Source organism: Protopterus annectens, chromosome 2.part0 (assembly GCF_019279795.1).
Source record: "Protopterus annectens isolate FY-2018-M chromosome 2.part0, PAN1.0, whole genome shotgun sequence".
Taxonomy (NCBI): domain Eukaryota; kingdom Metazoa; phylum Chordata; order Ceratodontiformes; family Protopteridae; genus Protopterus; species Protopterus annectens.
This window is the reverse complement of record NC_056728.1, coordinates 1586370372-1586442460: the sequence shown is the minus strand read 5'-3', so window position 1 is coordinate 1586442460 and position 72089 is coordinate 1586370372.

The following is a 72089-nucleotide window of genomic DNA, read 5'->3' as shown; positions in this document are numbered from 1 at the left end:
ACTGTGAATAAAGTGGACAGCATGAAGTCTGTGAGTTTAAAGTTAATATTTTAACTATGAATGCATTTTTATTATTTTGTTGTAAAGTTCTCTTTGTTGGGCTTTATCAGTTTGTTGGGTACTTAGCGCAGAGGAATAAGACTATGAACTGTTAATGAGCTACTTTCCTCAGTAGAGGGTTTGATTCCCTCAGCTTTTGTTTATCTGTTGTGTAACACTAATTAAGTCACTTCATCAGACAGTGCTCTTACGCTGCCTCTAAAAAGAGACTCTTTGGATCAGTTGACTGTCCAAGGCTGTTAGTATGAAGATTATACATTTTTTTTAATTCCTGCATCCTTCAGATAGACTCATAGTGCTTCACTATATGCTGTTTGATTATGAATCCTAATGTCTGTTGTAGCTCAATGGGTTTTCAGATGCATTTTCAATAAATATGAGTTGGAAGGGAAGAGAAGTTTTAATGTGAGAGTCATTTGTTTTGTTTAGGAAATGGCTATCAGTGTTTTTTTCTGTAGAATTTGAAATAAGTTTTTTTTTAATCCAAATTTATGTGATAATTGTAAAAGTAAGGAAAATAGTGTGCACCAAAAGAACAGCAGACTATAGGAAGAGGCAAAAGACCCTTGTAGCTATGTAAAACTCCCAAAGTTTATTAGTATTAACGCAAATCAGAATAAATTCACAGCGTTTTCGTCCACAAAATACCAGACTTCATCAGATACAATCAATATTTGACTCCATGCGCAATATGTACCCATAAGTCCTGTCAGTTAATCAGTCAATTGAATAATTAAACAATTTTAGTTAATATACTTTTTTTTAAAGAACCATAAAACAAAAAACGTAGGATGCTAAGAATGCATTAAAATGCTACTAAAAATATTTTATACATACATAAAAATTTTATGTTTGATGTTTGTAGACCTAACAAGATTGTGAACAAATATATACAACAGTTCATGTGATGAAATACAATAAGTCAAGAGAATACCTTGAAATACTTAAAAATGTACTCAATACTAAATAAAAATTAAGTCTGACTAACTCATAATTTAGCCAGTCTTAATTTCAATAGCGGTGTTAAGGAAATATTATCATTAAGGCCGGGAGTGGGTGGTGGTTATTGGCTTGTAAAACAACTTGCCAAAAAATTTCCCTATAGGCCAATAGAGATTCCCATGGTCCCCCCTAGGATCCTCGGACACTGTTTCTACAACAAAGAAGCCGTACTTAGCATTGGGGTAAATCAAAAGATGTCTATATAGTGCATTGTGGTGATTTTTACTACTGATGCTATTCATGTGCTCATAAATTCTATGCTTGAGCTGCCTCTATGTCTTCCCCACATAAAAATGTTGACATTCACTACACATAGCAAGGTAAACTAACCCAGAGCTATTGCAGTTGGAATAACACTGGGAAGCTATAACCTTGTTCCGGGCGGCAACCAAAACTACTTCTTTCTGCATAATATGAGCACATTGCCTACAAGCACCACACTTATAAGAACCTTTTCTTTTATGTGAAAGAGAAAGTGTGTAATTTGATATTTCCAATAAATTTTTAATGTTCTGTCCCCTTCTAAACACTACCTTAACTGAATTTTGTTTCAGGTTAGGTAAGTTGGTCAAATCAAAAAATTTTTTGCACTCATTCCCGACTGTATTTTTAATGTTGTAGGCATTGCCACTAAAATTAGTGATAAATGCCTTACAATAACCAACATTTTTACCATTGTGTGCTCCATGTGTATTGGAAAAATTAACACCCTTACCTAAAATGGGGGTATATTTGTCTTTCCTACCTTGGAAAACTTCCTGTTGAATACTGGAAATAAGGGTATCCAGACAACCTCTTTCCAGAAACATATCTCTTAACAAGGAACATTCAGACTGAAAATCCACCTCCTCAGATGTCATGCGACTAGCACAAACATGCTGTCCTTTCACAATCCCCTTCTTTTCCCAAATGGAAACTACCATGTCAGCAAATATGTGGGCAGAATTAGACCCCCTGGCCACCGCAGTTTCTTGCTTAAAGAATTTACCTTTGAAGAACCGAAAATTGTTTTTCAAAATCAATTCCGCAATTTCCATACACGTGTAAATCTCATTTTCCGTTATATTAGAGCTAGATCTTAGGGCCTCTTCCATCCAAGCAGGGCCTATATCATGTGGAATAACTGAAAACAAGTTGACCACATCCACTGTAACAAATATTAATTCTGGTGAATAATATTCCTGCCGCACTTTACTCAAAAATTCCCAGGAATCTTTCAGCAAATATGCCTCTCTACCCCATAACATTTTCATCTTCCAGTCCAAGAATTTTGCTAAGGTTGAAATTTTTGCACCCTCCGCAGCAACAATAGGATGTAGGGGTGGGTTCCTTGAACACTTATGGATCTTGGGTATCCCAAAAATGGAAGGTACCCTCGGGCTGTTGTTTTCCGAATACTGTAAGGCCCTGTAATCTATAACACCTTGGTCAAAAAGTTCTTTTAATGCCAAGTCTATTTTCTTGTACGAAATATTGACCTCAGTGATGGACACCTTACTATACCTACTGCTGTCATTAAGAATGGAAAACATTTTGCCCTCATAGATAATTTTGTCCATAAGGACCCCCCCCCCCACCTTTATCAGGTTCCATAACCCATATGGAAGAATCAGGACATAGTTGCCTCAACAGATTTCTTTGTTTGATGTCCAAATTAGAATGAACCCTGTTGCCCTCAAACATTTTCCTGATTTCTTTTTCCGACACATTTTCTAGGTTTTTAAGCTGGGGGTGAATGGGAGGATTAAAGGTACTTTTCTTCCTTGGTATGTCAAGTTCAGGAGAAGTGTGGTTATTACCAAATAGGTTTTCCAAATTCAATTTACGGATAGACATTTTCAAGTCAAAAATGATCTGAGTCAAATTGCTCTTCTTGTTTGGAACAAATTTAAAACCTTGTACAAACAAATCAAAAAAACTCATCCATAACGAAAAAATTACTATAATTGAAAACATGAAAACCTAATCTGGATACCACTTCTGCGTTGTCATCCAACTGTACACGTTGAATCACATTAGATTGCGTTAATGATATCTCCTGTACCCACTCCCCCTGTTGATAATTCCCCTTGAAAAAAATGGTTGTAATTATAATTTTTGTTATGTAACCTATCTGATCGGCGGGGTTCTTGAGTGTTATTGGAGGTGTAGTCCCTTTCATAGCCCACCGGGTTATCATTTTCTCTCTCCTGCTGATAAAAATTAGAATCAGAGTTATACCCCACTTTACCTGTCTGTGGGACCTGTTTAGGCGAAGGATATTGTATTCCTTTTTTGATACTCATTGATGTCTCTATCTAACTTCCTGTATTTTCTACGTAAAATATCATCACATTTTTTGTCAACCACATTCCTAATCTCAAAATGTTTCTTTTTTTTCAGAATCAACATCAAACAATAAATCCTGGGTAATACTTGAATTGTACATAGAAATGTTTTCTTGTACAATAACATTTTCCCTATCATTGTTTTTAACAATGGCTTTGAGAATGTCCAGGCCACAATTATCAAAACTGTTAACCAGTTCTTGATGGAACTCCGAACCTGCAGTCACGTTGTTCGGATATTTAAACAGCCTTAAACCCTTCGGTACAATACGTAAATGAATGCACTTGTTTAAATAGTCATTATCAATGTTTAAAGATTTGTATCTGGTTAAGGCTTCCTGCAGGAGATTTAAATTGTCTCGGTAGCTTTCTGAAGGCTCTGAAACCGTAGCTGCAGATGCTGGTTTATTAAAAGCCTGTTTATCATTGATCCATTTCTTAAAGTCACCAATGATATTGTTGGTAGAAAAAGTCTGTCCATTGTTGCCCCTAGATGAATTAAGTGCCGCCTCGTTGTTGGTATCCTCTCGTAACACTCTAGGTGTAACATTAAAATCCGACGAGTTGCTCCATACTTTCTGTGCATTCACACCATGGGAAGATGATGGAAACGGTGGACATAAATTCATACCTCTATTGTTAGATGCTTCTTGGTTCCTAGATGTCCGTAAACCAGATAATAGGTCAACCAAACCTTGACCAAGTGGAGTTAAAAGCCCTACAAGTTGGGTCAGTTGACCTGAGATTTTACGAAAATCGCCCACCTGCACACCTCTGAGACCGTTTATGTCTCCGTTGCTGGTTGAATGCTCTTCGCTCTCCATGAAACAAGAACCAACAGAAAGGGAGAGCAATAGTCCAAAAGCTACACAAAACACCAAAAGAACAGCGGACTGTTATAGCGGACAAAATAGTATGCAAACTGACAGGTTTAAACAGTGTTTTATGATAATTGGGGAGATCTAGACAAGTAATGCGATATTGGTATGGCTGGGGTGGGGGCTATCTCATTACTTTACATAGGGCCCCATTTGATCACAATCCATTTTTTTTACTCTGAAATTGTTTGCTGCAACAACATGGCATTATAAGCCATTCAGGTAGGTAGTCCTATGCTGATTGATGTCAGAGGGGATGGCTTTTCTTTTTTTTTTCCCTCCCTATGAGCTTCTTCATTGTTGGATCTACCATCTCACTCCTTGCCCCCCCTGGACTTTATCCGATATTGCGGGGGCCAGACACAGATCCCTAGGCTATCTGGGGGTGTGGCACGTTGATACATCCATCAGGAGGTGGCTCACTTGTGAACTGCCCTGTTTCCCCCTTCCTGTTTGGTAATGTGGTATGGACTGGGTGGGCATGCAGTGTGAGTGAGTGCCATATTTTCCTGCCTCCCCAGCAACTCAGTCAGGCATGCCTTCCACCCTTTGACCATGATACTGTTCCTGGCCTCCACTAAGCATCATTGTAAGGAGATGCCCATGTTTCACCCACCCTCTGGGATAGATGCGCCCATCCCTTCAACTCCATCAGTCATCTGAGCTGCTAATTGAACCATGTTCGTCTTAGTTGTAGTTAGGGCTTTATCCCTGTATGCCAAGAGAATGGCTAGAGAAGAAAGCAATTCTTGATGACAGGATAGGTCAAAAATGAGATTAAGTTTTTTGCAAGCATGTCCCCCTCCAAAAAAAACAGTATATTGTATGCAGTAATTCTGATTTTAGTATGACTTGTGGGTTGTTGAACAAAAGCTGTTGCAATGTCTATATTAACTTTAATTGTTTTGCTTTATTCATTGCACTAAGGAATGAATTCATTAATAAACCTAGATTGTGTAATATCGTCTAAACATGTTGCATTTTAATAATATATTTTTTTCAGTGCCTTCTTTACAGCCTTCAGCAATAGTGAAGGGGTTGACATTTGAGATGTCATTATAGTCTGTATCATTTGGAGGGATGTTCTAAAGTTTCTGATCTTCAGCATCTATTCCGCAGTCATTGCTGCATATTACTGCAGTACAGCTTTCTCTACAAGATCTGACTGTACTTTGGGGACAATTGGAAATTTTGGGTAGGCTCCTTAATGGTCTCCTGCACTGCATGCCTAGTAATTGCCTATGAACCTGGGTTGGTTTTTGTCTGCCATTCCCTGTTGCATAGCTGATATAGTTGGCATTGTCATCAGCACACCATTTGTAATGCAACATTTACCATTTATTCTTCAGTGGAAGGAGGCACAGCATTTATAGATGAAACACTGAAATGCAAATGTTTGCCAACAGCAACATCTGCATTAGTAATAATAGTTCTCTGTAATGCATAATTATTCAGTGCAAATTGACTTAGCATGGTTTGTCAGGTGGTTAATATTTCTTATGCTGTCATCATAAATATTCTTTTGTTTAATCTGTGTTCCACATGCCTGGGTCTTATGGTTTGATTGTAGTGATCTTTATACATCTTCATATAGCTCATCCAAAGCTGTTAAACATACATATAATTTACATTATAACAATAAGGAGTGTATGTAGTCAACAGATTGGCTATGCTGGTAGGGGCTATCTGTGCTCTTATGTGTTAATTTTTAAATCATTAATCTGGGTTTGTAGGTCTATTGTGCACGTGTGTAAATTATGTTTGACTAGTTTACTATGGCTACTGTGTGTTTGTGTGAAACAAACTTTAAATATATTACTTTGGTCATTATTAATATTAATTTTATGACACAGACATCTTTGAAGGACACAGTTAATATATAATTGCTGGATTTGGAGGCTGTCTGCAGATAAAAATGACTGCTAAGTTGATAAAATTAAACAGTTGATAGTCTGTCTTTGTAGGACTTGTAGACACGTGATGTCCATAGCTTTCACCCTTCCATCTCCAAAATGTGGAGCAGTACCTCTTATAATGTGGAACAATGGATCAAAATATGCAACACTTAATAAAAGGTTACTAACAACTTCAACTTGGAAGCTCATGAGATTATTAAAATGTGTTACATTGTATTTACACAATATTCTTTTAGTTAAGTAATATGAATCAGCATGATTTACTGTAAATATTAGTTAAAATATTTCTTAACATTGAATGCTCAATGGAGCATTGAGAAACATTGACTTTTAAGTCTCAAAATGAGGAACATTCCTCATAATGAGGTCTACTTGAGAAGTGTGAGGATGTGTACACAGTCAGTAATCAATAAAGTGGTCTTAATGAGTCTGGACACTGGTAGATTTTAATGACAGCAGCCTGAGTGGCCTGTTAAGCTTGAAATGTTTTGACGTGTACTTTTGTTATTATTGGTTAGTAAATTTTGTTTTACTGTGTACTAGCAAATGTTCAAGCCTACAAATGTAAAACATACTTTAACAAATAGTGCTATATTAGACAAGAATGTAGTTAAAAATAGTCACAAAGGTTAATCCAGAAGAATACATGCATTTCTGCATGGTCATAAAAAATGTGTGCAGGGACCATAGTTTGAAAACAGCCCAGGGCCCAAGGTAGATACAATCCTTCACTGGATACATCCCCTCATAAATCTGGAAACTTTGTTTTTTACAAGAACTAGTTATTTTCTGACATTTGATACTCCGCAGCATAACCTCACATATATATCCTTTTTGTTCTGCTTATCCAATAAAATATGAACCATTTCATTAAATATTGTTGTACCATAGTCTGACACTCCATACTACCAGTATCCCCATTACACACCACAAATCTCTATCCCCCCACTGGAAAGTATTATTGCATCTGACACATGCCCTTTGTCAACAACCATCTCTTTGATCTAGTTGCAAATACAGAAGTTCATAAATGTTTGAATACCAGTATACTGAGTCACAGAAATATGGCCTTAGAAATCAAAACAAAAGGTTTAAATCTCAGCACTATCAATACCAGACATCTAATTAACAAACAGACTATATTCCAAGTCTGATTGAATAATAGCAAACTTGATATCAGTATATTGAAGTATGTATTAAAGGAAACACCTGTCTTCTGTCATCCCTTAACCAAAATTACAGTTTGTTTATTAGGTACAAGCTTAATAAACTGATTGCTGGAGGGGTCCAAGAAACTACAAAGTTGCCTTATTTCCTCTTTTCCCAACAACTCCCATCACAATCCAAACTGGGGTCTGTGTATATGTCTTAACGCACAGTGACTTTGAACTCTTAATATTGGCTTTTTGTATACATACAACATTATTTGTAAGAAACTGAGGACATATTAAAAGCACTTCCCCAAAATAAGGTGTCATAACAGCATTATCTTGGACAACTTCAAAATCCTTGGATTCAGAAAAAAACACCAGCTTCCAAGTTTCTGATTCCTAAGATATGACCTATGTCAGATAGCCTAATGCCCCAGATAAAAATCCCATGGAAAAAGTGCTGTGCTATTGATTGAAGTGTTACAAACTTATTTACTGGATTAACCAGTCTGACCCTCTGTCAACCCCCACCCCAGGAACCATTCCTGAGTGACAGTGATCTTGAACTTGCTTTACAGCTAAAAAAAACCCAAACTGCCCAGGGCTCAGCAATCTTGTCTAAAGTTCAAGCACTTCCCTTCAGAGATCTAAATTTTTTCTTAACATCTCTCACTGATTTCCAGTATCTTGAGTATGCCATTCATACACCAAAAGTAACCTCTGACCTTACAAGCAGCTGAGCCTTCACATAAACTCTGACAGGCAAGGTGCTTTACTAGCCTTCTCATGATCCTACAAACTGTCTTCTGTAATACATAAGAGACATGACAGTCACATGCTTCCTCTGGCCACTGACCACACTTTCTGACAACAGACATAGGTATTTCATTTTAGCAGAGGATCTGTTATGTTAGTGCCTCACTGAGAAACTACTTCAGAATATCTTCATTGCCTTATGAAGGGGCACCGAGATCATGTATCATACATGCATTGCAAAATCTGGGTGAGATGTTGACTTTATTGATTAAGGAAATACATCACCAGTGACATATCTGGAAAATCCTCCACTTCTGTACATATGACTACTGCTTTATTTTTGTTCTTACTTTAATTAGTATTAACATTTGTCATTGGTGGCTGTTAATTATTTAAAGAGTTGATACTGTGCTTGTATTATCTCTGATGAAGTCTTTGTAACCAAGATAAAAGCACATACATATATTCAGTGTGATTTTTTTACACTTTTGACAGTTTGCCAAAACTGTTATTTATCCATCTATTGCTGGTGTGGTTCACTGGACGAGCACATTGTTTTTTGCTGTTTTGATATTATTTTGTACCTGATAAATACAGGAAAGGATATCTCAGTATTGTGGAACATTTTGAGACAGTTTCAAGTCTTTTCGGGATTTAAAATTAATGAACATTCAACAAAGGCTATAGCTATAAATTATGTACTCCCACACAAACTGGTTCAGCAGTACCAATATTTATGGGGAGATGATAAGATGAAGTATAGATTAAAAAGGCTTCTGTTATTACAGCTAGGGATATGTGGGAAGAGTCTAAACAAAAGATAATACAAAAAACTGAGAAACTGGAAACATTTTTTATGGATATGAATAGTAAGATAAAAACAGTGAAAATATTTTTAGTCTCTTTAGTCTTATATGCAGGTCAGTCATACTTTTATCAACCCAAGGAGAGAAGTTGTGGGCAATAATTAATAAAGAATTAAAGGAAGGAGAGATGGCAAGAGTTAAGTTGGATAAATTCATCCTTCCAATATTACAAGGTGGCTTTGTTTTATGTGATTTGAAGAGATGTTTTAGAGCTACATAATTAAGGCTCATATACATAACACAAACAGAAGGTTATAATTCAAACTAGAAAGGAATGATAATGAAACAAGGGGGAAGATCAAGAAATAGAGAAAAATTGGATTTTGGGTGCAGATCCTTAAGGAAAATAATAGCAACCATACAGAATATTGAATTCATAAAGTAGCGAAAAGCATTCTGAGAACTAAGCTAATACGAGAATGGAGAAAGAGGATTTTGCAGTGGGGATGACTGAAAGTAGGGGTTCGGAAATTCTGCAAGAGGGGGCCGGAGTTTCCTGGAAAAACCTGCATAAAGAGCCAAGATATTGGGCGCAAGTAACTCAAGCTGGAAAGTAATAGATTGGGATAAGGTCAAGAAGATACTTGGTTTGCAGGCTAGAGACTGCCTTCCCTACCGTGGTTTGATCTCAGTGTACAGGCAAAGAGAAAAGGGATAGGGGGGTTTTAAGTGAAAAAACCTGCTCTGGTAGGCGTTTTAATTGAATCTAGAACAGAAGCAGCTATTAAAAAGGAATCATTAGAAGGGCGTATAAAATATTGCATGATAACTATAAAAATCAATCAGAGGACGTTAAAGAAGATTCAGAAGAGATACTGTAAAAATAATTTAGTAGAAAACAATGGGAAGACATATGTATGGCTCCCAGGTGTGCAACCAACAATAGAAGGTTTAGGATGTTTGCTTGGAAGTGTTTGTATAGGTATTTTTATACCCCAAGCAGGCTTCAAGGAATTTTTCCTCCGGTAGATAACAAATGTTGTAGGTGTGATTGAGAAGAAAGAGGTAACTGGGAGCATGTGTTGTGGGAGTCTAATGAGTTGGTAGATTTTAATAATTCCCTACAGAGCGCTCAATCATAAATATTGGGTGAGCAAATGGTTTTAAGTAAGAAAATGATTATTTTACACATATATATAAAAGAAAAGTTGGATCTGTCTTTGCGATTTTACTGTTACTTGTCAGCACTACTACTAGCTGCTAGCCGTTTATCTGTATCTTATGTTGCTTTCTTGGCTTATATGAGATATTGCAAATTTGTTTTATACGGCCTTATGTGAAAACATCTGATTGGCTTGCTTTATTCAACAGAGCCTGCTAGATTGTCTTTTCCAGTGAGAAATGCATATTAAAATGTCTGCTGACTAAAACAAGAAGACTCCACAAATGAGTATTTTTGAGGAGCAGATACCATCATGTTGTGGGCTGTTCCCCTTCATTTTAAAACTATTAAAATCAACTTTAGCCTGCAATGGTGGTATAGATCCATAGTGGTAGCCCAGATGACCCGAGTTCAACTAGTGGCTGTTTTGTTTGGTGGGGACACCTGGTAGGTGATCAGCTACAGCTTATCCATTAAACAGTACAGTGGAACAACTTTCACTAAAAGCCACTTTTAGATAGTGTGTAATATGCCATTTTCCCCACTATTTTGCAGTTGCGGACTTGGTATGTGGAAGTTCCCTCACCCCACATGGATACCAAACATAAGCAGTAAGGCTGTCAGTAACAAGGCAGGAGACAAAGCCTCAGGCTTGCATGCATTGATCCTTTACATAAACCTTCCATACACATAACAGTTTTTTGCCTGTTATCAGTAGTGTCTTCTTCGGTGAGAAGTCAGAGTCTAGAAAAGTGCGTTTCCAGTCTCTTTACCATCAAAAAGCTGTGGAATAGGGCTGTTCTTGGTCCCCATCTGTGAGTGATTACTGAGCAGAAGATGAAGCTAGTACAGCCTCATTCTCTTCACTCTTCTGAGTTTGTTTAGTGACAGTCAAGGAGTAGAGGCTTTGTTCTTCCAGATCATTAATGGGATTTGACTCTGATTCCAAGAAGTTTTCCACATAGACATGTTTCCTTTCAACATTCAATGATGTCTTCTGTTTTGGAGCTGTTTTTTGAACATGTGTTGTCATTTCAGAGTGGTAACTGAATAAACACCTGTGCAAGAACACATTATACAAACAGCCCTTCATCCATAATATTTGGGACTCTGGCATGGACTATAGTAGTTCACCCCCACTGATGTGCATACTGTAACTTTATGGGTAGGTATTAAGCAGAACAAATAAAAGGATTTGCCCTTTGGCCAGCTCCATTTCAGAATTTCCTGTCAGAAGATGTACTTATGAGATGAATGCTCATATGTCAAAATGTTTAAAATGAATTGGGTGTAAGATTTGGGGGTGGTCAAGACGGAGTTAAGAGATGGTGTCAGTGATGAAGATTCAGATGTGTCACGGGGTCCAAATAGTGATGTAATGGATGGTTGTTTTTCCAGTTTTTAGAAGTCTGCATTCTGTCTGCTTTGAAACAGTGAGTACATGTTTTATATGTATTTATAAGATTTCCAGACATCTCCTTTAATGATACTCTTTCGCCATTTGGTTTGTTCACAGATCTCTGTATTCCTACTCTAAAGTACATTGAAATATGTGTGTATTAAGTTGGGAAATGTGCTTCTTTTAGTAGGAAAAATGTAAATTTAAATGCTTAGCCACTTGAAGCATGTGTGCACTATACAGCATTCAGATTTTTTTGCAGCTTTGCATCAGTTTAGAAAGCAGGAACCTGAAAGTGAGATTGCTTGTATTTTGACTGTTTAAAGCATGTTTTTCACAGTCCATTTCTTCCTGAGAGGTCAGTCATAAGGATGGCTAGCTAGAATAAAAATAACTTGCACTATATGGCCTTAATCACTTTTAATTTCTCCAAGTCTTTTGGGTTTCTAATACCATGACAGGAAGGGACCCCATTCCTAAGTCAAAGTATGATTAAACTTCATGAAATAGGAATTGTTTCAGTCTTTGATGTCAGCCAGAAGTGCTCTTCACAGCACCCACAGTGTGCCCAGTAATGACTCCTTTGCAATTCGTAAGGGATTACATGTATTGATAACATATCTAAATACAATTTTAATTTCTTTTTTTACAGCACCTGTTGCTTCTACTACTATTGGAACTGTATGGGTATCTTTCTTCCACATTGCTCTCGTTTTTGCCTGCAAATCCCAATATTTTATGACTTTGTGTCTCTCTGTACGCAAGACACTGTAGTCACTGTGGTGACTTCAGTGATCAATGCTACTTTTGTCTTCTTTTAATGGACCACTATATCTGGTTTTCTAGCATCTATCTTTTGAACTGTTGGTAATGGGTGATCCCATGTGATTTATTCTTCATCATTTTCTATGATACTTTGTGGCTAATGTTTCCAGTGTTTTTCAGCCACTTCAGTACCATAATGTTTGCACAATCCCCAGTGCAACAGTCTTGCCACATTATTACACCTTTCAGTATACAGTCCTTCTGCCATTAGTATGTCACAACCAGCAATAAGCTGTGCAACTGTTTCCAGTTCTGTTTTACAAAACCTACATTTGTCTGTTTCTCCCACATGTTCAATGGACTTTGTAAACCAATGTGTACGTAGCCCACTATCTTGGGCTGCCAATATTAATCTTTCATCTCTTGGTTTGAATTCGCCTCTCCTTAACCATTCCTGCATTCGATCCTGATCAACATGAGGTTCTTCCAGAAGTTTTCTATACTTGCAGCTATATTTATGCATTTTCCACATCTCTTACCTTCTCACCTGGTCCTTCACCTTATATTTTTTCTTTTGTTTTTTGGCACATTAAGTTGCTGCCTGATTTTTATCTACTTGTGGTTTGATTTCCATTCCTGCTTGATGCTGATATGCTTCTGCTAGATTAAGCAGGGAAGTCATCTTAGATTTATTCTTCTCATTTAACAAAACGTTCACTACGTCTTGAGAGGTCAGCAGATATGTGTGCAGTCCCACAATTGCAGATCTATACATGTAATCATTTTCAAGGAGGCCCATCCCTCCTTTGGAATGGGGAATATATACTCTTGGTATGCACTGATTTTTATAAATCATTTGATAAGCATGAAGCTTCCTTCTTGTTTTCCTGTCTAATCTGTTCAGCACATTTTGGGGCCAGTCAATCACTCCAAAATTGTTAAGTTAGGACAGGATGAGCAAATTGATTTATAGCTCGGATTTTATTCCTAGATGTCAACACTGTTTTCAGGATTAATTACCAAGTTATATTTGTATTTGTATATCACATTCCTGTCCCAAACTGATGTTTTCTTGGTGTTGCAGTTTAAAGGTTGCTTTTGCACATCTATCAAGACCAAACGACATTCTTATATAATCTGAAAATGTTTTGACAACTTGCAGTTGTACTTTCAATTCCTCATCTGATGAACTATACAGCTTTAAATCATCGACAAAGAGAAGATGAGAGAAGTCTTTACACTTCGCTGTTTTCTTGGAGCCAAATTATAGCCATGGCCTAAGCTGTTAAGTAGACAGCTTAATGGGTCACTTATGTGGGAATTGTGATGTATTGGTAGAAACATACTTCTCAACCTTTCTTCACTAAAATATGTGCCACAAAGTACTGATGTGAACACAATGTGTGGCCCATGGAAAACCCCAAAGCTGAAATGCAAAGCACACTAGATAGATTTGCTAAAGTTTATAGAGTTCATGGACTGCACAACATTATAAATGATTGTATTACACGGAGCACCACAGTTACACTGCAACATCAGGAGAAAGGTTTGTTGTGCACTTTGCTGACATAATTCTAGTCTTGAGCTTCAGCATCAACAACTACTACTACTACAGAACTGAGTCAGGAAACTAAAGCAGCTTTAAAAGCTGTAGTAGACTTTGTGCAGCTAGACTTCGTTTTTTTCACGTTACAGTGCAAAGTGTAGCACAGCTTTAAAAGCTGTTACAGGGACACTGATGTACTTCGTGTCTGACCATTGTCTGTAGGGTAGTGTTACATGGAAGCTGTAACACACTTAGCATGCCTACACTTTTTGTCTTTCCCTCTATTCCTTTTTAAATGTTAGTACATGGAGTGGATAAAGCTCCATGTATGCTAGAGAGAATTATGAGTGAGTCTTTCTAGTCATAACCAAGTAATTATATGGTCTCGAAATGGATGTCAGAATTCACCATTCAGGCTTCTCCTTTCCCTACTCGAATTAATTTCTCAAACATTTAGCAACCCGATTACAATCAATGACCACATCATAATCCTTTGCATGGATTTGTTTTACCCTATCATCAGGCAATATGTAAAATCACTGTGGCTGTACAGCACACACAGGTGGTTTTTGAGAACTAAAATGAGTAACACATCATAATATGTAACATTTGAAAGTTATAGTTGGGAAAAGCACTTCAGCATCATGAGATCATTACCTTGAACCTTGGTGTAATCAAAACCTTCTAATAAACAGGTTAGTGATTTCATTTTGTTTACAGGAGCTGCCCATACCAAATAGAAACTTCTAATAATCAGGTTAATTAATTAAGTTTGTTTACCTGAGCTGCCCATACCAAATGTTGTGTAATCAATGAAATGAGATTTCATTCTATAAGTAACCAGTGAGAAAAGTAATTTTATACCCATAGTGATATATGTAGACATCCATTTTAGGTAGCTTACAAAGCATGTACAAGTTAGGTAAAGAATTTTGCTTAACAAAATGAAAGTCACGCAGGTTATTGGTAAACTTTTATTAGGCAGAAGACTAAAAATAATTCATTTATTCTAGCTTTATCCTATTCACATTTACGGGAAAGCATAGCTTATCCCCTGTCAGAAGTCCTGGCCCATGATGGAACTGTGGTCCACTCTAGGCTACAAGCACAGGCACACACACATATATACTCTTCTCGCATATCTATGGGCAGTAATGAAATATGAATTTAATTAACAGGATATGTCTTTGGAATGTGGAAGGAAATTAGAGCACCTGTTGACAAAATACATGTACAAATGGATGCCTTGCATTGATGTACATTGTTATTTATATAATACAACTGTCAAAACAGAAGGCATTCCTTCCAGGAACTGGACTATGTACAGCCTTGTCTGTCTCTTCTTGGCCCAGAAATGAATCCAATTTCTCTACAAACCAGCTCCAGTTTATAGTCTACACCCCCAGCTCACAACATCACTGTACACTCCTCTCAAAAAGGCTTCCAGTAAGACAAAGATTTGTATTTTTTTAGGTTCCCTCCTTTTTAAGCTACTGAAGCCAAAATAATTCCACTACTTTTTAGGTAGATTCACTTTAAGAAGCATATTACCTCTAGTCACAAACATACAACAACCCCTGCCTTCATACTCTGTACACAGACAAATTGGCAACCCTTGATTCTTAATACTAGCTTAAACACCTGAGAGCCTATTTTACCCAACATCGAGGACCTAAGTTTAAGACCTATTTAAAGAAACATCTAAATTCTTCTGCCTTAAACAAAACATTTCACTCAATCAACCAATCCAAGTTAACAATATTATCTGCAATTCATAATAATACGCACTACTCATAGCACTTGTCTGTTCATCACCTCCTTATATTTTTCTGTTCAGTCTACTTCCTTTTACTACTGTTTTACAGCTTTAACGTTTCTCCTATCTGATCCTTCCCTCTAAAGTACCCTTGCAGTTATCTAACCCTGTTGGTAGAAAAACAGAAAATATGTTTACTCATTGTAAATATTAAGATAAACTTATTTTACTCTTCCACACATTTTTTCTTATTTCTTCCTGTGGTTATAAAGTGGATGTACTGTGTGTTCCATTAATGCACATTTTATGCCATTAAATGTTTGCGTCACTGACCTTTGTATGTTTTCATATCTGTAGTTTTTTTTTTTTTTCTGAGTTGAACCTAAAGTAGGTGCACATGGATCAGTGTTTATCCCCTGGTTAAGAACCAAAAAAAAAAAATATATATATATATATATATATATATATATATATATATATATGTGTGTATGTATGTATATGTGTGTGTGTTTAGTTAAATGAATTATATAATACTGAAATCGTTTATATGGCTGTTTGTTAAATTCAAAGTAGCTTCCTATAGTGTGTTAAATTCAAAGCAGCCTCCTATAGTGTGCAAGGTATCTGTACCCTTTATTACTGTCATCAGCATAGCACTGATTTTTGTGTATTGTCTTTCTCATAAGTTGGTTACTCTGCACACTTCTTTTGCAGTAGCCCTATGAAAAAGTATGCAGCGGTACCCTAACATGCTTTCATATATGGATAAGATTTGCAAGGGTCAGTGAAGGAGAGAATACTGACCAGCTAAGAACTGGATTTATATCCTGGTATGCCAGTATGATTAATTTTGTATATGGTGTTAGGCATCTGAAGTATCCTACCTGATAATGACAGACAATACTCAAAATGACGTGATATACTGGGAAGTGCTCTCTAGTTATACTTTAAATGTTCATTGCTGACATACAAGAATAGAATGCTCTGTCTGTGTTCTGTTGAACTGCATTTGTAGAGGATATGTCAGATTTTTCTGGTTTACGTTTTCTTGTTCTCATCCTCGTTAAATGTCCTTCTTCACATCATGAATATATATATATATATATATATATATATATATATATATATATATATATACTGTCTTTGAATGCTTTCTTATTTACACCAAAGTCCTGTATCTGCCTTGTCATTTGGAAAATCTTAAGACATCGTATTTTTTTACTACAACCCATCACAACCGATGTTTCTGTGTTTTATTGACTGTGAAGAATCATCTTGTTGCATTGCTTCTGAATTCTTGCTTGCAGAAGTATCAGCAATTTGGAATAATGCTTTTTTCTGACTGTGTGTTGCTCCACAGTAGCTGTCAATCCATCCTGGATATTTCCTCAAGGTATTTCAGTATGTTTGCCCCCCCCCCCACACACACACACACACACACACTGGCTAACACAAGTTTAGCTTCTCTGCCTCTGGTTTAATAATAGTAATAATGAACTTCCTTTAAAATAGAAAGCTATTCTAGATGCATGTTACTGCTTGCACAGTGATCATCTAGCTCTGTAAAATGAGAACTTTGCTACTTCATGTGTGGACTTGATTTGACTTGGTCTTTGCATTAAAACCACAGAAACATTTAGCAGTATCTCCCTCTGTCCCCTCTTCAGCAGTGTCTGCTTTTGTCTTGTTTTATTATTGCTGAATTTGGCAGACAAGCTTTATCAGATTCCAGGAATCTTATCTGGCTTTTCTGTAGCAAATTATTAGTTTAGGGGAATGTTTAATGTTTGGTAGCAGCAAGACAGAGTAATGAACAGAACTGGTAACCAGTTTCTAGCAGTAAATTTCTTCAGCTTAAGAAGGCATTCTGGCTCGTCAAATTCTGTTGATTAATCATAAGTTAAATACATAAATTCACTGAGTGTCACCAGCAGTTTTATGGCTTATTGCCTGATTGTGTATTTTTTACTTATGATATTCAAAGTCAAAGTAAACTTTATTGTCATTCAGAAATCACACAAGTGAAAAAACTGAACAAAATTCCGTATCTCCAGACTCAATGTGCAGACAACATATATACTATTTTCACAGACATTTACACATGTAACACCTGGCTATTACATCACAGACATGCAAGTAGACAGACTAATATTGCACATAATTAGAAACACATTTTAACACTTTTTGAACTGAACAATTACTTGCATGAGACTTTAGTATTGCACAGGTACTTGGTTAAGAAATTGCATTGATCCTTGCACAGAAAGTGACATTGAGTATTGCACTGTGAACATTAGAATATTGCACTGTGGACCTTACAGTATTACACTATGGTTAATGTATGAATTTGCATGTATTGCACTGAAAGAAGAGATATTTTACTGCATTGATACTGCCCTAGAGTTACAGTCACGGTGAATATTGCACTAAGTATTAGGTGAGACTGGTAACCAGGTTCTTGCACAAATTGAGACAGTTTCTGCTGACCCACTTGGACATAATGGAGTGTAGTGATTATTAGAGTTCAGCAGCCTGATGACATTAGGGAAGGAATATTCAACATATTCTGCACTGTGTTGGTTGTTTATAATCAGTATATAGCTTATTTGAAATGCTTCTCATATCTGTGAATACAACATGTCTAGACGAAAGCAATTCACCACTTTTTGCATGTTTTTGGTCTTGGAAAGGTCTATGGAGCAGAAGTACTTGGCGGCATTGTACAGGTACGAGTTATTAATACTGGGGATGATTAAGGGAATCAGGATTACGCAGTTCAGCAGTGACAGCTGTGTAACTGTGAAGTCAGTCGTCTGTCATTCTGTGTTGTCAGGCTGTATGCTGTGTTGAACTGGTTGCCCATTGGCTCTCCAGCTCTCAACTGATTTGTACTGATTATGTGTTTTACTAAACTCTCTTTTCTATCGTTGCTGGCTGAACCCCCACTTACAAAGCTACCCCCTTTCCCAGCACACAGATAGCAACTACTGTCATTTTAAGAAATGGTCATAGGTGAGAGGCAATTGTACTGTATTTTCAGTAACTACAGCAGAGAATTGAGAATAGACAGGATCTTTTATTGTATTTTACATTTATTTACTAGGGTACTGTACTGATCACAGCTATCCATTTGCACTTACTACCTGGATGAAATAACTCACAAAGACAAAAGTGCAACGGAGAGACAAAGAGTTGTACTTATCAAAACAGAGCAAAAAAATAATATATAACAAATGCCTGTACAGTAGTAATTAAGAGATAATAGGTTCATATGTTAGTACTAGGCTAATTGCCCTTTTGGGCCATTTTAAGCCTAGCCAATTACCCCACATGAGAATCAAACCCTGCACCTTGTGTTTGCCAGGTAAACACCTTAACCATTATGCCATCTTCCCACCATAGGAAATTTCTAGAGTAGATGTAGTAAAAACTGTGAGGGAGTGCATATTTTACAGTTTCACATGATAATATTTCAGAATCTGAGGTTGTGTCAGTCTTCCCTGCTGTTCCTCTTCATTCATAGCATAGACTGTGATGTGCAGTGATAACAGTAACATGGCAGATGATTAATCTCCTAGCAGCAAGCACTGTGATTTCCTCCTACACATCTTTCTTCAACTACTCTAAGAGGTCCATTGCTGAACTGTGAACACACACCTTAAAGTAAAGATGAACTGTCTCTGGCTGATTGATCAATCCCTTCCTTTCAGCCAGTTCTGGGATGTTTCTGTATCCAGATCATTAGCATTACAAGTGGGATTCTGGGGTCTCTACAAGTACTTCTGTGCTGTTAGCCCTCAACACACTTGCTCACTGCAAATTGCTTCAAAAGGAAACCATACCTCACAACCTCTTAGCACAAGAAATCTGAACAAAGCCAAAAATAAAGGGAAAACAAAGGCTCAAAATCTGGGACAATTTTTGATTATTGCTCTTATAAACTTCAGATGTTGCTAAAATAAGAGGTTTTATGTTACCATTTATTTTCTGAATGATAAGAAGTATGAGGAAAGCTGGCTGAAGCTTCTTGTTTTGTCATTATTTAGTTACTGTAGAGTCTCATCAGGTTGCCAGCAAGAGTTACTGAAGAACATAGTTGTTGCCTCTATTTTCTAGTACCTGCAATGAAGTTCTGTGCACTCTTTCCACAGTCCCTGCTGCAGTCACAAGTTGGATATTTAATAAGCTTACTACCTCTGACTGTCACCAGCATGCATTCATTCTTAATTCTGGCCTCTTCATGCAAACACAATAAATGGTGATGGTTTGGCTGTGACTGTTTTCTTTCTGAATCTCAGTGTTTGTCTTTTAACTCACTAAGTTCAGACTCATTTCCTTCTGTTATGATCTGTCACTTCACTGTTTCCATCTGAACTCATTCCCCCTTAACACTACAGTAAACTTCTTTACATCTGTGAATACAAACCCTGCCTAAGTACTCATTAAGCAGTAAGCACTTAAGATTGCTTCTTACTTGAGCTTCTTTTCCGTTTGACATCTAGTAGCAGGAAAATCTCCAGAAATCCATTAGTGCATTTATTCCCATTCAGAGTGAGAGCTGACTAGATGGGGAGAACATTTTGGCCTATTATATTGCACACATTATAGAAATAGGGGCGGTTTGACCTATCCATAACATTTCCCCTCACCCTTGAGGCAAGCGTGCAGTGGCCTCACTCATGACAGTATAGCACTTCTTCACACTGCCCACACACCCTGCAGCCTGCTACGGCTGTTCACTTGTCTAATTGGGCTGCAGTTAGCACTAACCCAACATCCCTCCCAAAAGGAGAAAGAGAGGAAAGCTGGCTAAAGCTACTTCTTTTTTCTGCACCCCTGACCAACTGTGTGACCTCAAGGCCATAATTGGGGTGGGACACACCACCATCATGATAGAGGTTCAATCTTTGTCATCATTGATTTTGTATGTTATTTGGCTCCCTTACTCACTTCAGCCTTTTTTAATCACCCTACTCACATAATATTTGATCTTAAAGGGTTGCATTCTTTTTCATATATATCTTCACAGCAAGGTACAGACCACACATTCAGCAGACCCAACATAGTGACTGATAGACTTAGAGATGGTCTGTCTGTCCCACAACTGAAATTTTCTATTGTCAACTTTATCAACAGTGTATTCTGTGTCAGTCCATTATAAGTAATTATACATGCCATTATAACTCACTTGTGACTTTACTGACTCATATGCATGGCAGGTTGTGTCAGCAGAGACTGACATACCAGTGTAGGCTGAATATTTTATTTGTCCAGCAAAATTGTCGATATTAGGGTAATGTGGAAAAGGATGTCAGCTGATGCTATCACTGTTTAATGTGACACAGTTTATGATAACTCTGAAGAAATGTTGTTAGTGAGCCCTTGAGTTCCTAAAAGTTTGCCAGAGTGTGTCTTATGAAATCACTTCACTGGTTCAAAAATAGATTGAGTATCGTTGATGCTTGGTGGCCCAAGTTTTGTGGAGGCCTCCTGATGCTCAGATGGTCATCTGAAGTGGTATAGATCTCAGCAGTAAAGAGCAGCCGTCACCATATCGGGGGATGTAGGATATATCAGAGGATGAATTTCCATGAACACTGGATGGAATGTTTCGTTTATACCAGAAGTAACACTTTCAGCCTGACGGGTAAATGGGGTAGGCAGAGTTCCTGCACACTTAGAGTTAATAGTAAATGGGGACTAACAAGGAAAATAACCGCAGATAGTTGCAGTATGACATTAGCCTATTGCAAGTCACCAGTGATGCCTTCCTCGCTCCTGCCATGCTGGGGTGCTTCACACTACTGACATCAGTTCTTCCTGAAGAGAAAAGTCCCATCCCACTAAATGAGAGATTAAAACAGTTAGGAACACTGACTACAGAACTGATGTGCTGCTCAGTAAACCAGATGCCAGTGAGTGCATAGCATACAAAAAAGCTGAGGATGTTGGCTTTGAATCCATTGTTAATATTACGCACCCTGTCTTAACCTGTGCTACTTTTTCATCCCATTAAGGTTACATCAGTGACTGTTACAATTAGGCATTCATCCTGGAGTGGGCCACCCTGCTTACACATTTACTGACTTCTGTGACATGATCTGCTCATTGCCTGATGTCCTTCATGGATGCATCTGCAGTCATAACAAGTGGGTTGTCCTGTCGTCAGGCAGCCCTGCAGTCGGCCGGATTCCAAAGTCCATCTCTGTTGGTCGCCATTTTCCTCAGTCTTTCTTGCCTGGGCTGAAGCAGCGCGAGCAGAAGCTGTTCGCAAGTGTCGGTCGGTCGGATCCAGAGATTACTTCTACGAATACTAACTCTTTCTTGCCTCAGCCGATGTCAGAAAAAGTTAACAATTGTTTAACCTGTGGGAAACAAATACCTCATAAAGATTTCACTGTCTGCCTTGTTTAGGCCCAGCCAGCCTGTTCGGCCTGTGCCTCTTTCAACTGGCAGAACAGTTTTAAGATAAACTGCTCAAAGTACAGCTGAACCTATTCTTACAACTGAGGCCCTGCTACAACTCTTGAATCGACCTCAGAAATTTTACCCACTACGGTGGTTGACTTATCAGACACCATCCGATGTCTCTACCCCAGCACGTGGTGCTGCTAGGCCTCCAGCTGCCATGTCCATTAAGGCCGCAGCCAAGACTACTAAAACAGTGCCTGTTAAACCCCCACATCCAGGCCCTCTTCTAGTTCTCAAATGCTTTTGGCAGAAGATTTAATTTCTTTAATTAGAGGATCTCAATCTCACCCAGACAGGGCCTCTCAGCCCCCAGAGAAGAGACCTAGGGCAGAGCCCTGAGCCAGTGTCTTCTGATGATTCTGCTGATGAATCAGACATAACTGACCAGCCTGAGGCTCCTTCTCCAATTTTGAAGATTCTGATGCTGAAGAATCCATTCCAGCTGCTTCCCCACCAGAAGAATTCTCCTTTGGGGAAACCTTGCATGAGAACAGTTCCAATGGCAGCAACAGGATTTTTCAGACTCCAGAAAAGACTTAGGACCTTTCTGCACGTCCCACAGCACAGGCCCTTAGCTATACCTCCTGTTCTCTCTGTGGTGGATGATGCTTTCAGTGATGTTTGCTCCGCTCCAGGTTCTTTACCCCAGCCTCTGCCAAACCAGACAGATTTTACAGGGTGCCAGATACTCATCACCACCTTTACAAGGCCCCACTTGCAGACCCAGAAACTATATCCCAGGGTCCCAACCACAGCTAAAACCCTATTCCTTCTGAAAGGGAAGCAAGGTCACTAGACAGATGGGGTAAAAGGTCTACACTTCAGCTACTCTCTCAGCTAGAGCTTTAAACTGTCAGTTTCACATGATACAATACCAAGAGTTTATGCTTGATCAGTTAACTCAAAAACTAACCACTGATGAATCTCTTGATAAGAAATATGTATTAGAGATGATAAATAACATACAACAGGTTAGCAACCATTCCTTAAAATGTGGCTATGATGCACTGGAGGCTTCATTTAGATCAGCCATGACAGGCACAGTGATAAGAAGGCATGCATGGCTAAAGGAACAAGCTTTACCGGATCATGTTAAAGCTAAGTTGCTAGATGCTCCTATGGACGAGACAAGTTTGTTTGGTACACCTGCCCAGCAGGTTATGAAGAAAATGGAAGAAAAGGCAAAATCTGTTCAAACTGTTAAAGATTTCTTGCAGGTTCAACCCCAAGGTTTAGCAGGAACTGGCCTGCCAAAATTGGTCCTTTCCTGACTCCACAAAATTTCAAAGGGGCAGGAATAGACGCTCCAGAGGCAGAAACCAATCCAGAGGAGGTGCCTACAGAGGACGACAGTGGCAAGGTAACAACAGAGGCACAGACACAGCCACTGCCACTACATCAGCACAACCACAGTGACTTAATCCTAAATCCGCCTACCAGGGAACAAATAGCAGCTCCTCTAGGCGGAAAGTTAACCTTATTTTCAAAGAACTGGCACTACATAACAAAAGACAAGTGGATTTTACAAACCATAGATCAAGGTTACCACTTCCACACTTTACCAGTCAAAGAGGAATGCCAAATCTACCTCCAAATCAAAAACAGAGGCTCTACGCCAGATAATGGAGTTAGCAAACATGAGAGCTGTGGAAAGAGGGCGAACAGCAGAACAAGGAAAGGGTTCTACTCCAGACTATTCCTAGTTCCAAGAAAGGAAAAAGTTGGAGACCAATACCTGTCCACCTTAAATACATACATCATTGTCCCAAAATTCAAAATGCTGACCCTACAGCAACTTCTTCCCATGCTGGGCAAGGAGTCTTGGCTGGTTATTCTAGATCTCAAGGAGGCATACCTGCCCAATCTGCAGAAGATACCTCAGATTTCTTGCAGGATCAGAGCACTATCAATTCTCAGCATTGCCCTTTGGCTTATCTAGAGTATTCACAAAATGCCTGGCATCAGTAATCGCCCATTGCAGACTACAGGGAATTCAAATTTACCCATACCTGGACGACTGCCTGCTACAAGGGGACAACAAAAGCAAGCTGACAACAGATTTACAAAGGGTCATTTACTTGCTACAAGGACTGGGATACACAGTCAATTTACAAAAGTCAAGGCTGATACCATCCCAAACAAGGACATTCTTGGGCGGAATTGGACACAGTACAACAAATGGCATTCCTGACTACAGAAAACAAAAAGAACTTCCTCTTTACTTCTTGGCACTAACAAAACTGAACAAGTTAACAGCAAGAAAAGTTCTGCAGGCCTTGGGCTTCATGGCATCATGCATAATCTTGGTCCCATTTGCCAGACTACATATGAGGAAACTACAGTGGTACCTAAAGAATTTATGGTCCCAACACAGACACAGTCTAGAAACAGAAATCCCATTAATTCCATGCTTAAAACAGGAGTTCCTATGGTGGGCTCAGGCATGCCAGTCAAACCCAGGCCTACCCTTTCGCAGATGTCAACCAAGCCAGACCATCACAACAGACGCTTCAGACCTAGGATGGGGCCCACATGCTGGACAAATGCGCAAGGATTGTGGACACAGGATCAACTTCACCTGCACATCAATCTAAAAGAAATGCTGGCAGTAAAACTGGCAATCCAAAAGTTCAAACCATTTCTCAAAGAGGGCCAGTTGATGATAAGGACAGACAACACCACAGTCATGTGGTACATCAACAAACAGGGAGGCACTCATTCATACCCCTATGCAGAATGACCTTGGAGCTGTGGACCCTGGCACTCAGCTACAACATTCAGTTACAGGCAATATTTGTACCGGGAAAGACAATACTCTAGCAGACATATTAAGCAGAACCACGGATGCCCACGAATGGAAGCTGCACGGACATCTTCAAGACCATCTCAAGAAATGGGGAATGCCACAGATAGACCTATTCGCATCACCTCTCAATCACCAGCTCAAAAATTCTGCACAAGGACATTCCACCCACTAGCATGGAAAGTGGACTCACTCTCCTTCAACTGGAAAGGCCTAACAGCATATGCATTCCCACCTCTTCCTTTGATACACAAGGTACTACTAAAAATCAAGGAAGGGATAATCCTGATAGCTCCAAACTGGCCAAGACAACACTGTGATGCCTTTGATGTTAACTCAGAACAACTACAGCATCATACATCCAATAATCCAGAACTTTCCCAAAGAGTTAAAGACATTATTCTTGAAGCACGCAGACCTTCAACAAGAAGGAACTATGCTGGAAAATGGAAAGGTTTGTCATTTGTCATTCAGGCCTGTCCTACTCCTCCATCAAGATACATGCATCAGCTATTTCAGCAGAATACAGCTTTGATCCACCTGTTTTTTTGCTCAGGCAGTTCCTCAGAGGAATCAAGAATGTAAAACCTCCAAGGAAACCACCATTACCAGCTTGGGATTTAAACTTTGTGCTAGAAAAGTTGACACTATCACCCTTTGAACCAGCAGCAACAGCAGACCTACAACACCTGTCATGGAAAACTGCTTTCCTACTGGCAATTACTTCAGCAAGGAGGGTTTCAGAACTACAGGCCTTAATGGCAGTGCAACCCTTCCTAATCTTGCACCAAGATAGAGTGTCCATGAGGACTAATCCTACATTTATGCCCAAGGTGGTATCCAGAGTGTCTTTAAACCAGGCAATCCACCTACCTACCTTCTTTCCCAACCCACAAAACAGAGGGAAAGAATACTGCATACCTTGGATGTACATAGACAGCTACGCTACTACTTGGACAAAACAAAAAAATAGCAGAAAGACTGACCAACTTTTTGTAGCCTATGCAACAGGAAGGGAAGGAAAAGCTATTTCCAAACAGACAATCTCCAAATGGATAGGAAATTGCATACGATACTGTTACTCCTTCCATGGAAAACCAATTCCACAGAACATAAGACCTCATTCTACAAGGGCAACAGCCACTACCACAGCCTTTGGCAACCAAAGACATTATTGAGGCGGCTACTTGGACCTCCGTGCATACATTTGCCAAGCATTATAATTTGCCTCTATATTCCAGATCCCGAGCAGGGTTTGCCACTGCTGTACTGCAAGGGATCCTAAACACACCATAATCTACTTTTATCCTCCTCCCTAGTTGGCTATGGTATTCTACCCACTTGTTATGACTGCAGATGCATCCATGAAGGACATAGTACAGTTTTGTACCTACCATAAATGTAGATGTCCGAACTGGATAGCATCTGCAGTCATCCTTCCCTCTGTGGTACTCCTAGGGTGTTTACCCTCCTAATAGCTAGCTGTTGGGGAGTCTTTATGGTGTATTTGTTTGTATATATGTACATATATGCTTATTGCTGTGTTTACCTCTATCTATTTGGAAACATTGGCATCTATCCAAATTTTTAGCCTGCAAGAGGGCTACTGGCATCTGGGGCAAGAAACACTGAGGAAAATGGCGTCGGCTGATGCTTTTATACCCGAAGACCAACAGAGATGACGTCGGGTGGAGTGCGACATCAGCCGACTGCAGGGCTGCCTGACGACAGGACAACCCACTTGTTATGACTGCAGATGCTATCCAGTTCGGACATCTACATTTATGGTAGGTACAAAACTGTACTTTTTTCACAGTTGCTGTTTACATTTTGGGACAAGCAGTGCTTCTACGTTATGCCATACATAACATTACCAGAACATTCTAAAATGTATAAAGTGTAGCAAACCATGCTGTAGGTGTCACCCAGCTGCACTCAGTTTTAGAATCCTGGAGCTGCTACTGTGCGAGTGTACAGACTCTGTTATTGGCCTCATCATCTGGAAATGCTGCTTTGTCTTCATTTCGCCATATGTTACAGCTGGCTGCTGTCCCATTTCTAAAGTATGAGCTCTCGCCAGCAAGTCCTGCAGCAAATGAGTTTTCTGTTATCCCTGTCTGAAATGCATTTAAAAAGTTTAATAATAACATGCATTTGTTGATAAGATCTCTAAATTATATTGTTATCTATGGCTTATGTTCACAGAACCCTCAGGTCTTATATGTGTTTCAGTTAATCAGTGAAATAACAGAAAAAAGAAGCATACTTTTTACTTTGTACTTTAGTGCAAGATTTTAAAATGATTCACCTTAAAATTGGTTCATTGAAATTCCAGACTGGAACACAGACCAGTTCGGCTGACAGCCAGGGTAAGATTTATGGAAGCGTACGCTGAAAAAAAAGTTACCATCTGTCTTTTAGTACACATGAACTGCAGTACTCCGGAAACAGAAAAAGGAATTCAGATGCCTGATGATGAAAATATAAATTGTGTGGAAAATTGTTGCATAATTGCAGAAGCATTGCTGAACTCTGCTCTGTGATGCTCCCATGAGTTTTATTTTTGTTTTTGGTTTCCTAAATCCAGATGCACCTGTAGAATTGATAGTATTCCAGGAGACACAACAGTGAATGCTGTTCAGCATGCTTCTGGGCAAGGTCTGTTGGGTGCAGTTTAGCAGTGGGGAACAATTATTTCTGACATGTAATTTATAGCATATGCAATTCCTAGCATAAAAAAATGAAGGCATTGTGGTTTTCTAATTGGCAGAAAAAAATAAATCATATTTCATTGCTAATAGCCGTTGGTTTTGTATTGGGGATCTAAATGATTTGAAATAGAAAATGGTGCCATTTGATTGTAACAGGTAGTATTTTTACGTGTCTATTACTTCTCAGCAGAAAATATTGTTAACCCAGCCATCTATGGAATGCATTTTCAGTAAAGTCATTATGCATCCCTTACATCAGCATATTTAGAAATGTGTAGGTGTATTTTATCTTATTCATTTCTTAGACAGGCAATACCCCCCAACTGTCCAGATTTTTGCCTAATATTTTTGGTCAATTTCTCATAAAATGTTTGGTTTTTCTAGCAAATCATTGACAATTGAAGTCACAAAACAGTAACACATTTGAGTTTCAGACTTCACATCCTTTGGAAAATGCATGCTAACTCAATATATTTTGATCTAGCAACATTCAAGTTTATAAGAGCAATATTTAAAATTTGCCCTTATTTTTGGGCCTCTGTACCTCCATTATTTTTGTGCTAAGAAGATGAGAAGTATGGGCAGTCTCTGAGTGCTGTTGGTCTAAATGACCCTGTCAGTCGCACAGAATACCAGAGGAAACTGAGATAATATACCTAGGACTACAGGTGGAAGCTTGCTAGCAACTCATAACCCCCACACTGTGCTGGGTTGTCAGTCCTCTTTGTTTACTAATCTGTGATCACAAAGGATCAGTGCTACTTAACTTTCACGTTGGTTCTTACTGACTCATTTAAGACAGTGGTAGTTCCTTAATTTGGTTGATGTGCTAGTACAGAAATAGAAAATCAGTAGTATAATTTTCAGTACAGTTTCACCTTTGCTTCAAAATCATTAAAGGTCTTGGGTAGGGCTTTATAAGAAACAAAGTTTACTACAATTAAAAGTATGTATATATACATCATCTGAAACCCAAAACATATTTCATGGTGGATTTTTTAAAAATAGCTGTGCATCTGTAAACAAACCACCTTATCCTGAATATCTAATTCTGTTTGGGTTTCAAGTAGTAAATGGTGTTTACTACTACTACTGTTTAATATAGTCATAAATAATCTATACCAAGCTATTTCAAACACCTCCCTAGTGCAGTATGCAGATGACTCGACCATCATCTGCTCTGCTCCCAACCCAGACACTCTACAACAAATAACCCAAACAGCATTCTACTGATAGGGAAGGCTTGTTATAATTTTTCTTTCATTGTATTGATTTCAAGAAAATAACACAGTGTACTTGAGAGATGGATAAGTCATATTAGTTTTTGTGGTTGGAAGTCCCCATTTAGACTAAGATGGTTCATTTTGGGAGTGGGATACCTGTTTGGAATAAATTTCCTGTGATGGATGCCAAAGACTCAATTTTAAAGTGAAGGCTGGCATTAAGAATATTTTAGTCGCATCATTTAGTACTGTATTGCATTGCATTGTATATTTCAATATAATAAACAAATTCTTTGCTCAGGACTTATTCTGTATGGTCAGCCTGCAGGCACTCCTTGCACTCTTTACCAGGAGACCAAGATGAGCTGTCTGATAATTTAGTTTTCATAATGGCAGACTAATTGCCACAGCACTTTTTTTATTTATTTCTATGTCAAGTTTGCTGCTTCACCTTTGGTCTCTCATTTGACACTGAGGATTTTCATACAATGTGCAGCAGTAATCACTGCACATATCTGAGACACTGCATAAGCATTCCATATTTAGACAACTGATTATTGGAAGAGTGGTTAGAATGAGACTGCAAATGACATGATCCTATTTCTGCTGTCTTCTCCAAAAATTGGAGAAGATACCACCATCAGTCATGCAAATCTTTAATCAGAGCTTGCCAGCATATTATGTCATTAGGAGATGTAATGAACATATAGAAGGAAGTGCAAGAAGGAAAGAACTCCCCAGAGTTTATCTGTAGAAAAGAGCTATCAGCATCATTGTCTAACTGCTGAAAAGGCTAAATGGCTGCCACTAACAGCCAGGGCCATCCTTCTGTTGTCTGCATTCACATTTAAATTTGTATACAATCACTTGCACGTGTCACTTAAAAGTAAACTGCAAATAAAGAATTCCTCATACAGTCTCTGGGCTGATAACAGTAAGTCACCAAGCTTTCAGCATTAACAGAAAAATGCTTTAGCATAATAATACTTGGCAGCTGAAATTATCTGCCACTAGATATTGTATGCCTAGCAGAGTATGCAGTTATTTCCCAGGAATAAATTAATTATTCACCTTGGGGGCACTTGTAAATGAACTGCATTACTGACAGTGGCTAAGCTATCTTCAAAGCTTAAATCTCTAATGATTAGGGCGATATTTATGACATCACTGGAAAAAGTGTTACATTATTCCAATACACAAAGGAGATAATTCTTCTGATTTCACTAATATTTGACCTATTGTTACCGTTTTTCCTCGGTCCAAAGTATTAGAGAAATGTATAAATCAGCAACTTGTCAAATACCTTCTGCAAAACTCTCTTCTAACTTCCACTCTCCATGGTTTCAGGCCAGCCTATAGTGCTAAAACAGCCCTACTTTCCTTCACAGATAATGTAAACAAAGCTAGAGAATACAGTAAGTTTGTTTTCTCATTATTTATTGATCTCTCTGACGGTTTTGATATTGTCTCCCATTCCAAACGCCTACATTTATTTATTTATTTATTTTACATTTGTTAACCTGGATAGTCCACTGGACACAGGTCCATTTTAAGTGGAGGCCCGGGGAGAAAAGCTCCTAACAGAACAATAACATGACATTGCTTGTCCAACCTTGGTCTCTCATCCTCCTCAATCAGATGTTTTTTCAACTATCTAGCAAATAGGCAACAGTCTGTAAAATGTTAAGACTCCCTGTCATCCTGCCTTCCAAATATCACTGGTGTTCCCCAGGGACCCATACTTAGGCCACTACTTTTCAACATTTTCATAAATGATCTTTACATAGCATCCTGTAATAGCTCATTAATTCAGTATGCCGATGCTTCCACTATCGTCTGCTCCTCATATAACCTGTCCCACTTACAACAAATAACAAAACAGGATTTCTCCTCTCTGGAAGCACGGATAAATGGTGCTCAACTGTTACTTAACCCTAAAAAAAACTAAACTCCTGTTCATACCCAAATCTTCAAAAATAACTTTATTGTCATTAACCACACACAAGTGCACATAACTTTATTGTCATTCAACCACACACAAGTGCACAGTTGAATGAAATTACATTCCTCCAAGCTCAACATAAACACAAACATTTACACAGCAACACAGAACATAAGTAACATCAGAAATGAGCCACCAAGGTACAGAAGTTTAACCATAGCATTTGCATTCTAGCACCAGTTTTAACCAAGTCCCAGAACAACCGTAGTCAAATAAGTTTCAACCACCACATCACCACTCCAGTAACAGAAGCATTCAAGTCCCAGTCCAACCGGAGGCTCACTCTTCGAACCACCACATCTCCACTCCAACACCAACAATCCAAGTCTCAAGACCAAACCATCCGACCCAGCAGGCCTCACAATCACCGCCATCCACAGACCCCAACAACCAGCCACCCAACGATCTTTCCTCTCCATCATCCCCATCCACCATCATCAGTTAACAAAAAAAAATTCTTGTTCTCTCTCCGACCCAAAATCCATTTCCAACATCGCACCGGCAGACAGGTTTCAGCCTACGCTTCCGCATCCGGCAACTCGCTACTGAAGGCCTACTTCATGTTAACAAGATCCAAGCAAAAACTCACATCAGGGACTCCACGGACATCACGAGCACAGACAACAGGACACCGGACACACTGGACCAGGCAAAGGGACCAACACATTAACAAAAAACATAAGTACAAAACAGAACAACAAAGTGCACAACTGGAGCCGGAGAGGCCAGTGCCATACAAGGCACCACCATCTTAGGTCCAAATCTTTTCATGCAAACAAATTAAACTTTAAAATCCAATCCCATTATAATACATTAATTGAAGTTATCCTGTTTATCAAACTCCTTGGTCTCTGTTTTCAGGACAGTATTAAAAAATGTACTAATAATTAGATATGCCATAAAGACACAAATCTTATCTAAACAGACCAAAGTTACATTAGCCTATACTTACCTGTTACCTTCACTACTGTATGGTGCATCTATTCTTGAGTCTTGGTACAACAAAATAGCTAAATTTGTTGTCAGTTCTACACCTCTCATCCATCACTGTATTCCACTACATTCCCTTTATTGGCTTGAGCTACCTCAGTAGCTAGCCTATCTACAGCTTATAACTGCTCATAACATAGTTAACAAACTCACCGCCTGCCCGGCCTTGCTCTCTCTTCTCCAAACCCCCTTTAGATCCCTATGATCTTTAGACAAATAATTTCTTACATTGCATAAACCCAAAAATTCAGTTGGTAAAGGCCTGTACTCATTTTCAGTAGCAAAAGTCTGGAACAACCTCCCTAATAACATTAGGCTCAACCCTAGTCATCTTGCCTTCAAACGTGCTTTAGAAGAATTCCTAAGTAAAGCATGGATTGCTCTTGCTCTAAACCATACTAAAACTTCATCTTTCCATCATGTGCCTGTTTTTCTTTTCTCCTTTAACCTTCACATATCCCATTGCTTTCTCCTTCTTGTATCTCCCTAAACCAAGTTAAATTCCCTCTCTTTCTTTCTTTTTTACTAATATATACACATCAGCCCAACAGAATGTTAATATATACACTTAACTCCCATCACTATATCTTTTTACCTGTGCTCTATCTTAATCTAACCTTCCCTTTAACATCATAAATCCACACATCCTCTTCTTTCCCTTTTCCCCTACCCTCTTGTCTAATTTCCCTTTTTCCTTGACTTCTCTGATATCAATCATCTATTCAAGACTTCCTACACTGAACTAATTTAATATCCCCCTTAGTAAATCCTTCTGTCTTTCACTTCTCACTGTCCCTAGCAAGCTTAGTTGTGCTTTTTTTCCTCACTGAACCTATCCTAATACCTAACCCACGCCTTATTTAAGCCACTATAACTAATTGATCATTTAAGCATACCTGCATACTCATCTGTCTTTATTTTTTTCACAGCTAATAAGCAAGATTGCTACTGTTTCCTTTTAGACTTCCTACCCTGTCCATAGATTATCTTCGCACAAATAATGCTACTATAATGACCATTTGACAATAAACATCACTTCTACTGTAATCTAATTATCCACATATGTTTAGAATTACGTACATAAGCTTGTTTAACACTTTGCTTTGTATCAATTTTTCTTTCTGACTTCTATAGTATAATGTTGTATTATATTGATTTTTCATGTTTTTTTTTTCTTTTTTGCTGTGATTATTGTATGAAATGTCTAAGTAATTTGGAGATTTTCTTCTTAGGCCTCCACTGAAAATGGGTACTTTGAACCCAGTTGGACTTTCCTATAAGCAAATGTCAGTAAATAAAATAAATAGTCCAATCAATTATGGAGAGAAGATACTCAAAATAAACATATAAATACACATGTAGTAGATATAGGAGGTTGAGTTCTAACTGGGAACTATTTTTCAAAATGGTTATAATATTTTTGTTTAGGATTTCTAGTAGATTTGACTAATTTTACAAAAATGTATATAACGTGTACATTTGAAGGTTATTTATAGCCCATTGCTGTTGTATTATGTTTATGTAAAAATATATACTTTGTATTAAAATTAACATACTCTGTACTGACTGTAAATGATAATGTCTTTGTTTTCCTTCTTTATTATTGCTATGTGTATAAGCCTTGTGCTCAGGTTATTGCTGAAAATGGTCTTTAGTCTAGCCCACTGACCTAGTTAACAAATGTAAAAGAGAGCATTTCAAATATAACTAAAGAAGTGGTTATTAGCCTCCTGTCTGAAGTGGGAAATTTGATGATATCTGATGTCTGTATGATTTCTTAGACCAGATTATATAAGAAGAGCTGGATTTATTTTGGAGAAAACTGGCAAAGGAACCAAGGTATTGGGAGCAAATAACTAGAGAGGGAAATATAATACAGTGAGAAGATCCCAAGAAATTATTTGGACTGCAGGTTAGAGATTGCTTTCCCAATCAAGGACTGATAGTGTATAGTCAAAAAGAAAGAAGTAGGGGGTCCTAAATGAATTAAAAACACTGGTAGAGTTTTTAGCAAGACTCTAGAACAGAAGCTGATGTTAAAAAAAGGAATAATTAGCAGAGCATATAAAATATTGCATGATAACTGTAAGACTGAATCAGAGGTTAGAAAGGATAGGGAAGAGACCTTGTAGAAGCAATTCACAAAGAAGCAACTGGGTGGGGATATATGTTTGTCTCCCAAATATGCAACAAAATCTAAAAGATGTAGGATTTTGTTTGGAAATGTTTGCATAGATATTTTTATACCCCAAGCAGACTCTAGGGAATTTTTCCTCAGGTTGACAGCATATGTTGGAGGTATGATGGGGAAGAAAGAGGTAATTGGGAAAACTTTCTGGGAGTATAATGAGCTGTCAGACTTTAAAGATTCGATGCAGACAACTCTGTCACACATACTGGGTGAGCAAATTGGTGTAACTAGGGAAATTATTTTTCTGAGCTATGATACAGAATCGGAATTGCTTAGACATAGTAAAGCCTTGCTGAGTCTAATTTATAGTGGCTGGCAAAAATGCAATTACTCGAAAATGGAAATCAAAGTCTGAACCTGCTGTACTAGAAGTAGTGACTATAGTAACAGAGATAAAAACAACTGGAATTGAGATCTTTATAAAAGGGTAGGACCAAATTTCAGAGGAAAAAATGAGAATTGTGGGAACAATACATACAGGGGAGGAAGGAGGTTTAAAAGAAGGCAGGATTTGAATGAGTTATTTAATGTTTGACTGACAATGACTGGGAAGATTATAAGTGATGTATAATGTTTGTAACTAGGATTATGTCATTATGGTTTGTGATGTAAAATGCTTGCAATTAAGATTATGTCAATATGGTTTTATCTGATGTTGTCAATCTTCACTCAGTCCTTAACAGTGGGTCTGGTTCTGAACCTTGGAACCGAGACAGCCGTTTACTTCAGCTCACCCTCTCCAAACTCTCAAGCCAGGCTGTACCCATAATGTTCCTCACAGAGATTACCTCAGATCTCATTTGCCACTTTGCAGAACAGATGCATTCGTTCCTTCTCTTGAGCCTTGGCGTAATTTTTCTGTGAGTATTCTCTAATTTATACACTTCCCTCTCTTTATAACTCTACCTGCTCTTCCCCTGTCTTATCACAGCTGATTTCTCCCTTTTTTGTCTTTCTTCTACTGTTGGTAGACTATCCAGTACCATCGTTAGTACTCATTCCTTTCTCTCTTTCTTTACTGTTTTTACGATATTCTCTCATACCATTGTTGATATTTTCTAACAAAAAAAGGGCTTTCTTCTGTTATTTTTTCTCTCACTATCCTCTGTAGTGTGTTTACTGACAATTTTTTCCAGTTGTTATGGCTGAACAACAGTAAAAACTTTCTCCTTCTAAACCCACTAAAGGCACCTCTGGATTTAAGAGGTATAAAAAAAAGTGAGGGCAAAATACCCAACTCAGACGGGCATACCCTGTGTGTGTACTGCCTTGGAAAAATACATGTACAGGAAAACTGTGCAGTTTGTCATGAGTTTTCATCCCGAACCCTAACAGAAAGAAAGAACAAACTAATTTTGAAAGGACTCATTAAATCCGGATTTGACGAGGCCATCTCTGAGTCCAGGACGAAGCTAGTATTTCTTCACCTTTTTTTTCACCTGCTTCAAAGAAAAGGCCTTCCTTGGTTCCAAAGTTCTCGGCCCCATCAAGGAAAATACCAAAAATTTCCTCGGTACCAAAGAATTCATCAGCACCAGAGAATCTGACTGGAACAACTTCTAAATCGGCTTCAAGCTGACAGCTTCTTCTTTGGCACCTACTGAGACATCGGTACTGAAGCATTAAGGCTGCCTCTGCTCCCAAGAATGTTATATTCCCCATCAGTGGACCTTTTTAAAGACGCTCTGTTTGTGGAAGTAAGGTCCCTTAAATCTCCTTCCACTGCATCTGTTTGGTCTACTAAGAGTCTCTCAGAGACAGACATCATGAGACTGGTGGATCAGCTGCTGGTGGCGAGGGGATTGCCCTCAGTACTGAGCCACACCGGCGTTGGAAATGTTCATCCTTTGAACCCCCACACCCTCCTCCAACTGTTGCTGAGCCTTTGGAGCCCTTGATCCCGACACTCTCGGCTCCAACTGTCTCTGTTTCGGTAGCATCTTCATCTCAGGTTCCGAGAACTGCTTTGAGTACCTCCCAGCTTTTGGCACTGGAGACCTCCCGGGGTCGAGACTCTGGTTGGCTCCAAGATACATGGTACCTTTTTGGCTCCTTCAGAGTCTGCGTCTCTCAGCGTCTCAGCCTTCGTAGTGTCAACTCAGGCTTCTGTTCCGGGGGCTACATCCTGTGGTGTTGGGTGTGACCCCGGTTCTGAAGAAGTCTGTTTCAGTTCCGGGATGCCATCCCTCTACAGAGAGGCCAGCCTTCTGGATTATGGAGAAGGCATTGTCTATTGGAGACTCACAGTCCTTACCATCCCTGTCGGGACAGATTTCTGTAGCTCCTCGACCTGAGCTACCATCAGTCTCATCCCCAGGACAGAGGGCACAAAAGTCTCAGGTAGCACCTACCTTAGTAGTCTCCTGTTTGGGTACTTCCCCAGATCATCCCCCCAAGGAAGTCCCTGTGAAAAGAAAGTGCAAGAGGAAGCACTTAGACTGCCTGGAAGAATCTTTCACTGAAGATACTGATTTTGATGAAGGGGAAGGTTCCCCCAGGTCACCCCTGATGATGTTTCCTTTGGGGACATCCTAGAACTCATGAAACAGAGGGGTGGCTGGTCTTCCTCCCAACCTTCCTCGGTGGAGTCAGTATACCTACAGGCTCTTCATGCCCAACCCTCTACTTCTTGGATCTCTCCACCCAGTGACGATCTCATTAAACTGATTGCTCAGCAGGCATGGAAGATGCCCAATGCCATAGAGCTAATCCCTCAGAGACCTAATCGATTGTTATCAGCCCCTAAGGAGGAACCGCATTGGGCCAAAGGAATTCCCATTGATGCCATGGGGGTAGCAGCAGCCACCAGAAAGGAACTGGTCAAGAAAAGTCCTTCTATCCATCCTCCTGACAAGGAGTGTAGGACTTTGGATAGATTTGGGAAGCACGTTTATGCTTCATCGACTTTTACTCTAAGGTCCTTGAATTATATGGCGCACTTTACAAGACTACAGAGAGATCTGGTCAAGGAGCTTTCAGATACCTTCAAAGGAGCAGTGGCTGAAGGGGTACGAGATAAAGTTACTTTTCAGCTTGCAACCCTAGAAGCAATTTCTAACTCATCCATGGGCATTGTTGCCCATGCAGCTGAAGGGACAACTAGGGCAGCGGGTTCAGGCATAGCCATTAGAAGGCATTCCTGGATGTGCTTGTGCAACTTTGTGGAGCCATTTAAAGCGTCATTTGTCAACGCTCTATTTGATGGATATTTCCTGTTTGGTCCCAAGGTAAAAGATACCCTAGCCAGATGTGAAAAGGATGGTAAGACCCTTTCTACCATTGACATACGTTTCTCCACTCCTCAGAGACCATTCTCTAGGAACCAGAGGAGTGGGAGGCTGGTTTAAAAAATCCAAAGGGCCTCCAGGATTCACGAGGCAAAGACTTCTCCCAGGGCAGAGGGGAAGCAATGGAAGACATCACCCTAGAGGCAGAAATGGTCTGCAAAACCAGGGATCCAGAGAGACCGTCTCTGGAGCTTCCTACCAGCACCCCTGAATGGGTGCCTGATTGCCCGCCTCTGGAGGCAGTTGGGGGATGGCTTTCTCTGCACCAATCTACCTGGCAAATGTTAACAATGGACAAATGGGTGCAGGGAATTATATACAGAGGTTACCAAATTCCTCTATCACAACCTCCAAAACGCCAGAAAAAACTCCCGGACGTACCACCTAGTCTCAAGGAAGCAGCAATTCTAGAAATTGAAAAACTGATAAGTAAGAGTCATTTAAAAAGTCCCACCAGACCAGAAAGGATCCGGAGTTTACTCAAGATTCTTTCTAGTGCCCAAGAAAACAGGGGGCTGGAGACCCATCTTGGATCTCAGCCAATTCAACAAGGCAGTTCAACAAACTACATTCCATATGGTCACGGTTCAGTCGATACTTTCATTTCTGGAAAAAAGACGAGTGGATGTGCTGTATCAACCTCCAAGATGCTTATTACTGCATAAAAATGGAAAAGAGCTTCAGGAGGTTTTTGTGCTTCCGACTGGGAGCCAATTCAGAGCACTGCCCTTTGGACTCATCACAGCCCCCAGGGTGTTTACCAAATGCATGGCAGGGGTAGCAGCTCATTTAAGACTGCAAGGGTTTGAGTATTTCCATATTTCGATAACTGGCTCCTCACTGCTCCCACCAAGCGTCAGTTAGAACAGGCAAGAGATTACACCATACATCTCTGTACATCTCTAGGAATAACTATAAACTTTGAAAACTTCAACCCACTCAACAACTGGATTTCATTGGAGCTCACTTAGACACTGTCTCGAGAATTGCATCTCTCCCTCCAGAAAGTCTACAACTTATAAGATCCCAGGTCGGTCAATTACTTCGCAACAAGGTCCCAGCAAAATTAGTTCTTCAAACATTAGGATTCATGGTAGCAGCAATCACTCTAGTTCCCTTGGCAAGGTATCACATGCAGATATTGCAATGGCTACTAGTGTCCCAGTGGTCTCTCATACACCAACCAATGTCTCAGCCAGTTCTGATTACCAGTCGCTGCAAATGTGACCTGTTGTGGTGGCTACACTCCAACCAGATTCTCTTGAGTCGTCCTTTCATTTTCCCCCAGCCCCAAGCCACAGTGACAATGCATGCTTCCCAGACAGGGTAGGGTGGGCATTATCTGAAAAGGACAGTCCAAGGCACATGGTTCCAATTGGAGGCCAACTTGCACATCAATGTACTAGAGATGAGGGCTGTGCTGTTAGCATTGGAAGCATTTCAGGATGTCCTTTCTCTAGGAACAGTAGCAATTCAGACGAACATGTCAGTAGTCTGGTACATAAACAAGGGGGAACCAAATCTTACCTGTTGTGTCAAAAAGCACTCAGAGTTTGGCAATGGGTGATTTATTCCAACCACTTTCTCACAGCAATGCACATTCCAGGGAACTCCAATGTGACAGCAGACAAATTGAGCAGAACTATTCTCTTGCCTCATGAGTGGTCTCTCAATCCAGCAGTGGTGAACAACATTTTTGACCACTGTGGTCAACCTTGCTGCAATCTGTTTGCCTCTCCTCTAAACAAGTGCATAAATACTTTGCCCTAATCCCCCCTCAGGGGGAGTCACCCAGAAATGCTGTTCTTCACGACTGGCCTCCCAGTCTGCTTTATGCCTTTCTCCCAATTCCTGTCATTTCACAGTTCCTGAAGAAAGCCAAAAGGACGGAAAATTCAGTAATCCTCATTGCCCCCTTCTGGCCTCGACAAGTTTGGTTTCCCTTCCTGTGGCCTTATTTAATTCGTAAACCATGGATTCTGGACCCAAGTTCCAGATCTACTTTCTCACCTTTAGGGCATGCTGCATCCAAAACGTCAAGCTCACTGCGTGGCTTCTCCAATTCCCATGATTGCCAGGCATTCTTCTCTTTCCTTACCTGTCCGACAAATTATTATCGCTCATCACAAATCATCTACATGGAGATTATACCAAAGTAAATGGGAGAAATTTGCTAGATGGACTCTGGATAATGGGATAGATCCTTACTCCAGTCCTATCCACAGAGTATTAGATTTTCTAGCCTCCCTTTATCAGTTGGGTTCCTCTGCTTCAACGATTAAAGTACACCTAGCTGCAATTTCAAACATTCATGTAGGCCTGGAGGGCACCCCTTTGATGTCACACAGGCTGTGTAAAGCATTCCTATAAGGTCTTCTACTGCTGAGACCTCCATTTAAAGAACCTCTTCCCCTTTGGGATCTAACTGTGGTCCTTCAGGCCCTGACTAGGAACTCCTTTGAACCATCAGCAAATTGTGACTTAAAACATCTGTCTTGGAAAACCTTATTTTTGGTGGCTATCACTTCTGCCAAAAGAGTCTCAGAACTTCAGGCCCTATCGTGTGAACCTCCATACTTAATTTTTCATAAGGATAGAGTTGCGCTTCAAACTAATCCATCCTTTCTGCCCAAGGTTGTAATCCATTTACTTGATGTGCACAGACAACTATGTTTTTATTTTCACAGGACTAAAGTATTTAGAAAATCAAACAAAATTTTTGTGGCGTTTTCTTCTCTCTGTCTAGGTAGCCCAGTTTCTAACGTTACCTTGCCCAAGTGGCTTAGAGACTGCATCACATTCATTTATCATTCTAAAGGACTCCATCTCCCAAAAAGAGTTCAAATCCATTCTACAAGAGCAGTAGCTACTTCTGCAGTCTTTCATGCCAGATCTTCTGTAGACAACATTTGTGCAGCAGCCACTTGGTCTTCTCATTATACCTTTATCACTCATTACGAATTGGATCAGGTCTCAAGGGGACGAGCATGCTTTGGCTCTATGGTGCTTAGGAATATTCTTCCTTGATTCCTCCTGAGGATAAAGTAGCTGGGGACTCTGACCCACTGTCAAGGATTGAGTGAAGACTGACAACATCAGATAAAGAAGTTATATCTTACCGTGACATTCCATCTGTGTTGTCGATCTTCACCAATCCTTAACATCCCTACCCACCGTCCTTAGTAGACCGAATTTAGCCCTTGGCTAGCTTTCTTTTAAGGACTCGTATTTGGCCTCAATTAATCTAACTATCATGTATTCGTGACCTTTCACATCTGACTGCCACTCTTTGGCAAAATCGATCTGAGGTAATCCTGTGAGGATCATTATGGGTGTAGTCTGGCTCTAGAGTTTAGAGAACGTGAGCTGAAGTAAACGGCCATCTCAGTTCTGAGGTTCTGAACCAAAACCACTGTCAAGGATTGCTGAAGATCGACAGTACAGATGGAATGTTATGGTAAGACATAAATAACTTCTATTTATCATTTATATAAATGTGTGATTGCCTATGTCATAAGCGATAATTTAATAAAGATGTTTCTTGTTTAAAAAAAGAAGATGATTCTCATAGGGAAAACAGGATATAGAGATCATTTAGGTCTGACCCACTGCTTGCCTGGTGCCTAGCTCAGTCATTTAGATAAGGTATTTTTTCTTTTGAGGTTGATTTAACCAAAAGCTTGTAGCTTAACAGAAGCTTCTGTCCTGGTGTGGGTTGTACATTTCAAGAACGTCAAGCCTTCAGACCCATTGGACATATGTGTGATAGGTTTTTCATGTTGTTGTTGTGCTGTAGCTAAGTGGAGAACATGACACCTTGGATACTTTCCAAGACTGTAAAGAGTTAGAGATGTCATTAATTGTCATTCTTTCAAAATTGTGGGGGCACAGTTGGTATGCTAAGGCACTGGTTTATGAGCTGAAATTTGCAATGAATATTATAGGACTGACCACACAAAAAGTATGCATTAGGTTACACAATGTAAAAGGAATACTAATTTCTTACTAGCTGTGTAGCCAGTCATTTTAAACATGTACTTAATCAAGATCACTTATTTATTTACTTTAAATACTGTGAAATTGTGTATACACTAAACTTTATGTAGATGTTTCTGATATTTTATTAAGAAAGGAAGCTGTTGTCATTATACTGTGTGCCAGCCTAATTGTCCTAACAACCAGTTGGTTGTAAAATATATGTTATAAGAATTGCAAGAATTGCATTGCTTTGCTTTTTATTAAACTTGACTCATGAGCATTAAGTTTGAATTAATGCATATTTAATTTAATACCATTTTGCTTGGTCTCGTTGTTATGCAATTCCTTGTTGTTGGCCGTCTCACAGGTAGATGGTTATTTGTGGGAGTTATTTTGTTAATCTTATTTGTAAAACCTTGGAAGAGGAAATGTAACCATGGCACCAGTTTTGATTTTGTATTGTTTTATTAAACATGTTTTCATTTCCGAAAAGGTGACCATTGTATATGTTTGAAATTGGATTGGAGCAGAGTTGGTGAGCTTTCAAATTTTTAATTGTGAAAAAAAAAATTTCTAATACTGTATTCTTTGAAAAAGTAACACCATATTCTTAAACAGCTCTGCTAGAGTACACTCCAGCAAGCAGCAGATGAGGACCCTGGGGCATTTTTGAGTGAAAAGCTGTTTGCTAACATATTTTTGACACAAAGAAGTTTGTTTCTATCTTGAAGCATGAATACTCATCTTACTGATTGATGCTCATTATGTTCGTCCTCATATCTATGAATAGGAGCTCAAAGATTGACTTCTTATAGGTTCATAGGTTGGTAATAGGCTATCGGCCCTACAAGCCTAGCCATAACAATTCCCTGGATATTTCTTCCCACAATATTTACTTCTCTGGAACCCTGTCTAGCAGGGCGACTGACATGATCCCAGGGGTGAATTTCCTATCTCCCATCCAATCATCAAGGTTCCTTTTGAAGAGGGCCAAGGAGATGCTCTGCTTGACATGTATGGGCAGTCTATTCCAGAGTATGTGGAGTCTCTGGGTCAGGAACCTATCCCTCCAGCATGTTTTGTTCATTGTGTTGACAAGGTTTAGATCCCTGGAGCATGTGGCTCTGAGGGATTGGGATTTCTTTAAGTGGAGCATGTCCAAGACGGTCAGCATATGGCATCTGCTTTAGGCCTGTGATTCTTTTAGTGAGGTATTTCTGTGGCCTTTCCAGCTATTGCAGATGTCTTGTGAGGTACATACCAAATGGGGCATTATACTCTATAATGGGTCTAATGAGGGATGAGTACAGTGGGACAATGACCTCCTTTTTTCTGGATGAAAAGCCCATAGTGATGAGGTGTGCCACATAGAAGGATTTCCTGTCTGTTGTGGCAATGTGGTTATCGAAAGTGAGACCACTGTCCACCTGTGTCCCTAAGTCTTTCATCACACTTTCAGTGTTTAGTGTACTGCCATCTATGTGGTAATTCATGGGTACATGTTTTTTTCCAAAGGGGATAACTATACATTTCTTGGCATTAAGCTTGAGCCGATGGATCTGGCACCAGGCATCTGTTTCTGTAAGGCCCTTTTGTAGAATATCCACATAATTTGGGGATTCAATAATGGCTCCCAGTTTGCAGTCATCTGCAAGCTTTGTTAGCCAGAGTCCCTTAGTGTTGGCATGTACTGCAGAGAAGTAGGTGCCAAACAAGAGTGGTCCCAGGACTGAACCCTGAGGTACTCCACTTATCACTTGTCTGGAGCTGGATTTGGAGTCGGCTACTTTTACAGTCTGGGTTCGGTCAGTAAGCCAGTTGGCAACCCATCGAGTGACGTAGGGATTTATGCCCACCTTAGTAAGTTTATCTATGATTCCAGAGTGGGGGATGGTGTTGAAGGCCTTGGCGAGGTCCAGATAGGCTGTGTGGACCGCCTTACCCTCGTCCACAGCTCTGGAGACTGATTCGAAGAAGTCAATCAGGTTCAGAAGACAAGATCAGCCCTTCACAAACCCAAACTGGGTGGGGTCCAGTGTTGAAGGTTGCCAATGTCTTTGTTTATAAGTTCCATGATAATGCATTCCATGCCCTTGCAGATCAGGCTTGTCAGACTGATGGGACGGTAGTTCCTGGGATCCAAGGTGGATCCCCCCTTGTGGAGTGGGATAACTGTAACTGTGCGCCACTCAGTGGGCACGAAGCCTGAGGTGAGGCTATGATTAAACATGACACTTAGGTGAGGTGCCAGTTCATTTTGTAGTTCATGTAGTACACAGCCTGGGATGTCATCTGGTCCCATGGATGCTGTATTCTTAGCTTTGGAGAGTGCGGTTTCTACCTGTGTGGCCGTGATTACCGGAATTTGACAATCTTTTGGTATTGAGATGGGCCCTTTAAGGGGTGAGAGGGGGGGTGAAGTTGGCACTAAATCGATCTGCCAGGATATTGGCAATATCCTTGGGATCAGTATATTTAATGCCATTCTGTTGTAGCTCAGAGCAGATCTGAGCATTGCCATTTAGATTCTTGACATAACTATAGAATGCCTTGTGGTTGTCTTTGGAATCTTTGGCAATTTTATTTTCGTAACTAGCTTTTGAGGATTTTATGAGGGATCTCAGCTTTTTACTGAGGCTGGTGAGGGAGTTTTTTGCATCCTGGGATTTTCCTCTTTTTTGCAACAGTTTCTTCCTTCTGTTGTATAGTTTGTTTATAGCAGGGGACCACCAGATTGGCTTCCTTTTTTTGGAGAAGAGCATCTCGGTTCTATTTGGTTTGGCACGATTCATGCACAAGTGGATGTGCTCGTACAGTGCCTTAGTGTAGGATTCTGCAGTCAAACTTTCAGATCCCGTCTGCATGGGTGTCATGAAGTTTGTCACTTCTGACTTCAGTAGCATGAAGTTGGCTTTGGAGAAGTTTTTTTAAGGAGGTTTCCTTACTGGGGGGGGGGTGGGATGTGGATGTCAAGGGTGATTTGCTTATGGTCAGACCTGACCAATGAGGGGGTGACCACTGGTGTGGATCATCTATCTCCCATGTTGGTAATGACCAGGTCTAGGATATTGGAGCCCCTGGTGGGACAATGGATTAGTTGATCCAGGGCATTGGAATTTATGAATTCCAAGAACCGTTGGGAAAAGGAGTTGGTACCCGAGTAATTTTCCCAGTTAATGGCAGGGTAGTTGAAATCACCCAGTATTAGGGTGTTTGGTTGTATCTCAATAAAAGCTTGCCAATTCACGACTTGTATATGAACCTCCAGTGACAAAAGCATATTAGTATTATTATTATTGTCCCCAATGTGCTTTTTTTTTCAACTAGTGGAATATTAAATGAAGGGTGGAATCCCTTCTAAAGTATCTTCCTCAAAAGATCTGTGTCTGGTCTTGGTCCAACTTGACATCCACCACTTCTTCTTCTGACTACCTTAGAAAGATGAAACGTTAGAGATTTATCTAAAGGAAGAGAGATGGCAGGTGGCTGACAACACCGTTTCTGAGTCTGAAAGACCCACTAGACTTGTAGACTCCTGTCAGTGAGACACCTTTTCCAGCCAAGACCTCTAGCACAAATCTTCTAAATGTTCCCATGCCTACAGCATCCAGCATGCCCTCCCGAGCCAAAACTGTGTAATGTTGGTTGGATCTGCAGTCACTTTGCAGGCCTACATGTTTAACAAATACATCACCGTTACCAGCAGGGTGGGTGGTATTCTGATGCTGTTGGTTCAGCAGGAAGTCAAAAGATACTGGAACAAGATCCACCCATGCTATGAAGGCCCCCTAAAGCAGACCACATGCCCAAAGATAGGTCCAAAAATTCAGAAGCCCAAATGGTTGTCATTTAGAGTGACCCAGCTAGTGCTGACTGTGCCTCAGTCCCCATGCCAGTGCAGGCCAGCACTTTAGGATCTCTTCAGGTTAGATCAGGATTTTGTGGAATTTCTAAAATCTAGGTAGCCAACCTCAAAAGATGCTTCAGTAATAGGGTTACCCTCTGTCAAAAAGAAAATTGAGCCTTCTGCTCAGAGGGAATCAGGTTCTGGAGGTTCATAAGTGGAGGGAACTGTATTATGTGAACCAAATTTCTTCAGTTGATGTACAGTCTGACACTGATGACACCTTTACCTCTGCCTTGCCACTTGATTATGTTTCATTTGGCGATATCCTTCACAGGATGAAGGAGACCTTCTGCTGGGAAGCTAAGGAGTTCTCCCAAGTTTTGATGAAGCACAGACATTTTCTGGGCATGTCACGATCAAAACATCTGCACATCGCTCCAGTTTTGGAAGCTCTGGCTAATGCCTTTTATTCTGCAGCCTTGCAGCCTGATTCCTGATTCCTTACTCCCATGAAGCTAGACCATTTTTATAAGGTCCATGATTCCCACAAACATAATCAAGAACATTAACATTTATTTATTTATTTTAAAAGATGTATCATTGTTTTTGTACTGACCCAGCATGGCAACAGCCAGGAACTGCATTTGTAATAACACAGAGCAGAATATTTGTATTTTTGAAAATGAATTGCTCCTCTGCCACCCTGGCCATTGGGGCAAATGTCAATCTCACATGTTAAAATTCCAGGACTCCCTTCCTGATCAGTTGAGATAGAAGGCAGAGAGGGGGATAGAGGATAAAGGCTATAGATGGAGATACTTAAATTGTGCAGCATCAGTTTGTAGGTTGCCAGGCACCCCATGAAATTTGATGCTGTAGATGCATCATATAGAGCAACTACTCTTGGGTCTGTGTTTTGGAGACATGCCTGTTTAAGGAGTCAGCTCTTCCAGAGCATATGAAAATGATGCTCCTGACTGCTCCTCTGGAAAAGGGGCTTCTCTTTGAAACCGCTACAAGAAAGGAGTTGAAAAAGCAGGACGGCAAGGGAAAAACCATGCAATTTGTCAAAGATCTTTTCCACTTCCCAACACCCTGATCCATCAGAGACTACCTCAGCAAAAGCTGGCTCTTCTATCCAAGAAGAAAAAATTAAAGCCCAGTAAGGGAAGAAGAGCCAGTATAGAAAGAAGCAGCAAGCTGTAACAGTAAAGGTATGCCTGGGGACCCTCAGGTCCCCAGATATCAGATGGAACAGAAAGGACTTAGACAGCAATTCCTTCCCAGAAAGTCCTTTCCTTGCCCCACCTCCATTCATATGCCAGTCAAGAATAGGAGGCAGGCTGTCCTTCTTCTTTGTAAGACAATGGGAGGACATCACAGGTCAAGTTGGTCCTGCAAATCATAAAACAAAGATGTTTAAGCTACAATTCCAAAAGAAACAAGTTCTTAGATATTCTACCCATCTCTAAAGACCAACAATACCGTATGCCTTTACAGATAGTCTTTTGGCACAGGGATCCATAGAGAGAGTCACAGAAAAAGAAAAACTGATGCATTTGTACTCCAGATATTTTCTAGTCCCAAAGAAGAGGAATGGTCATTCCCAAAGTTTAAGATGTTGTCATTCTACCTTTAATATTTCCTTGAACCCTTATAGTGACTTTAGACTTAAAGGATGCCTATCTCTATATTCCTGTAGATAACACTTGTAGACAGTTCTTAAGATTCAAAGCAGGGGCACTCATTACCAGTTTACATCCTTGCCTTTTGACTTGTCTGTTGCAGCTAGGATATTGACAAAGTGCCTGTCTCCAGCTATTGCTCTTTGAAGATAAAGGGTAATCACACCTGTTTCTACTTGGATGATTCCGTCATACAATCAGTATTCATACAGTCAGTAAAAATGGCTTTGTAGATTACAGTGGTTTGTTTTCAGTCTGTGGGGTTGTCCTTAAACTTCCAAAAGTCCCATTTGAACCTATGAAAACAAGTCACTGTTCTAGGAGTTTTGCTTAGACACAGAAAGGCAAAAAAGCTTCCTTTCCCATAGACAAGATCCTGTTCCTGAACCAGCACTTCAGAAAGATTGCCACCTTAATATAAATAAGTGCCAGGAAATTTCTCAAAGTGCTATGGTACATGGCCTCCTGCATATTGATAATTTCCCTGACGAGATTGCACAAGGAAGCCGTAGTGGTACCTCAGAAATAGTTAGTTCTAGCTTACAGACTTTCTGCTTACTTCCATTTTTTTGTTACCCTGCACCAAGAAAGAACTTTTGTGTTGGATAGTACAAATCTCTCTAAATCTGGGGGTGCCATTCAGGGTAGAACTTGGGTCTCAGACTCTCGCAACAGCCTCCTCAGGCTTTGCATACAGAGTTAAAGTAGGGGAATTGAGAATGCATGATCTTGGGCAGGACATTCAGAAGAAAGCCAATTGGCATAAAAGGGAAGATAACAGTAATCTTGGCCAACAGAAATTCAGGCACATTTGGCAACAAGGTACTCTACAAATCATGACAGACTGTACTACAACAATGTGGTATATCAGCAATCGGTGGGGGGGCACACATACTTATTCTTATGCAGACTAGCAATGCCGGTATGCAAAGTAGCACCTCATCATAAAAAATGTTTTGACAGAACCCCAACAAATGGATATCGGAAATTAAAGTGTTATTGGACCTAGTCCCAAGTGCTTCTGCTAGAAATAGACATTTTGATTCTCCAGAAAACAGGGCACTGAAAAATATTATACTGGGAGATTCTCAAGAGAGGCCTCACCAAACAATTCCTCTTTATCCCTAATTAACTACATCTGTATACTTTTACTCCTATACCCTTGATTCCCCCAGGGTATTATAAAAGATAAGGCAGGAGAGGCCATAAATGCTTCTGAACGCATCATTGCAGCCTAGGCAGCATTTATTCTTCTTTCTGCTAAGCAAAGCAAGGGAAGAACCAGTTATATTGCCTCAACATATGGACTTTTTAATACAGTGCAAAGAGCCAGTCATTCACCCAGACTTGTGGATGTTTAATGTTGACAGTGTGAATGATTTAGCCATTTTCCTTTCTAGATTCATATTCTGAGGACATGCTGCACATTTTGCAGTAGAGCAGGGATCCCAGTACTTGAGAAACTACTGAACTTGCCAAGGCAAGAAAGACCAGACAGTGGTGCTATCAAACTTTCTTTTTTACCACTGATGCCTTAACATTGGTAGAGGAGGAAGTCTACTGGCAATCAAGGAGGAATATAAATAGCTATGATATTCAGGCCAGCCATTGGGCATCTGCAGGCAGGAATCCCAAGAGAAAGTAATGCAGTTGTGAATCTGTTCAAACATATACATTTGTGGTAAGATCCTAACACAAATAAACTTTCTCCCTTCTCATGGAAAAATATCAAGAGGAAGCATCTGTTTCTGTTAGTGAACTTATTATTATATTTCTTGACTGAGATAGAGCCCTGATCTCAATGGAGTAATTTCAGTCTCAACTATAGAAGACTATAACACTAATACAGATTAACTTAAATAGTAGAATAAGTAAAATTAGTACATGCAGAACACATGACATTAGGTAATTGTAACAAAATGATTACAGTCTGCTGAGACTACTGTTATGTACATAGCTAAGTATGGTATAAGAAGGTAAAGGAAAAGAAAATAAATGAAGGAGGTAGGAGGGAAAATAATGTGATTAAAGAGACTTAGTAAAAGTTCACAGGCAGATGGGAATTATATGAGAGTATGAGTTTCAGAATAAGAACTCTCTCATATAGTCCATCCTGTAGACATCACCTTTCACAACCTGGATTAGCGAACACTTTTGCCTTTCAAGTACTAGCTCACAGAGGACATACTGAATATACTTAAAGGACCACTATGGGCAAAAGCTGAAAAAAACACATTTATTTTATCTTCTCATGAAGTTCTATATAACCTAAACCTGTCTGCAGCACTACACCAATTTATTTTTAATTGTAATTTTTTTTTAATACTATGCCCGAGTCTCTACTGTCAGATCATAATTTCTTTCACGTAAATTGGATGTACGGAGTAGTAGTTAAGTTTAAGAAACCTTAATAAAAGTGTCAGTGCTGGGTTTGGAAGTGGCTTTCACATATCTGTTTCCTATGTATGTGTTGCATGCTCTGTCAATATTTTTTGAAGAAATGTAAAGCTGAGCTTTGACTACACAACCATGTCTGAAGATACTTACTCAGACTTGACTTCATAACCAAACCTCATTCCATCTGGGAGGTACAAGTTTCTGTTTTTTCCACTTAGTGTGCTATAGAAGTACTGGCCATGGTGGTGCAACGGTTAGCTTTTCCGCCTCACAGCAAGAGGTTCTCCCGTTCGATTCCCGGCTGGAGCGCCTTCTGTGTGGAGTCTGCATGTCCTCCCCGTGGTCGAGTGATGTCTAAAGACATGCAGGTAGGTGAATGCGTGAATGGGTGTTCCTTCTTTGAAGGTTGAGTGTCGGGCTGGCAACTCCACACCGTAAAAATCCACTGCCAATCATTAGCGGACCAGAGTTCCTCTTTGGCGACCCCTAACTGGGAAAAGCCGAAAGACTTTAGATGATTATAAGTACTTGACTGTGCTTTTGTGCTGAGGCAGATTTCTGCATTTAGAACTGGTCTAGCAAGTAATTTATTGGTGAGAAAAAGGATACTGCTATTATTCTGGGTGGAACTAGCTACTGGCTGCAAGGGCAGTGCATCTTTTAAACTGCCTTTGTGCTCTGGTTATGTTTGCTAAAACTCAGTGTGTCTATAGATATCATTGCTGTATTCTGCAGCTTCATGAGCACACCCAAGATATATATTCAGATATGACCTTATAACCAAATCCCACAATGTCTGGGAAGGGCTTCTTAGTCTGCCACATTGTTGCATACTGTTGAGAACTATTTTCAGCATTTCTAAGTGTTCATATTGTCTTCTTGTGTAAAAACTTTGTGAAGTAGTGTCTTCTTTTCTGACACCTGCTCACTTGGTACTGAATTTAGTGGACAGCAGCATCCAGCTCAGATTGGTCACATACTTTTGCAGACAACTAAGTGCAGATGCAGACACTTGTGAATACATGTGCTTATTTCTGGGCACTTGAAAATCTTTTTCATTTAGGGTAAAATTCTTTCTTGCAGTAGGCACAGCTCATATTGTTTCATTTCAGTGCTTTTACCAGCTGTGGGGTTAATGCTTATTGTCCTGTTTCACTACTTTTCCAGTTGTGGGCATTCTAAACCAAAGTCAAGTTGTTACTGAGATTTGTAACTTTGTATTAAACTCTTGTTTGTGGCATCAAGGCCTAGTTTAGTCATTGCTTTAAGTGTATATAATTACTATTGCCCTCACAGCCTCTTGAGCTCATCACTTGCTTTTGTCTTACAGCCTTTTGTACTTATCACATGCTTTTATCTTCTGTGGGGATTCAGAGCTTAAGTGCAACCTTTATAGTAATCTGCAGATTGTTGTATCACTTGTACTAAGCTATTGTAGTGGCAACCAGGCCAGATTGATAGTTACTGATTCAAGTATCCATAAATTGTTGCTTTCACTTTTACTGGCTTTTGTACTAAGGTATTGATGTGGCACCCAAGCCAAATCACTTGTACTAAGCTGTTGTGGCACCGAGCCAAGTTTGTAATTGCTGATTTAAGTATACATACATTTTTGCTTCCGCTTTTACTGGCTTTTGTATTATTCATTTACTGCTACAATATGTATATTCTTATAACTCTAGTTCTTTGACTCAGTGTTCCTCATTCTGTTCTGGTATACAGATCCTTTTCTTCAATTATACCTCATTAGTATTCCCTACTTACACGGTCATTATATGTTATGAAATCTCAGTTTACCACAATACCTGTTGCCAGCCTTGATAGCACTAGTCACCCTGAGGCAATGCAAAATCTACCTCATGCTTACTGAAAGCTATTTGCTTCTTCCAGTAGACAAATCTATATGAGAAATGAGCAAGTATCTGCTAACCTTGGACACCAGCTACTCTTCTACAATTAACTATACACAGTAAGTTGTCTTTTCTATTAGTCTTCCCACACTGTGTCTTAAACCAACAAATAAACCCTCCTATACTAAGGTGCATTAAATAATCCATGCCCATACCACAAAGACGTCTTAGTTGAAGGTTTGTTATGCAGGACACTCAGCATACAGCATTTATAGATGCTACAGTAAACAGAACTACAAAAAAGGGTCAATAAATTGGTATGCCAAAGTCCTTAGGCAGCAATCCCAAGCCAGCACATCTGGTTTCATTGTCATCACAGGTGATGCTATAGTCAGACACACATATGTACCACTCAGAGTAAGGACAGGGTGACAGCTGCCCCTCAGGTGCCAGGATCCACCATGTCACTAGGACCCTTATGTCCCTTCAGCCTAGGTACACCTGGTCATTGCACATGTGAGAGTAAATGACTTGAGACACATGTCCTTGGATTATATGAATAGGTACATGATGGAGCTCAGGATATGCAGCTATAATTGGTGTGAAACTAGTCTTGAGCAGTATCCTGCCATCATCAAGGAGTAATGCTACAATACAAACAAACTTTAATTGACTTTAACTGTTGGCTTAGCTATTGATCATTCTAAGGGCAGTCTAATGTATATCAGACTGGGATAAAATGACTGACAGCCCTAAATGCTCTGCTAAGGATGGTGGCATATACCTTTGCCGTCAAGGCTTTCATATATTGGCCAAATCTTTTTTTCTTCCCCTATAGTGACTTTTTAGGCAAGGTCAGTCTCTTCAAATTATCTGCATAGCCAAATAAAATCAAGACTATAGTAAAATCAGCACTTCTCAATGCTAGAAGCCTAAACAAAAAAAATGTTGTACTCCTTACAGGCCTTCCTGACATTGGCAAATATTGATATCTGCATAGTTACTGGAAAATGGTTTCAGAATATAGATATCAACCCCAAGGTGCAGAGTTTCAATGCTTACCACTCTTTCAGACCCAAATGGTGGCATTGTTGGAGGAAGTGTGTCTGTATTCCTGAGAAGCTAACTCACTTCTACACTCTTAAGATATAACAATAATTTTGAACTCCATATGCTTCTCAGGGTAAATAAAATTCTGTACCCCATCATAGCCAACTACCATACCCCACCATGACACCTGCAAACCATGAAGTACATCTAATTATACAGTAACAGCTCATTACTATTCAAAAATGAGCTCGCTGTTCAGACAGCCCAGCCAGCATGCTTGTTGTAAATTGAGCATATACCAATAGAAAAAAGTTCTGCCATATCATTGAGTATCCAGACTTTCTGTTGACATATGCTGAGGGACAGAGCAAAATGTAAGAAAAATTTAGTATGTTCTGCAAAACTAAACAAACAGAAACCTACATGATTTTTTATTTTATCTTTGTGGAGCCCCTCATAAAAACTCTTATTTGTTTAACAATATAAGGGAAAAATGCAGTGGAGATTTTGTTTTCTCAGTCACTTCTGCACCGCACTGATGTACTGTGCTACCGTTGTAACGTAAGTGCCATATGCATGTGCAGCACATCAGTACAGGGAAGACAATGTGGAAAAAAAACTAAAGAGCCCTTATGTAAAGACATTATCTAAGAAAGTTAAGCAATTTACTTCTTAAGTAATGCAGCTGTATAATAGCATTAATCCATTCCTGTTTGCTGGTATATTAGGATTTTACCCACAGTTGCCTTTGTTTAATCACTTGGGCTTCGCCCTTGTGATCAAACCGCACTAGTTGTGGGTAAATCCTGATATACCCACACACAGTCATGGATTATTGCTTAAATAAACTGATTCCCCTCTCTGTCAAACCTAACACTATTCTGTTGGGAGACTTCAGTTATCTTTCCATTAATTGTAAAACCTACACTGCCACAAGTAAATATACTCAAAGATTCCTTGGTGTAATAAATGCCTCTTTAGACCAACTAGTTCAACTCCCATCATGGAGTTCAAGCATATTGGACTTGATCCTTACAAGCTCAACACTTACTGTTACCATATCACTGTTGAAACCTGCAACATTTACTATTAGGGTAGAGCCTGATTTACCATAAATCCTTTATCTTTACTTCCAAGATGACTGCACACTGATCAACAGCTTAATCTCAGGTCTCCCAGTGATAAAACAGAAACTGAGAAGAAAGGGTGCCAGCTTGGATAAAATTAATTTACTGGCTACTAAGTACACTGTCAGGTTGCCACCAAAGAAGACATCTGGACAACCGGAAAGGAAATCGAACATAAAAGGTGAAGAGAAAACACTGGCTGGGAAGAACCCTACAGCTGCTACAAGAAATGGCTTCCAATAATTTGGAGGAAAAAATACACGAAATGTACTCAGAGCTGATTAAAATAAATGAGACATCAAAAGAATATAGTAATTTAAATAAAAGGCTGAAAAAATAGAAGATGCTTTAACCAGATATAGAGATAAAAAGATAAAACTGAAAAAAAAATTAGAGGTTGAAATGAAGAAAAGGCTTGTTGAGCCTGAGACATCTCAAGAAGAGCTGTTTCAAAAATAGTAGTTAGAAGACGTACCTTACAGAGATGACTTGATATTTTTGCTGCACCAAAGAAACTGGAGGGAACAGACTGTATTAATTTTGTGAAAGTACAAATAAGAAATTGGACTGGTGTTCCATAACAAGATTTGTTAATCAAAAGGGAACATCAAGTCAATGCTCCAAACCTAGCCATGAGAAAGCAACCAAGACCTATTTTAGTAAGGATGTAACCATGCCAACATAAGGAATTGATCTGACAAAACTGTAGCACAAAGGAAAAGTATTAAAAACTGGAGACAGCAGAGTATTTGTGGGATATGGATATTCACTGTTCATCAGACAGAAGCAATGTAAATTTATCTCATCAATCAAGGAATGTGGAGAGGCAGGTGTGAGATTCAAGCTGCTGTATCAAGGTGTCTTAAGAATATTTTTTGACAAAGACATTTTTGGATGCAGAATAGGCTAAGAAGGAAATAAACAATTTTCTCCAACAAAAGGTAAGCCAGAAAGCAGAAGGATGTTCTGTTTCTATTTCTCATTCTTCCGGCAATAAAGCTCAAAGAAAGACTTTCCCAGTGAAACCTTTCCAATGTTCCAAAGCAAAATGCTTAAGAGACAGAAAAGAAGCACAGGAGTTGATTAGAAGAATCAGAAATACCTTGAACCTGAACTAGTGTCTGATGTTGGGAGCTAGAGATGTTCAGGAAGAAGTCCAGCAACACTGAAATTAGTGAATAAATGAGAGAATATAAAGGATCAATCACATTTGCGAAATATGACTTTGCATGAAAAAATGGCTGAGAAAGACTACAATTTTGTTGCCTTTTTTAAATTTGTGTAGACTTTATAACATATACCCCACTTTGTCATTAATGTTCAGAAGGACTAAAGGGAAACAAAGAAGTACCTGTAAGTAAAACAATTTTTGTTCTTATTAGTATATGTATAAAACATTTCAAAATTTTAAACTGCATGTTATATTGTAAAACAGTTTTGTATAGTGTGCAGCCAGACATATTTTTAAATGTGTGTGTGTGATAGGGGGAAGTCTTTTCAGTCACTGGTAAAGATATTAAACTAAACAAGTGCTTTTACTTAGTTGTAAGCAATGTAAGCTTTACACTATAACAGGGTAAAGGCTAAAAAGAAGTAAGTTTATAATGTGATCTTGAGCTGCGATGTGGGGGCTGTGGTGTAAAGTTGTGCTAATTATGTTATATGTAAAATTAAGACGTTGTTGTTGTTGTTGTTGTGTCTTTCGGCTTTTCCTGGTTAGGGGTCGCCACAGCGGAACTCCGATCCGCTAATGATTGGAAGTAGATTTTTACGTGCCGAGTTGCTGGCCCTGACACACAACCTTCAGAGAAGTTACGCCCATTCATGCATGTCTCCACACAGAAGACGCTCTAGCTGAGAATCGAACAGGACAACATCTTACTGTGAGGCGACAACTCTACCGCAGCACCACCACCACAGCTATATGTAAAATTAAGATAATCTTTTCATTTTGTTTTTACAAAGTTGGAAGTCTTGATTAATGTCCTTAAGTATAAACAAGCTTTTTTGTAAGCAAAAAGGCTAGAAAAATAAGACAAAAGATGAAAGACATGAAAAATGTTACGTTTCTTGCATTTGCAAAGAAATGCACTTTTTTATTTTTTCCCAGTAGCAAGTCACGTCTGTGGAAAGCATGAAGTCTGGAGCTGAAGACAGCTCGCTAGGAGAATTTTGTACATTGTATTCTAAATGAAATTTACAAAGATACCTTCATGCATCTGCAGGGGTATTTTTTTTTTCTCATAACCGACTACTTTTACATGGAGTTGAGCTGTCTGAAGGTGCATGCAATCTTGAGAGTTCTGAACATTTTTTTTTTTTTGCTAAGGAGAAATGAAAAATTGAAAGGTACATTGGCAATTAATTCAGTAAAAATAATCTGAATGTATGGGAAGTGAGTAAGAGATCTTAGCCTCAGAAGATTACACAATTTAGTTTTGTTTAAAAGTAGCTAGTGCACTTTTTTCTTAGGGCTAAAAGTTTGTTTTCTGAAAGCAAACATGAATTTACTAAGGTATGCAGTATAGAAATAGTTTCAATATAACCAATATTGTAAAAGCATGACAAGTTCAATGTGTGTAGGTTAACATTATATTAAAATGCAACACAAAAGGAGTAAGCAGATTGGCATGTCTGTATGAAAGTTTCAGATGTTACATGACTGTTGACAGAAATCTGAACATTTTTGTTTGTTGATGCAACACAAAAGGAGTAAGCAGATTGGCATGTCTGTATGAAAGTTTCAGATGTTACATGACTGTTGACAGAAATCTGAACATTTTTGTTTGTTGTTAAGACTAGAAAGTTGATAAATCCTAAAATATTTAAGTGTCAGTTACTAACATGATGGTACCATTAGGATCAAACATTTATACTGTGTACAGCTAGCAAATTTTTGTGCTATGCCAAAGATCATAGATTTTCCTTTAGAGGCATTAGTCATTTTTTCCAGCAGAACCACTAGGAAAAAAAGTGCAAAAATCTCATTGAATGGCCTATTATAAGTGTGACTAATTATACAAGGTCTTAATTTCTAGGATGGCTAACAGGGAAAAGTGCAGAATTATTTATGTAGAAAGAAAAATAGGACTGGACTGAGAATGGATCCTGGGGGTGCACTGCTGATTAGCGTCATTATCTGTAGATGCATTTGTAGACAGTTGTGGATGGTTACACTATGAGTGGATGAAACCGAATGTACTTAAGATCTGAATCCCCAAACTGCATTCACTGAAACAATTTCCACACTGAGTGGAATGGAAGAGGGGCACTGACTTACAACTCTGATCTGTGATATATAACAATAAGTTATCCATCCTGTATCCTGTTTTTTTTTTGCTTATTTTTACTAGTTATTGCTTATTCTAACCATTTATAGCACTTGTTTATTGTCTGCTGCCTACTATTTTTTAGTGTATTTTATTGCTGTAAACTAATCTGCACTATAGTACTGAAATTGTCTGCCTTACAGGGTCTGTTAAATCACTTTTGTTACTGTCGCACTGTTTGTAAAGCTTTTTTAGCTAGTTTCACTGTGTGGAAGGTATTAACTGGAATTGTTCTCCATTTGTTAAGCATCTGTTTGTTTGTTCTGATTTCCTGCCAAGGAGTGTATCATATAACTGATTTGTCTGCAGATAAAAGAATTCTCTAGAGTCTCCTTGCTCCTTTATCCGTTTAAAACTTTAATTTAGTGTCTCGCTGCTATTTTTCTGCTGTGATAAACATTTCTGTAATGTTTTCTGCCTAAAATAGTGTAGCTAGTAGATGTAGCATAACCCAGTTCAGGTTTGCTGTCTCTGGGCATGTTTGTTTGCACTGGCTGTTTGTTCTGAGCACATATTCCAGGCCATCTTGGAGTAGCAGAAGCCTTTCTTCACTTTAGTGAGAGGATTGTGTTGGTTGGCACTGGCTGGTAAAGGTTGGCTGGTCTAGGGCGTGGAGTAAGCACACATTGGTTCTTTTGAGCTTTTTTTAAGTTATTTCAGGTTGTACCTTCTGGTATTTAAGCCCTACCTTTGAGAGGATTTCTGTTTATTCACACACATTGTCTGCTGCCTACTATTTTTTACTGTATTTTATTTCTGTAAACTAATCTGTAGTATTGTACTTGGTGGCTTTGCAGTTGCCCGCCCTACTCTAAATTTGATCTGGGACACTCCTCCCAGTCCAGTGTCATTAGCTCATTCTACCCAATATAGAGAGAACATTTGGGAAGGCCAACCCCCTTAGTTTCTTAACCTTGAATTATCTCCTTTCTCCCTTTCCACTTTACTAAACGAAAAAAAAAAAAAAACAAAACAACTTTATCCAGCTGCTTTTACAGTATTTGGTTTTCTCCTGGACTTCATTAACAGGGTATTGGCAACCTCCAAACACTCAACCCCACACAATTTGACTTTGTCATGGGGAGGTTATGTCTGTTAAATCTGGTCAGCTGCTTTGAGACAGTCACCAAAGCCATGGATGAGGGAAAGACAGTGTACACCGCCTACCTTGACCTGGCCAAAGCCATCAACACTATTCCCCACTTGGGCATAGTAGGTAAACTCTCTCAACTAGACATCAATCCATATGTTACCAGATGGGCAGCAAACTGGCTCACTGATAGAACCCACCTAATCAAAATAGGGGAAGCCACCTCAAGCAATAGACCCATAACGAGCGGCATACCCCAGGGATCAGTCTTGGGGCTTCTATTAGTCGAGATGTACTTCTCTGAGGTGCAGGCCAAAACCAGTGGGCTGAGGCTGGCCAGGTTTGCAGATGACTGCAAGCTGGGCACAGTCATCAATTCCCCAAGTGATGTGGACATCCTCCCTTAGGGTCTCACCCAAACAAATGACAGGTGCCAGAATCTTGGCCTCAATGCATCATCATCCTCTTTGGGGAGAGTGACGTCCCCACATATTATCACATTAATAAAAACGTCCTAAGTACACAATCAGTAGTGAGGGATTTGGGCACCCAGGTTGATAGCAACCTGATTTTGGCCACCATATTTCTTTTATTTTACGGAAAGCATTCTACATGGCCCACCTCATAAGTAAGGGTATCTCATCCAGGGACAAAGCGGTAATAACATCTCTGTATTCTTCCCTTATAAGGCCAATTATTAAGTACAATGCCCACTTCAGCATATATCTCACAAAGCACATGCAGCAGCTGGAGAGACCACAGAGGTTCATCACCAGGAGAATCCAGGGCCTCAAACATCTACCCTATACAGATAGGCTAAAAGCCCTGTCCCTCTACTCAGTTTCATAAAGGCACCTCACAGATAGCCTCTGTCTGGCATATAAAGCAATCTCAGACCCTGCCTTGATGGGACTGCTGCATATCTGCAAGTCAAGCTCCACTCGAGCAACCCATATGTGCGACCTCAACCTGGTCTGTGATATCAATAGGACTTGTTGACGGGACAGATTTGTGTCACAGAGACTCCCCCATGTGTGTAATAGACTCCCTCTTCACGTCAAGCAGAGTACCTCATTATCCCTTTTTAAACATAACCTGGATATCTGGATGGGAAACAAAAAATACACCCCTGGGATTCCACCTGTGCCCCTGCTGGACAGGGGCTTTAGGTGCTGACTTGTCTAAATATGGCCTAAACTCTTGGCTTGGCTTATAAGGGCCTCAGGGGCAAAAGCCTTGCAACCTCCCATGATCCTATGAAAAAATATATTTTTAAGTGTTTTTTGCAGGGGGTCAAGCCCCCCCCCCCCCGAACTTGTATATACCAAATCCACGATCGCATCAACTTGAAGGAGGGGAAAATTCCTTCAGAAAGGACATTACTACCAGTAGAACTCACTGACGGTGATTTCCTGTGGAAGAACTCTGATTGTTTGTGTGTTGAACCTCATGCTGCTGTAGCTCTCGAGTTTAGTCTTCGTCCACCTATAGGGCAAAGTTTTTGGGCAACTGTAGTGTTTGTTTAGGAAAGTCTAAATGACCTTATTATGAGACTATAGTTCATGACATCAAAACCCCACCTAATGTTCACAAAGATGAAGTGAGTGCATTGCTTTTAGCTATATTTGAGTTAATCAGTTCTGTGACAAGTAATATAGCAGCGGACATATTGTTTCCAGGGCAAAAGCTGTTTTTTTTTATTTGAAAGGGGAATATAGCTAAGAAAAGAACAGTCAGTGTAGGTGGGAACATAGGCTGTGAAATCAGCCTTAGCATGGGAAACCATGATTTTAAATTAGGTAATGCCTGTGGTTGCAGCTGTCAATTTGGGGTTGTTCGTATCTTAAGGATTAAACTTCATTTGGTAAAAATGTACATTTTTTTTCTATTTGCTCTCAGTTGATAGGGAATGGGGTTTAAACTAAAATGCATTTATTTTTTTTTTTCTTTGTAGATTTTCACTAAAGTAAAAAGTCTTGAAAATGTGACATTTGTTCAAATGGAGATGAGCAGAAAAAACTATAAAATTTCAGCCTGCCAAATAGTATGTGCTTGTAAGACAAATACTGGAAATACACATTAAAAAAACTGTCATGTATAATACGTGGGGAAAGTAGCTTTTTACCATAATGGCTACTCTGTCCATACTATCTTGGAATGTGCATAGCCCTACAGGTATAGATGAGAAAGAAAGGATATTGAATTACATCAAGAAATGTAGAGTGCAAATAGCAATGCTATAGGAGACAGATTTGGAAAGAAATGGGCATGTGAAGTTGAACAAAATAAATTTCAAGGTGGATATTCAGCAGAATATCAAGGAAAAGGAAAAATGAGTTATAGCGATTGCTAGATGGGCTCCAATAGTGACAGAAAAGGGAAAAATACAATAATTGTAGATTTTTGGTAGTATGGAGCTATTGGCAAGGAAGAAGGATTATGCTGGCATGTATTTATATTCCACCAAAAAGTGCTTAAAAAAGTTTGGAAGAAATGATTTACAATAACAAGGTTGTATGGGGGCTAGAAGTGAAAGTATAACAAAAGAGGGTAGATCACAAAAATGCCAAGCAGGAACAGAAGGATGAACCACTCCACAGTAAATAACTGCACCTATTCAGGCCAAATTCAATAAAACCAATACTGGAGTTTATTGACGAAAATGCAACAAATGATAAGCGCTTTCATCCTGACCACTTCAAAACTTCATCAGATAATAAATTTAATCACACAATCTGTTTATATAGTACAAGGAAACTGGGTAAAAAAGTGATTAACAATTAATAAATTATTTAAACTGACACACCCCCTTAAAGAAAAAGACAAGTAAAAGACTGTGTTATATATGTAACATAACTGTATAAGCTGGAATAAATATATAGTAAAAAAACTCTCATTGTAGTATAAAAACATAGATAAAATGGTGTTAAAAATACATAAATAATGAATTAATAATTATTTAAAACAGTGTTATCTTTCTAGGGCTTTTAATTCAAACCTCAAACAGCCACCCATGAGACCTATTGTGGATGCAAAAGTTTCCATTACCCACCCACTCGCAAAACTCTTAGACATTAGACTTAAAGAACTGCTATTCTCTGAAACCTATATCTGCAAGGACTCATGGAGTTTTTTACGTCTCATTAACAATACTCCATTTAAAACTGGGTATGTCCTTTTGACTATTGACATCAAAGATTTATATTCTGTTATTCCCCATAACACAGGCTTGGAATGGTTTTCAGAATACTTATATGAAAAAGGAGTTGAACACAACAATGTCCAAGTGTATACACACTTAACTTAAACTTATTTTGAAAAACAACTTCATCTGGTTTAACCATGAAATATATCTGCAACAGGAGGGGGTGGCAATGGGTTCTTCTTGTGGGGGCCTATATGCAAATATTGTTGTCATCCAGTGGGAGAAGAAGTTTTTGTTCAACAGTCCGAGGTTCAAGTATGTAAAGTGTTACACCCGGATCCTGGATGACATTTTTATTTTGTGGGACGGACCCCCAGAACACATCATTGATTTAATTTCTTATTTGAACTCTACCACTACATTTTTGAAATTTACACACAATTATAGTATGGACCAGTTCCCCTTTCTAGATGTTCTTCTTACTAAAGATTATACAAACAATAAGTTTGTTTCAAAAATGTATAGAAAGAAAACCTACTCCAACTCCTTACTCCACTACTCAAGTACACATCCACTGAAACAGAAAAAAGCCATTGTAAAGGGGCAATTTGTTAGGGCAGCCCGAATGGTTTCAGTTATGGATGATTTTCTCAGTGAATGCGATAACTTGAAATCCATGTTTTAAAGGAGAGGCTATCCGTACAAATTTATTACTGTCATTATGTTGGAAGTAGTAAATAAAAGGGAGAGAGGTAATTTTAGTCCTTTGCTATCAGATATTGACACCAGCATCACCAGTATCAACAGTTCCACTCAATGCTTAAATGTGGAGAACCAAGAAGTAAAAAGGGACTACAAGACGTCTTTCATTACCATGTACACTAATGACAGTTATACATTAAGAAAAATCTTAGAAAATAATTGGTCCATACTAAATCATGAAAAAGCCATTAGACCATTTATTGATCCACATCCTGCCATAGTATTTAAGAAGGGCAGAAACTTAAAGAACATATTTGAGATGAAACCAAAGGGAATGAATAATGTTGGGCACATGAAAAAGTGTGCCTTGTGTAACTACTGAAAACACATCAAAGAAGGTAGCATTTTTTTTAATAAACAACATTGAAGTAAAACTACATCAAAAATACAAATGTGGATCTGAAAGGATTATTTATTGTGCTCTATGTAATTGTTGTAGCTGTTTTTTATTGGAAAAACAGACCGTAAATTTAAAAAAAAATGCATTTATGAGCATTTGTATGACATAAAATAAAATAAAGATACAAGTGCACTTACAAGCACATAATGGAAAATACTGGTCATTCTTTTCATTTTACTGTCATTGATAATATTAAAACAGAACCTCGAGGTGGAGCCTGGTCTCTTTTACTAGAAAAGAGGGCGCTTTACTGACAACTGCGTCTTAATGCATCTAGTTGGCAGGCTTAAATGAACACATTTCTATCAGCTCTTTTTTTTTATTAAAAGCCCTAGAAAGATAACACTGTTTTAAATAATTATTAATTCATTATTTATGTATTTTTAACACCATTTTATCTATGTTCTATACTACAATGAGAGGTTTTTTTTTTACCATCTATTGATTCCATCTTATACAGTTTTTATATGTTACATATATAACACAGTCTTTTACATGTCTTTTCCTTTAAGAGGGTGTGTCAGTTTAAATAATTTATTAATTGTTAATGACGTTTTACCCAGTTTCTTTGTACTATATAAATAGATTGTGTGATTAAATTTATTATCTGATGAAGTTCTGAAGTGGTCAGGACGAAAGCGCTTATCATTTGTTGTATTTTTCTTCAATAAACTCCAGTATTTGTTTTATTGAATTTGGCCTGAATAGGTGCATTTATTTATTGTGGAGTGGTTCATCCTTCTGTTCCTGCTTGGCGTTTTTGTGTTTTGCAACAGTTTTTTCTTCTTGTCTTTTTTCAAAGGGGGTAGATCTTTGAAAACAATTTATGAAAATATTTGGTTTGGAAGATGTGAATTCAGTAGTAGACAGACATAATTTACATATTATCTCCGCAGCTACAATAGCTTAGCTAGACTGCATAGCAGTTATATTTCAAAGGAGCATCTGCATTTAATTGAAAGCTTTGACACATATCCCAGTAACTATTTCAGATCATGCACAAATAAAAAAACAAGATAAAAATGCAGGGTAACTGCACTGATGTGCGACTTTCTGAGTGGCTGAATGTGTTAATGCCGTATGGTCAGAGTTTGAATCCAGATTACTGAGTGTTCAGAAGAGGGTTGGTATAATGGCTACGGTCTTAACATCACGGGTATTGAGTAGGCTTGTAATAGTCTGCAGACTGACAGTCTAGTATTTACCTGTGATCCTATAATGCAGTAAAAGTAAGACATTGACATTTTCCCATTTGCATGTTAGAAAGAGAAGAATGCATGGAATGGCTAGTGGAAATTATTCAAGAGTTAATAGGGAAGATAGAAATTTCCTTAGAAGGGATAGTTAGTGAGTGGGATAAAATAAGGATGTGTTTGAAAAGTAGGGTAGAAATAGAAGTGAAAGAGATGTGATTATGAAATGATAGGAATTATTTAGAGGGTCTGATAAAATCTCATAGAACAAGAGGAGGAGCAACTGCAGTGTGCTAAAGAGAAAACAATGGAGTATTTGGATAATATGAGTTTAGAATGATTGCTGTTAAACAAATATTTTTTGCTAACACCTCAAGAGCACAACAACATTTAGCACAATGATTTAAGCAACAGAAAGCAGAAGGTGTTGTCACCAAACATGAGGATCCTATGCCAGAAAAAATAACCAGAGATCCTGTGGACATATTAGAGAGATTTTTTTCCCAATCAACATCTTTATTAAATTATCACGTGACATAGGCAATCTTATATTTATATAAATGAAAAACAACATTGACACCACTTTAGTTGGAGACAGTATACATCACTTATAATCTATCCAGTCATTGTCAGTTAAGCATCATATGGCTCATTCAAATTCTGCCTCTTCAACCTCATTCCTTCTCTGCATATATTGTTCCCACAATTCCCATTTTTCCTATGTAGTTTGCTCATTCCCTTTTCTAAAGACCATAATTCCATTTGTTTTATCTCTGTTACTATATTCACTACTTCTAATAAAGAGAGTCTAGACTTTAATTTCCATTTTCCAGTAGCTGCTTTTTTGGCAGCCACCATAATTAGACTCAGCAAGGCTTTACTATGTCTAGACAATTCCAATTCTGTATCATAGCTCAAAAAAATCATCTCCCCATCAATCCATTCCGCTCACCCACAATCTCTGACAGAAAATTCCGCAGGGAATCTCTAAAGTCTGCCAGCTCACTACAATCCCAAAAAGTATGTTCCCAGCCTCCTCTTTCCTGCCCATCACACCTCCAACATTTTTTGTCCACCTGAGGAAAAATTCATTAGAATCTACTTGGGGTATAATAATACCTATGTAAACTCTCCCAGGCAAAGCTTCTGAATCTTCTAGACTTTGTTGCATATTTGGGAAGTACACATTTATCCCCTCATTGTCTGTTTGTGAATTGCTTATCCAGTCTCTCTTCACAATCCTTTCTAAGCTCCTCTGATTCTTATAGTTATCATGCAATATTTTATATGCTCTACTAATTATTCCTTTTTAACGGCAGCTTCCATTCTAGATTCTATTAACTACTCTACCAGTGCTGGGCTTTCATTTAAGAGCCCCCTATTTCTTTCTCTTTGCCTATACTCTGATATCAATCCTTGATAGGGAAGGCAATCTCTAACCTACACATATTAGAGAATTTTATGAACCTTTGTATAAAGCAGAAGAGTGTGGAAACAAAGAAAGAACACAAATGGAAATATTCATGGAAGACTTAATTATGCCAAGGTTAGAGAAACGTTAGGCTCTACAGCTATAGTAGGAGCTGAGATAAAAACTGTAATGTATAATCATTCTGCAGGGAATTAACCAGGAACAGGTGGTATTCATGTGGAGGTCTGGCAGTTAGGAGGGAAGAAAGTGATAAAGATTTTGATGATTTGGTTTAATAGTATTTTAAAAGGAGGGGACCCACCAGGATCTTGGAAAAAAGCTGTGTTGGCTTTATTACCCAAAGAGGGTAAAGACCCACAAGTCCCAACCTCGTATAGACACATTTCAATTTTAAACCATGATTATAAACAGCTTATGCTTATATTAGCTAAAAGAATGGCAAAGGTGTTGCCAGAATTGATAGGTACATATCAGTGTGGTTTTGTGGAGGAGACGCACACATCTGACAGCATTAGTAGAACAATGATTATCCAGAGAAGCAGAATGTAAGAAAATACCGCCGTTGTTGGTGAGTCTTGGTGCAGAGAAAGCACTTGACAGAGTAATCTGGGATTTGTTGAGTAGGGCAATAGAAGCATTTGTATTCCTTCCTGTTCATGTTAAACAAAGCCCCTCGTTGGCCCTATTTAAGTGTAATTTGGACGATTGGATGGGTAACTGGAAATTCACCCCAGGGGTTCCACCTTTGTCCCTCTTGGATAGGGATAATAGGTGCTGATTTTAGTGTCTGCTTGAACCAGACACCCTTGGGAACACAGGTTGAACTTGGCTAGGCTTGTAAGGGCCCTGGGGCCATTAGCCTAGTGACCTCCTATGATACAATAATAACATTAATTAGGAGGATATATGAAGGATCTGAGGCAGGAATTAAAGTAGGAGGGTTGCTCTCCAATAAGTTGTGTTTGAACAGAGGAACCAGGCAGGGTGTCCTCTTTCCCCTTTATTTGCTTTATATTTAGAACCACTTGAAAGAAAATAAGGGACTCAGAGATTCAAGGATATAATAGGTATGGTAATCAAGAAAAGCTGGCTTTATTTGCAGATGATATTATTTTATACTTGATAAATCCAGAAAATAACTCTTGATGATGTGGAACATTTTGAGACAGGTTCAGGACTTTTCAGGATATCACTGGCCTACTGCATCCTGTTCTCTTATTCCTTCCAGGGTGAGAAATTTGAAGGAACTGAGGTAACCCTTATAACAAAAAACACAGCTGAAGCTATGACTTTCCTTACCTAGGGTAAGTTTTCCCTACCCAAGTTATATTGAGGGCAGTTTCTTGGTCATCTAGCTACACATTCTTAAAAAAATTGCACCTTGGACATTTCTTTTAGATCAATAGCTGTTTTTGCAGCAGCTGTAGAGCAAGGTGTGTTGCAACCCAGCTGCTCCATTACATATACTTCCCTTTTTATTAGAACTTTGGGAACAGTCCCAGCAATCAGGACTGCTGACAGAGTGTGATCTAAACAAATAGCATAGTACAACTGTGTAAGAATGTAACATAACAGCCACATCATTCAGTGGCTGCTTATCCTGAAAGAAGTTGGTGTGTGAAATCATCACAGCATATTTTACAGTAAAATTCTGTGCTATAAAAGCTGCATGCTTTACTCTTGGTGTAAATTTATTTATCTATTTCTCAAGCACATAATATGATATAACTGGAGACCTGATAATAACCTATTGTAGGACTAGCTGTGTAGAACTGTGCCTGTGTAGTGCTGCAACACTCAAACTAAAATGACTTGGTCAGGGAGGCAGCAAGAAAAAATGCTGGTTTAAAGAAAGAACAGCCTACCTCTAGACAAAATGTAATAATTATAGTGGGCATTTATGAAATATAATAATTACAATGACATGTACATATTAAATATTGTATAGGTTCATAGGTAGGTACTAGGCTATCGGCCCAAGGGCCTACATAAGCCTAGCCAGCAAGGTTCCATGGCTTATGCCACCCAAGAAAGTTATTTTCCTGTGCCACTGTCGATCAGAGACACAGAAGTGATCCCCGGGGTGTATTTCCTATTTCCCATCCACTCATCAAGATTTTTCTTGAAGAGTGCTAATGAAGAACTTTGCTTGACATAGATGGGTAGCTTTTTCCAGAGTATAGGAAGTCTCTGGGACAGGAATCTATCCCTCCAGCGTGTCCTGTTTATTATGGTGACAAGGTTTAGGTCCCTAGACCGTGTAGCTCAGAAGGATTGGGATTTCTTTAGGTGTAGCATGTCCAACAGCTCTGGGTTTGACATAGCTTTATATGTTAGGCAGAGATCACCTCGGAGGCGTTATGCTACAGAGTAAAGCTGGAGTTTTTTGAGGCGGTCAGTGTAGGGCATTTGTTTGAGGCCAGTAATCCTCTTTGTGAGGTACTTCTGTGACCTTTCCAGCTGCTGCAGATGTCTTTTGAGGTACATTCCAAAAGGGGTGTTGTACTCTATAATGGGTCTAATGAGTGACGAGTAGAGGGGAACAATGACCTCTTTTTTTCTGGATGAGAACCTTTTTATGATGAGGTGTGCCATGTAGAAGGACTTCCTGACTACTGTGGCGATGTGACTGTCAAAGGAGAGACTACTATCCACCTGGGTCCCAAGGTCTCTTATCACGCATTCGGTGATAAGTAGATTGCTGCCTATGTTGTACTTCATGGGTACAGAGTTTTTACCAAAGGGGATGACACTGCACTTTTTGACATTGAGCTTGAGGCCATGGCTCTGACACCAGGCATCTGTCTCAGTGAGACCCTTCTGTAGGATGTCCACATCATTTGGGGACTTGACTATGGCTCCTAGTTTGCAGTCATCTGCGAACTTCGTTAGCCAGAGGCCTTCTGTGTTAGCCTGTACTTCAGAGAAGTAGATACCAAACAGGAGAGGTCCCAGGATGGAACTCTGTGATACTCCACTTGTCACTGCTTTGAGGTCAGATTTTGAGTCTGCAACTTTTATAGTGTGGGTTCTGTCAGTGAGCCAGTTGGCAACCCATCTTGTGATGTAGGGATTTATACCTAGTTTAGTGAGTTTAGCTATAATTCCAGGATGGGTGATGGTGTCGAAAGCCTTGGCGAGGTCAAGATAGGCTGTGTGAACCACCTTACCCTCATCCACAGCTTTGGTGACTGCCTCAAAGAAGTCGATCAGGTTCAGGAGGCATGATCTGCCTTTTACAAACCCGAACTGGGTGGGACCCAGAGTTTGGAGGTTACCAATGTCTTTGTTTATGAGTTCCATGATGAATACGTTCCATGGCCTTGCAGACCAGGCTCGTCAGGCTAATAAGTCGATAGTTCCCGGGATCAGTGGTGGCTCCCCCTTTGTGGAGTGGGATAACTGTTGCTGTGCGCCATTCAGTGGGCACAAAGCCTGATGCAAGGCTATTATTGAATATGGTGCTCAAGTGGGGAGCCAGTTTGTTCTAAAGTTCATGTAAAACGCAGCCTGGGATGTTGTCCGGTCCCATGGATGCTGTGTTTTTGGCTTTAGAGAATGCAGCTTTTACCTGCGTAGTTGAGATTACAGGGACTGTGCATTCTTCCTGTATAGATATGGGCCCTTTAGGGGGTGAGAGGGGGGTAAAGTTAGCACTGAACCGATCTGCCAGGATGTTGGCAATATCAGTTGGTTCTGTAATTTACGTGCCTTTGTGCTGTAACTCAGAGCACATCTGGGTGTTGCCATCTAGATTCTTGACATAGCTATAGAATGCTTTGTGGTTGTCCTTGGATTTAGTGGCGATTTTGTTTTCGTAGCTAGCTTTGGAGGATCTTATAAGGGATCTCAGCTTCTTACTGAGGCTGACCAGAGAGCTCCTCCACTCATGGGATTTTACTCTCTTTTGCAACAGTTTCTTCCTTCTGTTGTACAGTTTGTTTATGGCAGGGGACCACCAGATTGGCTTCCTTTTTTTGTAGGATAGCGTCTTGGTTCTGTTTGGGATAGCACGATCCATGCACTCATGTAAGTGCTTATAGAGTGCATTTGTGTAGGATTCAGCAGTTGTAACTGTATTGTCCATCTGCATGGGTATCATGAAGTTCACCACTTCTGTCTTAAGAAGCATGAAGTTGGCTTTGGAGAAATTTTTTACTGTGGTTTCCTTAATGGGGGGTGGGGGTGGGATGTGAATATCAAGGGTGATAAGCTTATGGTCGGATCGGACCAACAAGGAGTTGCCTTCAGGTGTGGAACACCAGTCACTCATGTTGGTAATGACTAGGTCTAGGATATTGTTGCCCCTGGTGGGGGTGTGGATAAGTTGATCTAGGGCATTGGAGTTTATGAATTCCAGAAAGCTTTGAGCTAAGGAGTTGGTACACGAGTAGTTTTCCCAGTTAATGGTGGGGTAGTTGAAGTCGCCCATTATTAGGGTGTTTGGTTGAACCCTAATATTTTCCAGTACATCAAGAAGAGAGGAGTGGGAATCCTGGGGCATGGTGGGGGATCTGTAGCAAGCTACAATTTGGATTGCAGTTTTGCCCAGAGTTAGTTGCACTTGGATAACCTCGGATGCATTATGCTGAGCAACTAGCCTGGAGGTGTGGATATCCTTAATGAATATTGACAGACCTCCGCCTTTGGTGTTTCGGTCCAGGTTAGATGGCCGAAAAGTGTGGTATGAGTTATAGCCTGGTAGTGCAGCTGAATCAGGTCTCAGTCACTGCACAGATATCGATGCTCTCCATTTTAAGGAGTGCCTCAAGTGAGTGCATTTTGAGATTTAGACTTCTAGCATTGAGTAGCATTACCCTCAGTTTTTGCTTGCCTGTTCCTGTTATGGTGGTGTATTTGTTATTTGAACCCTACCTAAAAAAGGCACTAAAGGGGGCAGCAAGAGCCTTAGCCAGTATCCGGAATCCCAGGGGCGACAGGTGCAGGCCATCTGTGGCAAAGCATCATGGTCTGTCGACCATGTTATCCCAAGCAGACAGATACTGGATCCCCTTAGAATGACACTAGAAGCTTAGCCAATTGTTGAAGTCAATCATTTTGTCCTTGTACTGCGGTATCATTCTGGGCGATGGCAGAATGCTACTCAGGGCTAGGGTCATACCTGCCTGGGCTACAAGATCGGAAAGCTCTTCCATGTCTCTCTTCATGTAGTCCAGGGAGGTACATCTCAGGTCATTCACACCAACATGGACAATGACAGAGTCATATTTGTACTTGTTGTGGAGTGACCTGAGTGCGTGGGTTATGTGGCGGATCCTGGCACCCGACAGGCAGCTGACAGTAACCTTCTCCTTGTGTAGCCTGGTGAGTGGGACATCATTGTGCCTGACTATATAGTCACCTATGACTAGTGTGTTGGGTACATTGTTTTGCCTTATTGGCTGTGGTTGAGTGGCATACTGAGTCTGTGGGCTGTGTGTCATTTGGGTTGTGTTGGGGGATTGAGGTTGCTTGCGTTTCTGCTTTGGAGGTCTCTGTTGCTTAGACAGATTATTATTGAGAGCCTCTGCGAATGTTTTTGTGTTACTGTGTGTGGATTATGGTGGTGTAGATTTAGTGAGTCTATGTGATGAGTGTGGTGTGGTGCAAATGTTTACCTTCTCCTCATGACTGTCAAGTTCAGTCTTGGTTGGAGAGAGCTTTACCTCCAGTTTGGCTAGATAAGTGCATCTCTCACAGGTTGTAGTGTTGGGTGGTAGGAGGAGAGGGTTGTCTGTGTACATGAGGCAATTTCTACATTGCCTCAAGATGCCCAGATTCATCAGATAGACAGGAGAGAACACTGGGAGCTGACCCTTGGACATGCCTGAATAAAAAACTATTTTCCTCTAGATAAGTGAGGAAAGTGAATACAAGAGCTGTTTTTCTCTAAGCAAGTGAGAAAAGTAAGTACAAAAACTGTTTTCCTCTAGGTAATGAGGAAGATTGAGTGCTGTAGTAATTAGTAGCTTATTTAGTCCTTACAAGTTCTGAACAAGTGCTGAGCATGAACAAGCAAATTTAAGCGCTAAAACTAAGAATCTGAATCTGCACTAGACGAGTTAAAGGACAGAAACAAGTGCAAATGCAGGCTTTCAAACAGAAAGTTGAGAGAGATGGAAGATTGCCCAAACGGCCAATAACTACAGTTTCTGGGCCAGAACCACTCCTTATGTGGTAGACAGGTTACCTAGTGCTTACCACTCCCACTGATAAGCTAGAAAGAAGGCTTCCCTCCATCACAGAAAGGTTTGAGGGGCTCAGAAGCTTACATACAGTCCTGGATACAGCAAATCTGTATCTGGAACACGTTACAGAAAAGGTAGGAAACAGGCTTACAGTTTTTTTTTTTTTTTTACAGAAAAGTAGCAAAAACAGTAGTAAGAACAATTCACATGCAGTGCAAGCTAGCACACTTGAGTATGTAGCAATATTAGACCAAACACAGTTTAAATAATGCAATTAAATTAAAAAGGACTAAAAGCAAGTGCAGAAAGAGTTTATTAGGTAGAATGTGGTAAAGAGTTGGTACTTGGGGGAGTGTCCCAGATCAAATCTACAGTGGGGTGGGCAGCTGCAAAAGCCACCAAATTTAAACTACAAACCAAAAATAGGGAGGTTGGTTGGAACAAAACAGAGGTCTAAGCAACAACTAACAGTACAAACTTTAAAACCAAAAAATTATTCTCAGCTCTGAATATTTGCCGATCAGTCTCTCCGAACAATGAGACAACAGTTTCAACAGAGATCTAAGCAACAATTAACAAACTCTATAACCAAAAAAAATATACTCAGCTCTGTATATTTGCAGATAATCTGTAAGGCAGTCTCTCAGAACACAGGTTCCAGCAATTTGAATGCAGCTGTTACTATGCCAACTGAAGAGACAGCAGAAAATGGGGGTGGGGTGGGGAAAACAGTTTCAACAGAGATATAAGCAACAACTAACCAAAATAATATTCTCAGCTGTGTATATTTGCCGATCAGTCTCTCAGAACAATGAGACAACAGTTTCAACAGAGATCTAAGCAACAATTAATAAACTCTATAACCAAAAAAATATATACTCAGCTCTGTATATTTGCAGATAATCTGTAAGGCAGTCTCTCAGAACACAGGTTCCAGCATCCAGTATCCTCTGCATTCATATGTAATCGTGATGTATGTATGGTTGCCACCTTTCTTTGTGGCTAAAACTGGACCAAAGGCCCATTCCCTTGCACCTCCCACTACCCAACCCATCTTCACCCCTGTCACACCTACTCTCCACCCATTTTGTGACATCATTATCACATCCGCTGATGGGAAATGCCCTCTTTTTTTTCATTTGTGACACCTACTTTCTGCCAATTTACTATACTTTTCTGTAAAAAAAGCATAGTAAATATACCAATTTAACAAACTCTGATATTCCATTTCTTTCTTTGAAAAAGAATACTGGAGTTTGTATAGTGTTTTATGGACTACCAGACAGTTGGGAAAGAAATGGATATCTGGCAACGCTAGATGTATGCATGTTGAATTACTTATATTTCAGTGACTCCACAATGCCTTTCTACAACGTATTATGTACACAACCACAGTGGCGATATAAATTAAATT